The sequence below is a fragment of the Saccostrea echinata genome, unplaced genomic scaffold (assembly GCF_033153115.1).
Source record: "Saccostrea echinata isolate AGI-Se365-2 ecotype Australia unplaced genomic scaffold, CSIRO_AGI_Sech_v1 ptg000006l, whole genome shotgun sequence".
Classification (NCBI taxonomy): Eukaryota; Metazoa; Mollusca; class Bivalvia; order Ostreida; family Ostreidae; genus Saccostrea; species Saccostrea echinata.
In genome coordinates, this window is record NW_026889755.1 from 6,807,213 (window position 1) to 6,879,301 (window position 72,089).

At 33.3% G+C, this 72,089-nt stretch overlaps 1 protein-coding gene across 1 annotated transcript; it reads right to left on the minus strand.

Annotated features, from left to right (window-relative positions):
* Positions 1-8,236: 8,236 nt before the first annotated feature.
* On the minus strand, positions 8,237-44,593 carry LOC133180310 (angiopoietin-2-like). Its single transcript, XM_061314857.1, has 13 exons — positions 44,531-44,593; positions 44,162-44,332; positions 42,830-42,982; positions 40,409-40,537; positions 40,099-40,200; positions 39,744-39,968; positions 14,427-14,645; positions 13,312-13,399; positions 13,025-13,030; positions 12,681-12,814; positions 11,810-11,906; positions 8,836-9,000; positions 8,237-8,630 (listed from the first exon to the last, which is right to left on the minus strand). The coding sequence occupies exons 1-13, from the start codon at positions 44,591-44,593 to the stop codon at positions 8,368-8,370; spliced, it is 1,815 nt and encodes a 604-aa protein (XP_061170841.1). The 3' UTR covers positions 8,237-8,367.
* Between the last annotated feature and the right edge of the window lie 27,496 nt (positions 44,594-72,089).

Here is a 72,089-nt window from a genome sequence, read left to right on the forward strand (position 1 = left end):
TATCCTCCGTAGATGTGAACAAAATGTCAATCATAAAACTCCTGTATCTATTTTTTTACTTCTCAGCAGCAAAGAGGCATAGAACTTCATAATAGCAACATGTTCTCCGCTCGGTGTAAAATGGATTTGGTAATATGTACACAACACGAAGGCTTACATGTACTGCCTGCAATATGAAATTGGTGAAACGAAAGGGACCATAGTAAAGCATATATTTTGTAGTTTAAACCAATTATAATATCGAAATATTAATGCATGTAATCTATATCATTAAAATTCTAATTTAACACAATGTATAGGGGAATTTGACTTACAGGTTCCCACGAGGAAAGTCTCTTTTGTCGTATTTCATCTTAACCCTTTAACTACCAGAGATTTTGCATTTTTTTCTGTAAAACTGCCTAAAATTTTCAAATTGAAATTTTAACATTTTCTAGTCACTTTTACATAAAGCAACTTATACATTTTCTGAAAGGTAAAATCTTAAAGTATTTAATTATGCAGAGTAAAATGACGTCGTGGTTGCCATGGCAACGAATGAGACCCATGTGTTTTCCACCTTTTTACATCACAGAAATACAAACAAATTTACAAATAATATTTCCATAACAGAGGATTTAGTGATACTATTAAAACAAAGCATACAAACAATTAGTTTTTAGTTATACTGGTCAATTTTATTTGATAGAAAGAGTTTATACAATTACACAATGTCCGTGTATTAGACTTTGGCTTTACAGCTGTCTGATTGTCGTAATTATAAGCAATTTACAAATCGTTTTCCCTCCTACAGTTTTTACCTGACTTCAATAAAATTTGGTACACTTTTAGAGTGTACTAAGATAAACAATTCTTTATTTTAGTTTTTTTTAAATTTCAATGAACAGTGTTGCCATGGTTACAAAATAGCAATTTTGAGAACGGGACTTCCTTACAAAACACGGGTATACTATATTCAGCAATTTTCAAATCGCTTTCCCTCCTACAGTTTTTGCCTGACTTCAATAAAATTTAGTACATATGTAAAGAACACTAAGATACAAAATTCAGTATTTTAGTATTATTATTCCAATGAACAGTGTTGCAATGGTTGCAAAAATAGCAATTTTAAGAAGGGAACTTTCTTAAAAAAAACCCATGGGTATACTATATTCAACGCCATGGTACACATTAAAATTACAAATATCAACGTTACAAAAATTGACATATATTAAACGTTGGTCAAAGGGAGAGGAGGAGGGATAATGCTGAACATTGTCTCTAATTCGTTCATTAAATGTTGATTTATTTGATGTCCGCGGAATCAGGCGAGTTAATATCTCGCCTTAAATACCCGATTTTTTTTTCTTTTTGGAAAACCCCTGTGTTCTAGAAGAAACAATATTAATGCCCAGTAGTTGTTGACATTAAATGGTCCCCCATTTACTTTCAGTAGAGTTTTATCACTGAACAAAATTACTTGCATAGTTCCAGAGACCTGCATCTGAGAATTCACAACACCCTGATACGTACTCGAACATAAAATATCACTAGTTCATCAGTAAGTTTTAAAAAGTTAGTTTTAAAAGAAGGCCATGGGGAGAGTATGGCAAAGAACTACGCACACTAACTCTCGATTCCAGCCTATATTTTACACCCCTTTATTCAAGAAAAATGACAATTTTGCCATTATCTTTTTATTATATTGCAAACAAGAGTTCACCAGTGATTGGATTATATTACTGTCATATTGTAATTTTTGAATTTACCGGATGGAAGTAAATATAAAATTACAATATTACAACTTACCATTTTGTAATTTTTAGCTCACCTGAGCCGAAGGCTCAAGTGAGCTTTTCTGAACAAAGACTGTGTCCGGCGTCCATTTGTAGTCCGTAAACTTTTCACATTTTCGACTTCTTCTCAAGAACCACAGGGCCAATTTCAACCAAACTTGCCACAAAGCATCCTTGGATGAATTTAAGTTTGTTCACAGGAAGTTCCATGCCCTCTTTAAAGGGGAGACAATTAAGAATTCGTAAAAATTTGGTGGCTTCTTTTAAATATCTTCTTCTCAAGAACAACTGGGCAAGAAAAGATGAAACTTATTTGAAAGCTTCATGACAAACTTCATGATATGAACCCCGGGGGTAGGGCGGGAACGCAGGAGGGGCTCGAAGTTTTACATAGGAATAAATAGGAAATGTATTTAAAAATCTTCTTCTGTAGAACAGCAAAGCCATGATTAGTCATATTATAATAGAAGTATCCTCAGGTAGTGTAGATTCAAGTTTGTTCTAATCATGACCCCTGGGAGTAGGGCAGGGCCACAACAGGGGGTCAAAGTTCACCATAGGAATATATTGGAAATATCTTTAAAAATCATCTCAAGAACAGCTAAGCCATTATTAGTCATATTAATATAGAAGTATCCTCAAGTAGTGTAGATTCAAGTTTGTTCAAATCAAGACCCCCACGGATAGGGCAGGGCCACAACAGTGGGTCAGAGTTTTTCATAGGAATATTTAGGTGAAATGGTTAAGGGGCATTCGAGTAAAATGCATTGAAGACCTGAAATAATGGAATGACCTAGCAACCCTTGGAATGGACGAGCCAAACCAAAGGGTATATAAGCCAAAGCTTTGGGAAAGTCAGGCATTCAAAAGCTAGCAGAACAAGTTGGATGCTGAATCAGCAATAGAGAAGTTAAGGTATACCATTCCTAATATCAACAGATTCAATAAAATTGAATACACGACAGATATGTAGGTGTTTAATACTCAGTATAGTTAGACATAATTCCCATTTATTACTATTAGCATGTAAGGGTGGGATGTGTCCTAATTTATGACATTGAATTTTGGTAAGGTTTATCTCCATCTGTTTTTATTTGAAAAATTCAATTATAAAAAACTTATCTGGTAAAAAAAATCGTTTTCAATTGTCATTCTCTTTTTAATGTTTTATGCATCTTTCCACCACAGTATTTATTAATATTCTTTTTATTTGAATATTTATTTTTAAAAGAAAAATCACTTGTCCCCTTACACAACAATGCAATCTTTGTTAATTAATTACTGCTTAGTTAATTACATTTTTTAAACTTTCTCTTGATAAATCCTTTTCTACTATAAAATGCTTTCACATAGGAAATATCTTTAAAATCTTCTTTTCAAGAACCACTAAGCCATTATTAGTCATATTTATATAGAAGCAACCCTCGGTATTGTAGAATCAAGTATGGTCAAATCATTGGGACACAACAGAGGGTCAATTAAGTTTTGCATAAGAAAAAATGTAGGAATCATCTTGAAAAAAATCTGCTCAAGAACAGCAAAGCCATGATTAGTCATATTATTATAGAAGCATCCTTTGGTAGTGTATATTCAAATTTGTTCAAATTTAGGGTGGGTAGTGTGGGGCCACAATGAGAGATCAGAGTTTTACATAGGAAAACATAGGATTGATTGATTGTTGTTTTACGTTCCGAACAAGAATTTTTCACTCATATAGAGACTTCACCTTATACATGTGAAGGGCTTCAAATTTATACCTTTACACGGCACTCATGGCCATTGAGCAGTGGGGGATCTTTATCGTGCTTACGCCTGCCGTGAGACGGGCCTCGGTCATTAAGGTCTCATCTGAAGGACCCGCAACTCTCACTTCAAAGTGCCGAGCGCTTTGCGGGGGAACAGTTGCTACCTATTTTTCATCGAGTTAGGTCAGTTGCGGCCGGGGCTCGAACCCTTACCTTCCGATCACGGAGCAAGCACTCTACAGAATGAGCTACCATGACGGTGGAAATCTTTAAAATTCTTCTTTTAAGAACAGCAAAGCCATGATTAGTGATATTGATATGGAAGAATCCTGAGGTAGTTTAAATTAAAGTTTGCCCCTCCCCCTCCCTCCTTTTCAATACTGAACTGATTACTGCTTCTTCCTAGCCAATGAGCTCAGGTGAGCGATGTGGCCCAGCCTCTTGTATTTAATACCACCCGGTAAATTAAAAAATTACAGTATAAAATTATTAATACCAGTGTCAAATTGTCCATTGCTCTTAATCACAACTCCTTTTATAAGGGGTCTAGAAGATGTATATCCATTGAAATCAGGCTTTATAACACCAAGAGATTTTGAAATAGTACTCAGATTTTAAAATACTCATAGACATGGATAAACGATCCTTCATTTTTTCCATATGTTTAACTCATGTAATTTATCCGTAAACATACCCCCCACCCCACCACCAGGAACAACAAGAGTTTTGGTATGAATTTGTTAAATAATAATTCAAAATGCTGTAAAAAGGAGAGGGGATGTTTTAAAAATATTTTCCGTTGATTTCTATAGTGAAAAAACACTTTTTTTTCAAAATCATAGAGCGTAGTTTCCGAATACTTCTGATTGTACTTTAATTCATTTTAATTTCTCCACAGCTTTTAAAAAAATAGTAAAATGGCGGTTTTTATATTCAATAGCACCTTTTGCTATTTTCGCAAGATGTTCTGGCAAATATTTTACATATTTGCTCCGTTTTATTTTTGTTGTAGCAGTAGATTCAACTTTTCAGTTTCTTCAATACACATACTTGTAATCCCGGCTAATCTGTAAAGGATTAGGCAATGAGGGAGAATTTGTTAGTTTATCCCAAGTTTTCCATTTTTATCCAGTTTGATATAGACTTGTTCTTAACTCTGTGAAGACTGAAAAATGAATTTAACACGAACAAAGAAACCTGAGTTTCATGTGTGTTTATTCAGAAATTATTTCTATAAATTTAGCAATCTGATTTCAATCAGCTGTTTGTTTTTGCTATGTTTACGACGTACGACGTGGTACTTTTGATATACTTTTTTTTCATCTTTTATTAATCATTAAAATAGAATAACTGCGTTATCTATCCTGTCGCTTTAATAAAATTGCACGTTTCCTTTCAAAATACACCAAGTACTAAAAAAAAGATTTTTTTTTTCATTTTTCAATAATAAATCTGAAGATTAGGAAAAATGACAATGATTGTATTTAATAATTTGATTAATTATTTCTACTACATGTAGGACTGACACAAAATTCGACAGGGATTTCTGATACAATGGGTGCACACAATCGGGGCGTTGGGTGAAAGACTATTACTGCATGTATATATCTCCCAAAGCTATGGAAAATTCCTTTTATTACATTTTGTTTATGGCTCAAAACGTGTCGTATATTAACTCTTCTTTACAAATAATTCATTTTTTTAAAATAAATTTGTTCCATATATCGAAAGAGCCAGTTTGTTTTACACTGAGCTCATGAACGATTTCATTGTGCATGTAAAACGTCAAATGACGTCATAGTGCATTTTGTGTAATTACTCATAAAAGTTCCAATATTCAACAACAAATATCTCTGTAAACAGATGTATGTACCTTATAATGTCCGGAATAAAAAATATAGGGCATATTCCTAGCTTTCAGGTTATGGCATTCATTTTTTATTTTATTGTGTTTGTAATTTAGATAAAGCCAACAGAAGATAGCACAAAATCAGTCATTTATGCGTAGTTTTATCAACTTCCTGCAACGATATGAATTCAAGTTTATGATAATTTCTCAACATCGCACAGAAAATTTTTGAGCAGAGAAAATGTTTAGTTTCTTCTCTAGTTTCAGAAAATATCAATTGTTTTGTTGTAACCCGAATATTTAGAAAACGCCAACAGTTAAATATCTGTGATGCTGAAAATGCGTCTCTGGGGGTTAAAGGGTTAAACCTTTTACTTACCGTTCATCTATGTACATAAACCGGTACATTCTTTCGAAGATTACCTCCGACTCAAGGTATAAAAATGCAACATGCATATTAAGCAGTTGTTCCTGGGCACAATATCTATGTACTGTATTGATCATAGAATTTGCGAAATGCGTACTTTAACAGGTTGGGCACAGTTCCTTTTTCGGGGAAGTATTACTATAAAACGGGATTATTCCTCTTTTCAGTAATAAAAACATTACTGTATAAGGGAATTTTCGTCATATTTTTAAAATAATGCCCCAAATCCGTTCATTAAATAAAAAGTGCATGAAAAATACAATGTGATGTGTTTAAACTTTATTAAACCAACCTCGCTGACAAAAAAATCGGTCCTTTAGTGCTGCAGACGAGAGTAAGATGAGATTTAATCGTACGAAATCATGAGTATTATTCAAACGGATGTGAATATTTCCCTTATAAGTTATATTATTATTTGTTCAAAAACGGAAAATTTATAGCTTGGTTTCGTGGAGGTGACATCTTTTGAATATGCATAGGAATTTAAACTCACGTGCAGCAGTAATCCACGACTTTTACTTTAATTTCCCCTGTTGATAAATGATACGAAAAGTATGGAATCTTATAAGGGCATTCATGCTAAAACCATCTTTGAAAGACTATGTTTTAAAATCTAATATTTCAAATAATTATTTTTATCTGTAAAAGAAGCTGTGGTAAAAAAAATTATTTTTACGATGTCTTTGAAAGAAATGATATAAAATTAAAATAGAACGAAAAATTTCTTGAACGAGTTAGCAAGTGCTGAACGTATTCAATCTCACAATTTTAACACAGATAAGCTTCCGTAAGAAATTTATATCGTAGAAAAATTTCATCACTCTTTTTCAGCATTTTGCAGCCATAAATATAGTAGTTTTGAGCATACATACACTTTATAGACTATAAATATTTACAGAATGTGAAAATATTTTTGCACTTAATCTTTTATTCAAAGCAATACGAGAATAGAGGGCAAACGAGTGAAAATTCCCGTATACAGTAATGTTTTTATTACTAAAAAAAGGAATAATCCCGTTTTATAGTAATACTTCCCCGAAAAAGGAACTGTGCCCAACCTGTTTAAGCGAGATTGTTGGTATCTTTAAGCTTGTATCAACAACTTTTCAGTTTAACCTCATTTAACAATCCTTAAAATTCATGCTGTATTCTTATTTATCGATTTAGGGGAAATTTTTATTGTCATTAAACATTGTAAGAAGTCAGGAAGTACATTTTTGTTCTTAGCTTGTCATATATGAGACATTAACAAAGAAAGTCATAAAATTTGTCTTCTGATTTGGGTTTTATTGGTTTTCGTGAATTGATCTATTGTGTAATGTAACGGTCTTGTCAAAGTTGGGAAGGTCTTGTAAAAGGTAAAGATAACAAATCGTGGTCAATCTCACAATTCCAGGAAGCGAAGATGACGTGCATAGGAGGAGTAAGCATCCCCTGTCGACCATTCACACCCGCCGTGAGCGAGCCGTATGTATTTATCAGATAGAGGGAGTACTCCGAAGTCAATTTTACATTGTTGTATAAAGGTAACCACTAACAAATGGTATGAAAGATGCCAGACAAAATACGATCCAGCGATGTCAAAGGAAACGCATATTTGAAAATTATGAAAGTCATCTCTCCTCTTGTGCTCTATACTCGTCAAATTTCTACTATAAAATGCCATTTTTAAAATTTTATAACCACCTGTCAATCCGCCAGAATGTCCAGCTTTGGGTTTTAAAGGGTCCTTCTTCTTGCCCTGTTCGCGATTCGTATTCTTTACTTGATTGACTGATTGTTGTTTAACGCCCCGTTCGAGATTTTTTTTCACTCATTTAGAGACGTCACCATATACCGGTGAAGGGCTTCAAATCTAGACCTTTACTCGGCACTGGAGCAGTGAAGGTTCTTTATCGTGCCAACGCCTTACCGTGACACGGGGCCTCGATTCTGAAGGTCTCATCCGAAAGACCCACATCTTTCACTTAAAAATGCCGAGTGTTTGGCAAAAGAACAGTTCCTACGTATTTTTTTTATCGACTTAGGTCAGTAACGGCCGCGATTTGAACACAGGACCTTCCGATCACGGAGCGAGCGTTCTACCGACTGAGCTACCGTGACGGTCTCTTTACTGGATTCGTGAGATTGATCAATATTCTCACTTCCCCTTTTATTTCGATTAAAAAGATTATTTATCTTAACCTCAAAAAGCATAGAATTTTAAAGCGCTGATTGTTAATGTAGACAAAGGTTCACATTTGGAAAGTAATTTCATTTTAAGTGGACTAATCTTGGTGTTATAGTAAAGTTGTATATACATTTAAATAGGTTAACCAAACAGGAAAATAAAAGCAAAAGAATTCACCAAAAAACTATCAAATGACAATATGCTAGGATCTTACGGGCTTGAAATATTCATTCATGGAGTAGTATTTATGTACTCGGTACACTGCTTCATTTCATTATTTCCATTCTTTTGACATGTACATTGAGATATATTAACGTATTACAATTCTCTATCTTTTCCGTTGAAATTTACATTCATTTTTCCCTACGTTTCCGTTTTTCTGTTTTAGCTAGCTCTATTACTTATACTGTTCTTCTAACCATTAGCTGAATCGTCTTCAGTGAGTAATAATGCGTTAGCCAGGGATTATAAGTTATCCCTTCAGCAAATATGGTGGTGTCTCCAGCTAAGTACAGACCGTTAGGGTTAGAACAATGACATTTATTATGCCACCATCCAGACTTGTACAAAGTCGCACAGTTGTTTCCATCAACATCGTTGTCTTGATCTTTCGTCGAGAACTTCATATTTTGTATGGGGTTGGTTGTTGCAGTAAAACAATCAGCTAGAAATAATAAATATATATAAAAAAAATCAATAAATAAAGAAATAATGCAATGAAGAGAGTTAAAATATAGAATATCTAAGAAAAAAGAAACAAAATCTTATCCAATATATTTAGAGGTGCGTGTATTTTATATTGTGATTTTCATTATTGTTTTAAGTTTTAGTTTTAAGAGAACTAGCATATTTTTTTTTAAATAACTTACCTACGTCCCCCGAGTACCCAGATAAGGACATCAGGTATTTTGAAGCCTCGTTACCGAGAGATATACTGCTGTATTTAACATAACGTGTCTGATTGTTGAAATCACTCATGTCCATCCGTAACTCGTATATTCCTTGACTCAGTAAGAGGTAGAGTTTTTCATTTCCTTAATTAACAATAGAATTATCCAAGTAAATACTATCAGGTGATTACAAATTAGGCTTCAAACCAAACACAAAACTCAGTGATAAGACAGGGTTTGCTAAATTGAAATTATGAAAAGGGATCATCAGGATTGTGTAGTTTTCCCATTTTTTTTTCTGGTTTTTATTCATCAATTATCAATTCTTTTTAGAAAAAAAGATACTTGTTGCTTTTTATATATCTTTAAGGTGTTCAAAATGTAACTATAAGAAACTCTAGAGAAGTAAGAGAACCATGGAAAATGTCATTAAGCCAATTATCTTTATAACGTGCAACTACTATTTTTCCAAAGAAGAACGTAATACTCAAAATATTTTTAAATATTCGTTGAATATTTTATTAGGGCTTTCCTTGAAATTTTTTAAAGTAACGTCTCTAATGAGTAAAAATATTTTTCAAAGGACGTTAACCCACAACGTTCAATCAATCCCTTAATTTTTTGTTTCATGTGTCAACATTTCCATGGCCAGTTCTCTGTGGAAAGCTGGAGAATGAGACTTTAATGGGCACCTTTCGCTATTGAGCAATAAAGGATATTTTTTGTTGTTGTCAGTATATTCTGCGAGAAGGGACCTCAATTTAATATCTTCGGTCTCCAGGTCCCTCAGTGGGATTTAATCTTCGATATAAGGATCGATCCCGTATGCCTAAAACCCCAGTCACATTTCCAAAAACGACCAATGTCCTACGGTTTTTGAGGCAAAAAATAGGATTCTTCGGGCGACAGTCGGCTGTTCATTGGCCTTTGTCTTGTCCCATTTTGACCTCATTTACGTCGGTCGACCAATTTTGTGTCTGTCGGGCCATGTTATAATTTTTTTCTGCGTCGTTGGCCTATTCCTTCAATTGAAGCAGTTGTTGAATAGTCGACGACCAACCTTCGATCATTGTCCGACCATCTGCAGACAGTTCTTTATGTCGTTCATCGGTCGGTCGACATTTAGAAATAGGGTTTTCGTAATGTCGGCCGACGGGGAAAATCAAACTGCGGCCTCGCGAACGATGGTTGGACGACTGTTGGCCATCGGCTTAAATGTGACCTACGTATAAGTCTTTTTCTCGTATTGTCGGCTGAAAAACATGATCGGCTGTCACTGGTATCGGGCAACGCAGAGCAGTCACATTGATTCATAGGAACACAGGTAATTTTCAAAAATTAAATAATTCTAAGTCGGCCAACAGTCGCCTGATCATCGTTCGGTAAGCCACAGTTTGATTTTCGTCGACATTTACGAAAACCCAATTCCTAAATTGATTAAACCGACTTATAGAACTGTCTGCTGATGGTCAGGCGATGGTTGAAGGTTGGTGAACGGACTATTCAACGACTGCTTCATTTGAAGTAATCAGCCAAAGAGGCAGAAAAAAATTATAACATGGCCCGACTTGCACAAAATTGGTCGACCGACGAGAAGAGGTCAAAATCGGGCAAGACAACGGTCGACAACCATCCGGCCGCCTGAAGAATCCTATTTTTGCCTCAAAAACCGTCGGCCCTTGGTCGTTTTTATAAAATGTGACTCGGGTTTTACTTTTCAACTCTACAAAGATACCCCCTGGTCATCATATCTAAGCTCACAGTTGTTGAAAAAAAAATAATGTGCCAGTCTTAATTTTTAATATTAATTTTATAATATTTTTATAAATACCAGTATATTATGATTATACATGTATCATGACGTTAAATCAATTCAAAGCATTTATTTCTATTCTTACGATGATTCGATACATCCAATTGAACTGGAAATAAAAGATACCATGAAGTCTGATACATCTGTAGCATACTTGGATGTCTTACTAGGGAAATACATTGATGGCAAACTAAACCTAGTGATAAACATGATGTCTTCAATTTTCTATCATCAACCTCTCTTACCTATTTAACTGAGAAAAATGCTGTCTCGGTACATTTTGTCGCCGATTATAATATGTACCGATAGACGACAATGTCCAGTGAGGGTAGCTACATGTACATATTGTCGCCGGCGATAATTTGTACAGAGCGACAATAAGTACCGTTATACAACTGTTCAAATTTCCTCAAAAAAAACTGCTTCCATGAACTCAATTCTTATACATACATGTCCAGCAGTTGTGCTATTAATAGGTTTTTTGATTTTCATTTTCACCCTTTGTGCCAAATGGGGGTCGAAAAATGGCGTTTTCAAGTTCCAATTTTGGCCTACTCAAATGCATTTTGTTAAATAAAATATTTCCCTAATTTTCTTTTTCTCAAGCAATAAAAATAACTTTATTGGCGTTTGTAAAGGTTTCGGTACAGATAAGTATCACTGCGTCCTGTTTTAAGGTCAAGTTATGACCTCTGAAAAGTTTACACAGAAAGGAACTTGTTTGCTCTTCAATAAGAAAAATATTAGCAAATGTAAAATGTGTATTTACATAACATGTTTAACTCATTTTTTTAGAAGCTTTATATATGTGTTACCTATTGAAGCAAAAAGAGAAATCAATTTAATGACATTTTTACTCATGAAAAAAAAAAGATTTCAAAAAACCTTAATGAAAGCAAATTTAATTAGTCTACTTTTCTTTTAAAACATGAATCTAATTTATAATAACTGTATTTATTTAAAGTTAAAAGATAATTGATTGGAAAATTTTAAAGGAAACTTGACCTTATTCCTTTGCTAATATCTTTTAATTATAAAATAAAGGGCTTGAAGACCCTGTTGCATTTACTCAATTCTCAAGAAATCTAATATTAATTTTGCAGTGAGTGTCATTTTTAGAATGAATAACAAGTAATTTACCAAACCAGAATTCAGCCGTGAGATTCCCAAATCCATCCTTGTATTCCGCCCAGGTTCTGTAGAAATCCTCAGATCCGTCAAGTCGACGTTGGAAAACCTGAACGAATAAATTAAAAATAAATGTAAGATATGTTAATGCGTGAGAGAAGTCATCAATTCATTAATCCAAATCTTTTGCTCTGATTATCTATGACGCGTATATTGATTTTATGCATATATTGGAAATTTCTTTCTTGTTAAACATTGATTTCAGTGTAATTGCTCTTCAAAAACCTTTACAATTAATCTGAATTTCCGCATGCAACTCTATGAAATGTTAATAAGAAAAAGTCATTCAAGTTCAACAGGATAATATTAAAATTAACAGTGACGGTTTGATTATTATAAAGTACACTGGATAAATTGTTTTGATACTGTACATAATTCAAAAAATCAAAACGTTACTTTATTTCGTGAACAAGTCGCCCGCGTGGCGCAATGGTAAAACGTCTGCTCTAGAGTCGCAGAGTAAGGAGTTAATCCTTACGCCGCGGGTTCGAATCCCACAGTGGGACGTGGAGACCAGTCCTTCGGATGGGACCGTATAAACAGTGGTCCCGTGTCGCAGTACATGTAGGTACTGGCACGAAAAAGATCCCTCACTGCTCAATGGCCCTAAGTGCTGAGTGTAGGTCAAAATTTGTAGCTCTCCACCGGCAAAAGGTGGCGTCTCCATATGTGTTAAAAATTTTCGAGAGGGACGTTAACAGCAAAACAAACAAACAAATAGTTTCTTGAACTATTAAGGCTTTTTTGACTTTAAAGTAATCAATCCACCTTCATCTCAACCTGGATCTACATGTATTGATAAAAATTAATTATATATATATACTGTCCAGCCTCCACCATCTGCCTCCATTTCACAAAAGGCGGTCACGTGACCTAAGACTGGGATACTTATTCTATATAGTCCACTTTGAGATGAGAGACTTTGTACTTCTGTGCAATCTTTAGTACCTTTTTTATCTGGAAATGAAAGATAAAAGTTTGGTTTCACTCCAAATTAATAACAACTACTAGTATAATGCTTTAGTGAATATTAACAAAGGAAATTGAATATTAGAAAGATAATCGATGGAAAAAGTAAGGGAATTTTTAGATGGAATGTCAGTTCTTTACTGTTGCTCTGAATTTAGTGAAATGAACATATTTAGTTTGAGCTATAAAATAGACAACCATTATCTTAAAAAACAAAGGAAAAGATATTTAAAAGGAAGTACATATAAATACTAAAATATTATTTTGTCTATATTGCTTATAAACTTAATCCAAACTAAATTATTTCACAGTTTTATTATCTACAGCTTTTGGTAAATAATGTTGTCCACAAATCGGAATTATAATGTTTACTTTTAGCAAATTAATGTTTTGGATTAAGTTAATTATGGTTTTCTTAATAATGAATTCACTTATCCGTCTGTGGAATTACTTTTAAGTAGTAGTCCTCATAAAACCTTACATACCATTGACGCAATATGTCTTCTCGCTTGAAAGAAATACACACTTCTCATTCGGCAAGCACGACAGGCATTCAACGTTGTCATTCACTGTCTAAAAGAGTTTTGTTAATACAGTGTAAACCCAATACAAAATTACAGATCTAGATGTTCCTCAAACGAATCCAATATCCCTTATGATTCTCCATTCCCTACAAGCTTCACTGAATTAGGCAATGCATTTGTAATATAGATGGACACTATTTTTAAGGGTATTTAATTGGAAAACTTCTCCGCAAATCAAATTTCAGCGCATGTGCTTGCACATGTTTTCTTCATTTTTCACTAAATTTTCTTTTAATGTCTCACAATATATACATTTGTGTAAAATATCAAAGAATTTCATTGAAAAATAAAAGATACTTAACAATTTAAGTATTAGCCAATCAGAATCCAGCACACGCGCAGGCATGACGTTGCATTCAATTTTGATAGTATCATAATGTAGAAGCCCAAGGTGCCCATCTATATTATAAATTTCATCATGTTTTGTTGTAAACCAAGGAAGTGTAGCATTTAAAGTTTCAGCCAATCAGATTGCAGCACACCTGCATGCGCCTGTTTTCAAGAAATTTCCTAAATAATATGTTGTAGAACCTAATAATATATACCTATATTATATATAAACTTCAAAGTATTTCGTCAAAAACATGGAAGATATTAAGATATTTGTATCAACCATGCAGAGCGAAGCGCACGTGCATGCGCGTGGGTTCATGCCAATTTGACTATGTAATCTTGTCCACAATACCAAAGTATCTTTATATTCTGAGTGGCAAAGCAATTCATCAAGAAATATAAAAGTTATGACTATATTAAGTATATCAGTCATTTCACTCATTGCACGCGCAAAATGATCTTCGTTCCGGACATCTAAAAACAAACAGATGGATCAAAATATTGGATAATTTTTAAGCATTGACTTAGCATCTATACATCAAAACACTTTAAATTTACCAAGGGCTTGAATTTTGAATTTTACATAAATTATGTTATTAGTTGCATCCGATATGTTCATTGTATGTTTTAGAAATACACGGAATGAAAACCTTATTAACGTTTCATTATTTTCTTTTACTTACTTCATCGAGTTTAATTCTGAGGTACTTTGAGGAAGGCTCCATCTCCTCAGTAGAGGATACGATTTCACACTGTAGATTTTCCTTCTTATAACTGATTCCTTTACACAGAGTAGCTCTGGTTTGACATTCTTTAATACATTGCTTCTGACCGATTATCTTCATCACTAAAACTACAGGACCAGCATATCTTTCCTCATGTATCCAATCTAGACAAGAAGCCTTGTGGAAAAGCAGGACACCCAGTAATAGTATAATATTCTTATTCATAGTGTCTGAAGATACCTGCTAATTACGGCTTCCAATTAAAATAATGAAGTATTTATCCTACTAAAAATCAGTGTCTCGGGTATTAATGAAGTCCTTCATTAATAAACAGTGTCTAAAATTATATTTCGTTATCCGCGAGAGCAATACACTAACACTTAAATTAGCAGATAATTAGCAGATATTCCTGAGGGAATTAATGTTGCTTGCTTTTCTTTTACCTTTTGTTATTAACTTTGTAGGCGTGCCATATCTGTTTTCTCATATCAATTATTTTTAACTACTTTATTGATTAAAACATTCAAATATCACTTGGTTGATTGATTTTTTTTGTATTTTTTCCTAGGTTGGAAGACAAGGTCGATTGGCCTTACAAAAACAGCATCGAGATCAACTTATTGACCATTATTTGTTGAAAGGAATAAGAATTTTGCTTTTAAGTAATTAATTACTTTATTTTAAGTATATTAAGTAATTAATAAACATTGTCATACATTCCTACATTTATATTTCTCTTATTTATGATCTGTTTACTATTATGAGAATTAAATTTTACGTCACATAAAGTAAAAAAAAAAAAAAATTAAAATGCTGCTGAAATGGCGTTCACACGACAGTTATTGCGAAGTAAATTAATGCATTTTCAATTTAATGGAACTTATAATAAAAAAAAAATAATATCCAATGTTTACTTCTTAAGTGATAAACATATTTTTAAAATACATTTTTCACTTAAAAAGATCTAATTACCGACACTTTGCATCGGACAAAATCTGACTAATGCACATTAGTCTTAATTCAATTTGAATTAGCTTTCACACATAGTAAAAACGATTAAATTTATTCAGATCAAATTATGATGTAAATGTGGTATAAATTATAATACGCAAGAACTTGTGTTAGAGTTAAACTCTCCATGTGAATAGCGCATGCACACACGTCAAGTCTTACTGATTGTTGATGAACTTTATTTCACCATCTGACGTTACTGAGAAATAATACTGTCACAATCGATTCTGGATCAGGATATAATACATACAGTATGGTAGTAAGTTAATCTAACTCTGTTTGGTCGTGAGTTAACTAACAAATAACGCAGTTTAAAATTGTCCTTCTAGATTTTTCTTTTTAATAAGGAAGAATAATTATGTTTAAAAAATATTTAAACTTGAAAATAAAAAGCTCAAAAGATAAGAGTAAAGAACAAGGTTCACTTAAGGCCTTTTTTATTTGGCTTGGTTTTAGTTGACAATGCATTAAATATCATTTAGACCTTTGATGACTGCGTATCTATCAAAAATGACATACTTTTCTGGTGTAGTAGATTTCACTTTTGGCTTTCCATAATATTAAAGGTATTCAGATTAATACAGCTCTATCGAGAGATATATTTTGGCTATCGGTGTTCTATTATCAGTCAAGCATGAAAAGTATCTATTGGTCACTTTCACTTCTTTTATTCTTTTGGCTATTTAAATCATGACAAACCTTTATATTATCAGTAGTGTATCTACTCATTGACTAGGTCTAGGGTTGACACCTTTTCCACCTGAATCAGTTATTACATGTTTTTTTTTTAATTGCTTGTTTTTTTTTTTTTGTTTTTTTTTTATAATAAATTGTTGAAACTTTACAAGTTGTTTTATTTAGGGAAAGTTAATCTTGGTCCAGAACAATAATATTTCGGAACGAACCTGGGTAAAAGTGAAAATATTTTAGAGTGTGAAATACAACTCCTACACTGGCTAGCCAATGCATTATGACGTCATGAAATGCGTCATTTTCCTCATATCGTGAAAAATTCTACAAAACAGATAATTTTTAAAGCTATATTTCGATATAAAAGAAAGAGCGTAACCTCTGATCTTAAATATGCAAATATAAAATGATAGAACTATTTCTGAGGATTACAAAACCTGTTTTATTTTTAAGATCAGAGGGTGCGCTCATATTATTTCTCTTCTGTGAAAGTACTCAAATATACTTGTTTTCCTTAGAATTCAAGAACATTGCAATTTCATGAGCCCTGTTTTCCAAGACCTTGGCTATACGGAGAAAATTTTTAATAGGAAATGAAAACACTAAGTCTCTACTTGATCTTGATCTTTGAAATGGAACATAAAGTGTAAGTCAATAAATTGGTATATCTACAGGGCCATTTTATGCATAAAGTGAACCTAGCTATTTTAATAAAGTATGTTTTATTGATTCAGATTTATATTGATTTATTGTTTTTATGTCACATGTGACACCACTGGAAACTGTTTAGTGAAGATAAGGTTAATGAAAAATATGTAAATCGTATTGGACCTTGTTAATGAGTTTATACATATAAGGCCTACAAAAATAACTGTAACTCAAAAGTGAGTCCCAGCAAACTTCTCTCTGTATCGCAAACCATCATTGCCATTCAAGTAAAGAACATCAGCAAGTTGATCATGGTCATCATCTTCTAGTTTCGGACAAGCAATGTTGTGCTCTTGTGTGTTATGTAAAATAGCACAGGCCAAAATAACGTTGCATGCTTTTTGGAACATGGAACTGCCTCTTCAACTGGCCTATTCCTCTTTCCACTATACAGATCTTGTTTTCTTGTGAGCTCTGTTAAATCAGTTTGTAAGTAACTGCATAAATTGATATTTGAAATGAAAATTATAATTTGTAAATGAAAAAAAAATTAATGAATAAAAAGTAAATGAAGAACAAATTACTCAAAATATTCGAAGCCATTTTTTTTAAGTGGATCCTTTTTGGATAAGTTATTACAAAGCTGTTTTGAAAATAATTTGTAGCTGTAGTTTATTAAACAATTTTTTAAAAATAAAATAAATAAATATATCTTGTAAGATGGAATAAAGAATGTTTCAAAAAAGTTTTTAAAAAACAGTCATAAAAATAATACTAAAAATTAAAATTTAAGAGCATTTGTTCATCCCCCCCCCCCCCCACGGCTGAAACTTTTGGATTCGCCCGCTAGGGTGCTTCTATTCTGATCTACTTTACACCTACCCGGTTTTACGAAGTGAAAGTAGCCGAGTTGTTAACTATACTTGTTTACCTTCAAAAAGGTGGAAAAGTGGAAATGTATTAAAGATGACAAACTTTACTTGTACTTTAACTGGGATCCCTGGTTTGGTCTCAGGAAAGGGGTCATCAGCCAACGTTTCGAGGGGTATCCGCTGTCTCCTAGTAAGTGTTTGTGGACAGGGAGATGGGTCTGCTCAAGTAAGACCACTTTCGTTTAAGATACGCAAATCATGTGTTGACTCTGGCCATTTGGTAACGATATAAGTTATTTTATAATTTGCATCAAAAACATCTTTGATGTTATGCTTGTGGTAATAGTATCTGTTGAAAACTCGTTCTAGTACTCATGTGATACTCAACGCCTGGAGAACCCGTAATTGCAAAAAATGACTATATTTCTTTGTATGTCTGCTGCGCTGGTAGGGAAATTTACAAAGCGGCTGATTATTGCAGGGGGGGGGGGGTAAAACTTGTCAGTATTATGGAAATAGCCCGAGAGACGGTTGGTTGGGAAACACCCATGTCTCGCCGTTGCATAGCTGTATTTTCCAGTAGCTAAGTACCTCAAAGTGAGAAGAACGTTTTAAAGAGAGGATAATGTATGCTTTCTTTTGAACCATTAGGTATTTTGGTTATGAACAAGAGACTCCTCAAAAAGAATTCCTCCTTAATCCAGAAGAAACGTTCAAGTTCAAAATAGTGTATTCTTGAAAACAAACTTTTCATTTTCTAAAGTTTCTTCTGTGAACTATATTGACAGCAATTTTACTTGCGAACTGAAGAAATTCTTTGCACTAAGACTGCTGCAGAGTTCACTTATTTTTAAGAATTTTCTAAGAATAAACGCGGGTATGTTAAGGAAGCATATAAGTCAATTCTCTGGAAATTTAGACTTTTTAAAGAAAATTAAGTTTGATAATTTACCAAAACCGCTGATAAATGTAAACTATTATTATCTATTGCATAAAGATAAAAGAGTGTCTAACGCAAAGACGTGCACCACCACCACGGCATCACGTGACTTCTATTAATAGCGAAATTTTCCTTAGTAAAAAAGCTAACAGAACAACAATACCCCGAAGTGTAATAATTTCTTTGAGTAAATAATATATTTGGAAAACATCTATTTTGCCTAAAAAGTGCTGCTAGAATCCCACTGTCCCGTCAGTAAAATAATAATTCCACACATTCGCACGAAACCTTACCCGATGTTTTGAATTTTATACATATAAACCGAGATTTTTCGTAAAACCATGCTTAACTCGGGATTCTAGCAGCACTTTCCAAGTATTTTAGGAGGCAAACTTTCCATCTGTACAAATCTTATGTTTTGAAATATGCAGCTTATTGTTGTTCTGCTGCATTATTTTTGTTACAAATGACAGAGGAAAGGCCGACCGGGATACGTATATATCTGACTGTCTTCGAAGAGAATACAATCGATGAAAATAAATTAGCATACCTGTTTTAGTAACTGAACTCCATATGAATTTCACAAAATATTCAGGATATTTGCTTCTAAACTCCATTTTACGTATCTTTGTACATGCCGTCTTAGCCAAATTCTCTTTACACGACATGATCAATTCCCAAGTTACTTGAAGTACACATATGACGTCATCGGTGGTAGATTTTAATCAAAATGACAGATACAGCATAACAAAATAAAAACATTTTATTTTTGTAAATGTTTACACGTTTTTATTCATTTTCTAGAGTTAAATTACATCTCTAAATACGAATATTACGAAAACTTGCATTCTAAAATTGACGTCATCTCGCCTACTATGACGTCATAATGTAGCACTGACTAAGTCAAGGTAGAATATTTTGTGTGCTTCCTTATTACCCCTGCGAAGTTGTTTTATGAATAAAACTTAAGACAAAAATGCATTCTTAGTATTACTTAAGTTCTTTATTGGTTTAAGAAATTTCTTTCACCGAATTACATTTTAAGAATGTTTATGGATCCCGCTTCAGGTTTGTTAGAAACATGCCTAACTCTCCCAGGATGCAGGATAGGACGACTAAGGAGCCAAGTGGTTCATAGAAAGACAACGTTTTCAGCAACAACTTGTAAAAGCTTACAACACCACGAATTGTATATCTCATATGCAAATAAGATATTGTTTGGCCTCTTTGGTAGGAATGGTATTTTAAATGGGATATATTTTACCTAAAAATGTTAAAGGATAACTTTTGCACTACTATATTGTTAAACGTTTAACATCTCCATGTACATAAGAATTAATCGTACTCAGAAAATGGCCCAATAAACATGGTGTTGTCACGATGGGATCCGGAGTCAAATATTAACGTAAAATTTTAGATCAATAGGTAATACATATACTATGAAGGAAGTATTTAATTTGTCAGCCCAAAGTATAAATAAAAGCTCCATCATCCTACTCGGAATTGAACTTAATGCATATCAAATGTTACCTTCCCCTGTGATTGTAGATAGAAATTGAAGACATTTATCTTTGGTCAATTATATGCATCCAATTTACAGCTTGATTACCTCCAAAACTTCTCCAATGACTTAAGTTACACCGGTGAATACAATGAAATTTTCCAAGTGGTGCGCGTGCACACTACATTTTAACAAGTTTCACATAGACTGGACTGTTGATGAGTCTACTTAAAGCTGAACATGACTCATAAATAGGCATACGCCATTTTCGACATCACTATCTACAATATCAGCACCGGTGTATACTCTTAGCATTCGTTACACATGACTGCTTTATTGTCACGGGTATCGGCGTGGAATGGCGACCTGTGTTCGTGCTTGTTATCTTGCAATACCTTTGTTTACATTTTATTGCAGTTTTGTTTGTATACTGCACTGACCTGCATGTGCAAATGTTGCAAGTTTCTTTGTTATCTTACTCTCCTGGGGGTCGTAACATAAAGCTTGCTAAGTTTTTGACTTAAGTAGGGTCGTAAGTATGTTTTAGGTGCAATCTTAAGACCTGCCTAAGTACTACTTAAGTATGTCTTAAACCGTAACATAAAACGGATTTAGCTATGTATTACCTAAGTCAAACTTATGTTCAAATTATGTTTTATTAATCATCTTAGTTTTTTCAATTTATTTATATATATATTTGTAAAAATGATTTAGTTACATTTTTAATCACATGCATATTAAAGTTGACGTCCTTACCTATCGGTTTTAGCTAGGTCAGATTAGATTTCGTATTTACGCAGGTAGGTTAAGGCTTCCCGAAGAATATCACAGTGCACTCTGTGCCTTCACATCTCTGAACTACCAAAATATGACGTCATAATGGAAAATGACGTCAAGTCACTGCAAACTAAAGGTGCTATGACGGGGAGAGTGTCATGACCTTTACACTTTATTTCAAACTGCATATAAAATGCAAGATAGCTATTGCAAAATCCACGGGTCGTTAAAGGTTTTTTAAGTCTTATATGTCCGAATATTTTAAAAATACACCGCTTACCTACCCTTGATTGAAATTCAGCATGTCAAAAATGCTTATAAAAAATAAAATTTTGAAATGTACTCTGTTTTATACCCGTGGTTGTAGGTAGAAATTATTTTGTGTGTATAAAAGAGTCTGGCGCAGGTGATTAATGAGGATTAATCTGAGAATTTTTGTGGAATCTGCAAGGAGAGGTTGTTCTCTAACTGAATCTTGCTTGGGAAAAATGTGTGTTGGCTTTGTTTTAATACAGATTACGATATTGTGTGGAAAATACCCTCAAATTTGTAGGTAAGTTGAATTTCTCAGGAAATATTTTGTACCCAAGTAAGACTATGACTTTTCCCAAGCACATTTCGGATACACAAGGGCACGATGAGTTTATTTATATAACAAAATGTTAATAATTATTGTGTTAATCAGCTGCGCCGAGGCGATTTATATGAAACACTTAAAAAAATTATAATTGACCGTCACGTGATCAACATAGTCATGTGATATCATAACAAATATGTTAATATATAGCCGAGGAAATCCTGTATGTAAATTGGAAGTACTAAAGTTCAATACTTATAAATTAAAACAAAAACCGACCTCGCAATGACATATTATGTTTGAGCGCATTTTAAAGTTTCGGGAAGCCTTAACATAGCTGCGTATTTACAGTCAATTCTGTTTAAATAATTTTGAATATTTGAAATCAAATATTGCACGGTCACAAAGTGGCACTAGTGGTTCATTGTAATGTTCACTTGCTTTCAAATTGTCATTCTCGCAGACATGGCACGATAACCGAACGTCTACGTACTTGAAATTGAAACTCTTAATAAAAAAGTAGAAAAGAATTGTTTTAAGGTCAGACGATACGTTCCTCAAATATCTGTTTTGTATATCTTCATAAATTACGAAAAATATTCAAAATATTAAAATATTCAAAATTATAATCACCTTGAGATTTCTAATCTGGTTTCTAATTGTCTTTAAAAACTCAAACCACTAAAAATTTAATATTGGCAAATTAAGTTATTTCCAAAAGGATTACATAGGAAACATCATCCTCTGGTATCTTACACAAATGCCTGGTAAGGTACCTTAATTTTTTTGTGAGGAAACTTATCAAAGTAGCAGTACTTCAATGACAAAATCTTGGGAAAAAATATATTATTGAGGAACGTATCGTCTGTCCTTAAGAAAACAATTTTTCGTATATCTCCAACTTATCAACAACTCTCTCTCTCTCCCTCGAGAGAGAGAGGGGAAAAGAGAGTTAACGGTAGTGAACCCCTGTCTGAATCCTCGCTTGTTGCGTTCTACTTTCAATCTAATTTACAGAAAGTCTTTATTAAATAGTTTTTCTACTCATCACCCTTTACTTCACCTACAAGTTTTAAAACCATTTCATCTCATTTTTTTCTCAGTGAACAAACAAATCCATGATTACTGTATACAACTTACTTATAATGATTAGTGTTTATAACCTAGGTCCCACTAATGTTTCAAACGTATCCCAAAAAAATATTTTGCATTTACATGTATGTCATTTAGAGAGTGATATTGGAATAAGTGATGTATACACCTCCCTCCCCCCCCCCCCCCCCCGGTGCGAAAAACTAAACTTCTTATACCAGTATATTAAATAGAGAAAATTATCTTTTAATGCATAATATTAATAAAGGAATGTTTTAACATAGTAAGTCAATCTTGAATAGTTCTAAATATGTATTTAAGAAAGTTAAGACTTACTTAAGTCACCTCTACCGGCCGCCTAAGTTTTGCTAAGATTGTCAAATCTTAGCACGCTTCTAGTTACGGTCTTAAGTTTAAGACTGTACTTAAGTCCTATTTAAGCATGGTCTTAGACTAAAGTACCCTTTATGTTACGACCCCCTGCATTAGAAGAAGTACACAGTTATTTTTTACTGTATAGCATACGTCCGTCTACACCGGTGACGATTGATTACACTGAACAACGACTAAGTCGGCGGCTTTATATAGGGGTCCTCAGATATAGCGACAGGCCATTCAAATATGGCAGACAAATTCCCTTTACGAATCGTGTTCAGCTTTAATCGTTGAAATCCTGCTATGGGACCGATAGAGAAAAATGACTGCTTGTACATGTATTTGTGTAGCTTTGAACCATCTTTGCTTTAGCTTTGCTTTACTGCTGAAGGAATATAAATATACAAAACATCATTGTTCTGTCATATAGTCATAAAAACAAAATAACTTAAAGAAGATGGGCGTTTTTGGCGTGAGATTTGCAGGGTTCATGTGTACGAAACTTTTATCAGGTTGGGCACACCCCACCAAATGGTCATTTATCCCCCGTTTAGTGGACAATCTCCCATATCGGAGACGAATTTTACTGACCATTTGGGAGAGAAAAATGGTTGTGTTCAATTCCATAGAATGGCGTGGAATGGCGCATAATTTTAAACCACGTGGAATAAAATATAGATATTTATCGGTGTTTTGAGTGAAAAAAATCGGAAATTCAACGTGTAATTTTTTGCGCAGAGTCGTTCAAAAATTTGAAAAAAAATGTCACGTATGTAAACAAGTGCAACGTTTCTCCGTTTTTACTTAAAAAGAAACTTTCCTCCTTCTTCTACGATGCTGCACCTGTCAATCATGTTCTTTACTTTCTATTTCGATTATCCGGGCAACCAATCAAATAATGCAAACCAATAAAAACGATGATCTTTTTTTTAACCTGGTCAAAAGTCGGATTTTACTACGGAGGCACATTAGTGTCAATTTTCAATTAGAAAATCAAAAGAAAAATAAGTTTTCGCCTTTATTTCATTTTATTTTGTATGCAATAGCTTTGTTCTCTATAAAAATAGTAAATGAAGTTAGATTATGATATAATTATTGTTTTACTACGATGTACTTCGAACGAATACAAGAATAATTGCAAAAGTCACTTTGTAAATCTTTTATTGAAAATTATTCATCAAGTATATTAAATTCATCAGTAATATACATATTATACCACAGAAAGGTCGTATGGAATATGCAACTTCATCCTAAAAGAAAAATAACAACAGATATTACGTTCAAGTATAGAAAAATATAACTTTTTAGCAGTAAGTGCCCACCATACCAGTAAAGTAATGAGGAGCTCGTGTTTAACGGGATTTTATGGAAATAAATATTGACGAAGATCCAAAAAGTGATTGAAACTTAACTTATCAAGAGTTCAACCACTGGATAAAATAGAATTTTTATCCTACTAGACAAAATCAATTTTTTTTTGATCGAGTGATCAAGAAGTTCGGCTGTTACGGACAACTATGGGTATCGTTTTTAGGAAGTTACGGAGAAATTGCACATGGGAAATCGACCGAACTATGTTAATTGTGCGACGAATATGTTCACTAAAATTCCCTAATGCCTAAGTATATGCGCTTTTGCTTTATTTTAATAAAATTTGGAATAGAATAAAGAAGTCCACCATTTGGTCAGTAAAATTCGTCTCCGATATGGGAGATTGTCCACCAAACGGGGGATAAATGACCATTTGGTGGGGTGTGCCCAACCTGTTTATGGTTTAAATGTCCATGATTTGGTCTGCTGACCACAGCTGGTCAGACTTAAAAAAGTATGCATTAGGAAAATGTTATATTTACTCTGAAATACCTAGTCAATCTGAAATAACCAAGTCCGCTTATCTTATAAGAATTAATAGTTTACACTAAAAATAAACACTTATAAAATGATAGGGTATAGTTAAATGCAGTTATTTGTTTCAGGAGATTGGGAAAATTGTTTTCACTACGGTGCCATTAAATCAAAATTTACCTATTTTAAATTAAAAAGAAAAAACAACTTGTCATATATATATATATATATATATATATATATATATATATATATATATATGCAAATGAAGTGGTTTTTAATATGTCAACGAAGCAACGCATTTACACAATGAAATTTTTTTTGGGAACAATTTTTTAAAGTCTCTGGGTTTTCTCTCCTTTTTTGTACCCCCGATCCTAAGGAGAAGGGGGTATAATGTTTTACTCTTGTGTGTGTCTGTCTGTCTGTCCGTAACAAAATTTTATTTGCAGTTTTCTCGGCAACTACTTATCGCAGATGTTTGAAATATTAACACACTCCTTGTTGAGGTATGCTATATGGTGGGATTTATTTCTGTATGAATCTGATTTCAACTTCCAGTTTACCTACGCGTCTGTCCGTACCACACATAACAAATTTCCTCGTAGTTTTCTCAACAACTACTCATTGCAGATGGATGAATTTTTCCACACTCCTTGTTTAGGCATGCCATATGTAGGGATTTATTTCTGTTTGAATCCGATGTAAACTTCCTGTTTATTCCTGAGGCTGTCTGTACAATATGTAACAAATTTTCGTTGCAGCTTTCTCAAAAACTACTCATTGCAGATTCATGAATTTTAAGCACACTCTTTGTTGAGGCATACAATATGATAGGATTGATTTTTGTACGAATCTGATTTCAACTTCTTTTTATCCCTATGTCTGTCCTTAACTGAACTTGTGTATATTTACATCAGAGTGTGTATTCACATCAGAGTTTATATTCACATCAGAGCGGGGGTATTACAAGTGAGCATTGGCTCACAAACTTCTTGTTTCAAATGTTTACTTATTTATTCGAATGAAAATGCACAAAAACAACAATTTTAAAATTGTGGAGAGATGACCCAGAGATAGCAAATATGTGTTTAAAAATATGTTTTGTGCCAAATTACTTATTCAGCCATATTTCAAGTTATTTTTTTAGGAAATCAAAACAATATCAGGAAAATATTTCCCTTTCTTATTTCACAGGAGCCCGATGCCTCAAAAGAATGCTAAAATTTTATGTGAAAGAACAATGAAATTTTCACTTTTCAAGTGCGCCCAGATTCCTGCCGAATGCCAACCAAAAGCGCCCTCGACTCTTTATTTTCATTTTCAAATAAGAATGTGTAGGTGAAGAGACATAAGAAGTGCAATTGTCATGTTACTTTTGTACCTGACACAATTCACGCTTCACTAAGTAGAAAAATTGGGAACAATTCAAAAGTAAATATTGATATAAACGTCTATACAGTCAAATCAATATCGTATTTATGACGTGTTTTCGCTTTAATCAAATGAATAACTGAATAATAACCTACCTGTCGACATCTTTCTTCAACATGTGTATACGTTCGGCAGAACGGAAACATAATAAAACATAATGCATATGACCCGATCGTGAGCATCAGTCTTAATTTGCTCCCCATGCATGTTTCAATCAATCGTATACGATCTGCTGTCAATTTCAACTTCTTGTTGAAGAATTTAAGACATCTGTCAGTTCCATCACTGTTTTGACAGTTTGTATGAAACGAAACCCACAAATTATACAAAAATTGTCAAATAAGAAAATTTTCTCGTTTCAGCCCGGGGACACTGGGTGGCACCATATTCTGATTTAACTATTTTATCTCCTATTAAAGAGTTCAAAAAGACTTTCTTAAGAAGAGAAAGCTCTCCGATTGGTCATATGTGGCGGACGTGTGAAGATGACTTCCTTGCGATGCCTGTCAGGCCCTGACGAGTTTAAGTAGAAGAGGGTCGTTTTAATCAGACTGAACATCACCTGAAGACATAGAGGTACTATTTTTCCTCGAACGCACTGGTTATCAATGCAATTGTAAAAAGCTAACCGTGTTTTCTGCCTCAATGTAGGTGAAGACACACAAACAACAAATAATATTACTTCTTAAAACAAATCTTTTTTCATATCAGGTTGTAAGTACAGTAAAACTCGGTTAAAGCCAAGTCCTGGGGACCTGTGAATTTAATTCGCTATATCCGTAGTTTGTTTTATCCGTATAACGAATTCGAATAACTATATATAGCGAATTAGCAATATGCACATTTTCCTTCAAGTATTACTACCGAATATGTTTGGGAAACAATTATTACAAAACATACCTTGGATAACTAAGGTTTTACTATGAACTGAATTTTATATACAAATACTTAATGCGAATAAAGACAGTTCAATTTATCAAATTTTGATTCTTTGAAAATTCGTTATAAAAGATGTAAATTCACTATATTTAACCTCTACGGGAGTCAAAATCAGTTCGCTATATCCGTAAATTCGTTATATAAGAGTTCGTTATAACCGTAAAATTTTACAAAGAATTGTAAAGAATTTTGCAGGGGACCCCGAAAAACTTTTCAATATCCGTGAGTTCGCTATATCCGTGTTCGTACTAAACAAGTTTTACTGTATTCATTACAAGACAGTAAATGATATATTTAAAATGCACCAGAAGACAACCACGTGGTACATGTATCACTTATTAAGTTTTATATGTCAAAGAATAATCGTAAATGATAAAAAGTATAGAACGATTTATATTATGACTGTGTACTCATTATTAGGACTTCTTAGAACAGTTTTAAACAGACTTGGAGGAGACTTTTATATAAATCTACAAAATAAAAATTTATGTCGACTATTAAATGGGTACAAAAGCGTTACTTTCCATCGAATCACATGCTGAATTATCAATAACTTATCCATGAGATCTCTACTTTTGCAAAAAGGGGAATTGTTTCCTTTCTCAAAATCTGGATTTTGGCATGACCATCTTTATATCAAGCAGTGCAACTATGTGGTATTTCCAACAAAGCATTACCAGCAAACCCATGACCATCATGGGGGCGTTGTCCATAGACAATCAATCCAAATCGGGATTTGTCCGTTGTTTTCATTTCAATGATGCCACTTGGAACTTCCAATATTACGACCCTATATGAAATTTTTCGGAGTAAAACAGCGGTGTTAAATATTATTTTTTCTTTTTCAATATTTATACCATTCAGTCGAAAATTCGATAAAGACATATTTTGCGAAATCATAGTTGTGAAACTAGCATTGAATCCGTTCGGTAAAATCACTTGATATTCATCAAGGTACTGATTAATCCCAGGTATTGTTACCATATATGGGCCACCATAGACGTTACCGGTGCCTGTGGTAAAGCTACTTACCAACAAAGGCATATTTGATTCAATTACAGCAATCTCATTTTTACGAATAGCAAACTCAACGTGTCTTTTTTGAAGCATGAGTGTATTCGTAATGATCCCTCCAACTGTATATTTAACTTGTGTCATATATGGAGAGATCATGCTTACTAATGTGGAGTGTCCATGCATATTTGGAGGCACTATGTAAGTATTATCTAATCTTTCCACCGGAACGGCTTGCTCCATAAGTTTGCTACATCTTCCTTGATAGCCTATTGGACTGCATCGATTCCCAACGAAAACAGCAACTGGTTTTGAAGCATTAATAGTAGTTCCTGATAAATCTGCTTCATGCACTACATGAAATGTTTGCAATTTATTCAGTTTAATCGTAAATGTTTCACCATTTCTAAAAAATTGATTCAGTATTCTTATACTTGAATTCTTCTTATCAATCGCAAATTGCATTGCTACGAAGGTATTGTTATTGACCGGAGTAATTACAAAATGACTACCAGAATCAATGTTATGATTGTAGGACGAAGCAGTAGCGATAAGGTAATTTGCTGAGAGTTTTTCGGTAGGTATAATTGTTGTACTGTCTGTCGTTGAACCATCTTTATCAATGACTAAAACTGTTGCGACTTCAGTAGTTTCTAAGAGTATTGCATCGTAACCTATGGTAAGGAAAGGGGATACTCTTGAAATATGAATATTTATAATTTTAATTGTTTTGTTTCCTTCTCTGGAAGTTGTTATGTTCAAATCAAAACCAGTATTATAGTAATGGACACTTAGGGTGAAATTTCCTTCCGATATCACAAGTATAGTCCTCTTAGTACTGTTTGGGTTCTGTATAAAAGCTATGAGGAATCGTTTACCTCGGCTACCTGAAATGTATATATAAAAATTTACATACATACATGTGCATACATATATAACATTCTCTCAGGAGAGTTTTGGATCATTGTCGTTACCAATTTTATTTATGTCTTCATTTGGCGGTTCTTGTTGTTGCTTTGGACACTTATTAAGTTCCATCAAAGTGTTTGATAAACTGGAATCTGCAACAAAATGATTATATCAAGATTGTCGAAAATCACATCTCTTTCAAATTGACTGCCTTAATAACATTTTAATAACATATAAATGGGGCATGTTTGTGACCCAATTTTGCAAAATGTCATGTAGTTTCTGACATTTATGCGTTCATTCTTCAAGATACATGAGTTCCTGCGATCAAAATTAATCGCCTATATCAGGCTTAATTCATTCTAATTATTTATAGTATGAAATCAAGCATGCATTATTTTTTTTCTAGAAATCAGAATCTTGTTGCCTTTTTTAGGTCACCTGAGTCACTCAGGTGACCTATTGCTATCTGTTTTCGTCCGTCGTCGTCCGTCGGTCGTATACTTTTGAACATTTTCAGCTTCTTCTCTTGAACCCCTCAACCAATTTCAACCAATTTTGGCATATAGCATCAATGGAAGAAGGGGTACTAAAATTGTAAATTTCGTGGTCCCTGCCCCCCTGGGGCCTGAAGTGTTGGGCTAAAACCATCAAATTAGTGCTATCTTTAAAAATCTTCTTCTTTACTCCTGGACATCAAGCAGTCAAACTGTTGGCATGATTGTAATAAGCATTGAGCCCTCTACCAAAATTGTGAAATTCACGGCCCCAGGGTCAGGGGTTCTTGTGCTAGGGCGGGGCTATATAGATCATATAGTGAAAGTGCATAATTTCTTTGAGAATCTTCTCTCCTCCTGGGTATTATTAAAACAAATTGAATACATATTTATGATAAGCAAGGGTGACTCTACCAAAATTGTGAAATTCATAGCCCCAGGGTCAGGGGCTCTGGTGCTAGGGCGGGGCTATATAGATCATATAGTGTGAGTGCATTATTTCTTTGAAAATCTTCTTCTCTACTCCTGGGTATTATTTAAACAAATTAAATACATAGTTATGATAAGCAAGAGTGCCTCTACCAAAATTGTGAAATTCATAGCCCCAGGGTCAGGGGTTCTGGTGCTAGGGCGCGGCTATATAGATCACATAGTGATTATTTCTTTGAAATTCTTCTTCTCTACTCCTGGGTATTATTTAATCAAATTAAATACATAGTTATGATAAGCAAGGATGCCTCTTCCAAAATTGTGAATTTCATGGCCCCAGGGTCAAGGGTACTGGTGAAAAGGAGGGGGGGGCTCTATTGATTATATAGTGAAAAAGTAAAACTTCTTTGAAAATATTCTTTTCTGCTCCTGGTTAAAAAGCAAAGAAGCTAAGTGTATAGTTATGATGAACAAGAGTGCCTTTTCCAGAGTAGTGAATTGCATGACCCCTGGGTCAGATGTGCTGGTTTAAGGGTGGGACTCTTGATAATATACCGGTAGTGAAAATGCATTAATTCTATTAAATAATCCTGTTTGCTCTTAGTGTTAAGCAGATAAACAAAGTGATTACTTATGATGAGCAAACTTCTGGTCCCTGGATGAGAGGCTCTGGTGTTTCTCGCTTGGGGGGGGGGGGGGGGGGCTCTATTGAAAATATAGTGAATCTGTAATAAAAATGCATTATATCTTTAAAAATCTTCTCTGCACCTGGGCATATCAGGGGCAAAAAGAGTAAAAAGTTTTAATAAGGAAGAGGCCAATGTAAGAGATTTCAACAAGGAATAGTACAGAAGAACTGATAGTTTGGTAATATACTGTATGGTGATAGTGATAAATGGGGAACAGATTAGAACCTAATTTATGAACTGTTAATTGTTTTGTTGATCCTGATCACCTTATTTTTCTTGCTTTTGGGCAACAAAGCTTCACCTTTCAGCTCATTTTATACTCTATGGATCCTCTATTTTGTTGTATTATACTCAGGTGACCGTTTAGGCCCTTGGGCCTCTTGTTATTTTATTTATATGTTTTTAAAAACAATTCGGAAACAGATGTCTAGATATTAAAATGAAACGTTCAAAATTGTTTTCCTTATTGGAGATGTCTAACAAGAAGTTCAACTATTTCTGTTATGGTAAAGTCAAAAGATAAAGGGAAATAAGATCAAGTTAATAACTAACCTGTATTTTTCATCTTTTCTATGAACAATGCAATAAACGTAGTGGAGATGGCCAATAGCACAATGATGGTGATTATGATTATCATTCTTTTCTTCGTTGAAAGTAGTACTTTTCGATGACTAGTATTGTCCTAAAGTATGAGATTAGGAAAAATACAATTTGCATATTTTTTTCCCTTGTATATGTAAATCTGTGTGAATTTCAATACAGTTAAAAATAAGCATGAAGATGAATTTTAAAATAATAGCCAGCTATATACCGATAAATTTTCGCCTCCCCCTTTTTTTAATTTTCACTCTCATCGCAAGTTGGCAAATTTTAAACGGGGCGAATTCACAGAAGGCACTATTATCCTTTTTAAAAAGTGTAAAAGCGCGAAAATAATTAGGCGAAATTAGCCCGTATACAGTGTAAAATTCTCATAGTGATACAATTTTGAAAATACCTCAAATCGCACTGAATAATAAAGTCGGTGGGACACAATTTGAGCATTATTAGATTAATTGAAATTTCAACAGAATTGGACGTTTCATGGAAGAAAAGCATGTTGTGTCATTCGAGGTATTTCGGTAATAAATGTTCAACTTTATTTAATTCATTGTTTACAAACATGCTATTGGAATGTATAAAATCTCGATGGATATTTAGATATTTTTTTGTCAAGAAAACCTCAAATAACTACATGCATAAACGTGATAATATTCAAATATTTACATACATAAACATGATAATATTCCATTGAGATCATCATCTGACAAATGGAAACTGGTAGTAAAGAAATCTTTAAACAAATACGGTGCAAGAGCCATAAACCCACTAGGTGCATAATTGTGGAATAATCTGCCATTGGAACTTCGAGAGCTTGAAGCACATGGAACATTCCGCAAGAACCAAAAACACTTGTTCAAGCGTGGAAATGCCCTGTGAATGTAAAATTCTAGCACAACATCAAGGAACCAATGTGTAATCTCTTGCAACCTCAACTTCCATCCAGAACTAACTTATGAATACAACTACCTTTGTGTCAGTTTTATTATTTTTTTTTATCTTGCCTAGTCTAAGTTAACTAATTTTCATCTTACTACCATGTTTTATCTAGGGTCTTTCTTTGTTTTATCGATCATTTACTTTCCATAACAATTTAAAATTACATAAAGAAAATGATTTTAAGTGTTTTTATTATAAATCCTTAAATTGTGAGTCAGGTAAAGAACGTGCGTCTTTTATGCAGGGGTAACAATATTGTATTTCTGACATTTATTTTTTAAAGAAAAAAAAATAAAGTGCAGGCATGCGTGAAAAAAAAAAACTCACAATGATTCTTTGTGATCTTTCTTCCAAGGCGTGTAGTTTCTTAAATCAGATACATTTATGTCTTCGCTCAGCTTATGCCTTTTAATTTTTAAAATTTCTTTCTCCCCCCCCCCCCCCTCGAAATATACATGTATATTCGCTGAATAAGATTTGTTTTATTTTAAAAATGGCAGCAAGTTATGGAATGACTTAAGTACACCTAACAGTAAAGTTTTCGTCATCAATTCATATCAGTTGTATATATGCATTTTATGCGAGTACATGTATTTATTTGTTTTCTCTTTGATGTTGTTTTTTCTGTAAATCCTTTATCCACGCCTTGACTGATATACTCGATGCCATGTTTAGTGAATTTATTTTGATACACACGCGCTGACCTTCATTTACACAATACCTTTTGGATGACTACATGTATTTTGAAAACCCACCACCACCCAAGCGATCCTGTGTGTCTGACTCTTTATATTTCCTGTGCATTTTTTTCTTTATGATGGCCTGTATTCATTACACCTCTTTATTTAGAAAATCGGGTCATCATAAAATCACATTAGCCAGACCACCACGCAGCTTTGCTAAGGCTGTGTTACAACGCAAAGTGTAATAACGCAAAATGTAATAACATTATTTTTGGATTATTACATTTACGTTGGGATTAACGTAAAATGTAATGCACTTTTTGGTTGTTACATTTCGCGTTAATTAATTTTTGCGTTGAGGACAACGCAAAATGTAATAAAACAAAATATAGTTCTTTGGTATTGTGTTCAACGCAAAACATCACAAAATTGATTTAAACATAACAGTCGACATTTAACTCCTGACACGACATTGTCCAGACTTTTTACTACCATTTATAATTGTGATGTCCAAAAATGAATTATAGCACTTGATGGAATTTCTTACCAGTATCTACGGGTCTCATGTTGAACTCTCAAATATCTCTTTTTTAAAAGATATGAAGTCCTAAAAGTCAGAATCCCATGGGAGAATGGTGGGATTTTTAGTCCTAACTTCAACACCCACAGTGTTAGATAGGATATGTTCTCCCATTTTGATTTTTTCTCCCACAGATTTGCTCAAATGGGATAAATCCCATGGATATTGAGTCATTTTCCCCCATACATTGTTAAACATGGGGTATATCCCATAGATTATGATAATGATATCTCACTCATCATAATCTATGGGATATATCCCATGTTTGACAATGTATGGGAGAAAATGACTCATCGTCAATATAAGTGTTATTTATCCCATTTGAGCAAATTTGTGGGAGAAAAAAATCCCAATAGGAGAAAATTTCCCATCTGACACCTTTTCTCCCATAGAAGGAAGGTTGGATAGTTGTCCCACCATTCTCCCATGGGATTCTGACTTTTACGACCTCATATCTTAAAAAAAAGAGATGTTTGTGAGTTCAACATGAGACCCTGTAATACTGCTAAGAAATCCCACCAAGTGCTATAATTTATTTTTGGACATCACAATTAGAAATGATAGTAAAATGTCTGGACAATATGAATGTTGCACTGGTACTGTTTATAACAATGGAGAAACTAGCTTTACTAAATAGACATACAGACCTATGGCTATGAGACAGATCTTACGGGTTGTACGGACATTACTAAATCTAAATGTAGATTTTCTTACATTTTTCTTGAATAATTATAAAACATTAACTTAACTTTGATTGACATGCGTATTTATAAATCAGTCTGTATTGTATATCCATCACTGACATTCTTAATTACCAAAGTTTGACCATGAGTCCATTTAAAGCTCTTGATATGCATGTACGACGTGCATGTGTACATTGGTTAGCAAATTAGAAATGTGTGTCTGGCGAAGAGAAGCGGGGGATAGGGGTTACTTTGTATGTTGATCATAGTACATGTATTTTTATGCGCATGCAGAAACTATCCATTTTATAATTGAAGTGAGAGAGAAAATTTTATTTTTGCTGGTCTGCAATGCACATGATTTCTAAAACAGTATAACTCTGTTTCTAACATTTTACAAAGTACATGTATGAAATCTTAATTGTCAAGAAACCCCCTTCCGCTATATTTACACCTGCCAATAAAAATAAATAGATTTCTTTTCTAATTTCATGCATGTGCCCATCAAATAGCAAACTAATACACTGATCAACGATATAACCCCCCCCCCCCTCACACGCATGTCTATAATTTGCAATACTTATGATTTGAATATCAACTGATTTTAAATGGCTAATGAAATCAATATATAATGAAATCAGATCTAATGTAAGAATAAGTATATGTTTATTATTTTTTTTCTTTCCGTTTATTTTCTTCATCCACTATCAATCGAATATTATTCTCCACCTGACTGACCAAACAGAGTGTTATTACATTTTGCGTTGTTGCATTTTTATTAATATCGACGCAAAATGTAATAATAAAAAAAATCGTGTTATTGCATTTTGCGTTATTACATTTTGCGTTGATCTCGACGCAACATGTAATAATCCTAAAAAAAATCTGTTTTTACATTTTGCGTTATTACATTCTGCGTTGATATCGACGCAAAATGTAATAATGGAAAATGCAATAATCCCGGTTTATTACATTTTGCGTTGTTGTTACATTTTGCGTTGTAACAAGGCTGTCCGAAGGCTAAATATGCATTAATATATAAATTTGATTTTGAGTTAGATTTTAATTTCAATTTGTAATCTATGTATGAATTTGCAGTCAACTTGTGATGAGAGTGTGATCAGGTATTATAATAATGCATTTTTGTGATGTCACATGACTTTGTTGATCACGTGACAGACACTTATAAATATCTAAATTTTGCACAAAAATCGCATTGGCACAAGTGCAAACACCATTATTGAGAAAAAATATCACATAAGTCAATTCATCGTGATCTTTGGTACAGACCCTGAAGCGTGCTACTACCCCAAAAAAGCGTGTGACTTTTGTGCGCTTTTCGTTTTGTGCAAACCGTGTAGCGTTTCGTGTAAACCGTGTAGCGTTTCGTGTAAGCTCCAAAGCGTTTCGTGCAAACCCGTATAGCGAGTGTGCGAGAAGCGTGTGAGAAACGTGAGACTTTCGTGCAAGAACCGTGTGAGAAACGTGCGACTTTCGTGCAAGAATCTTGTGAGAAACGTGTAGGATTCATTCGGAAGTCACTTTATTTTAAATATGGCTATTGATGGATCAAAATGTCATTCTGTGTTTTTGTAACCAATATTATTCGGATCTATCATACCGGTGGTATTTCAAAAGAGAAAAAAAAATACGGAAACAACAAAATAAAAATACTCGGTATTGTATTACATATTTGTTTGATTTTCGTTCTTTTTTATTTAAATAAAGATGGAAAGAAAATGTGTTCAAAGTAATTATTATATGCAAATCAATTTTAAGGTATTTGATTCAATACATTTTTATAGGGAGCAATACTGAACATTTTTTTTTAAAGAAAATTCATCAGGAATTCTTTTCATTCATTAATTTGAATCTCTTCACCATTTTACAATTATTGTATATAGAGATTACAAGAACATTTGGGGGATTAATACAAAATAATAGATAGATAAGACAGGCGTGAAAAATAAAATACAAAATTTAGTGCGTTGCTATAAATGTGAAATATGGGAATTCTAGGCCGGGGAGCACAATAATTTTTTTTTCTTTATAAACGAACATAATTTTCTTACAAATAATTTTGAAACGATTAGTCATTTATAGTCTTTTTATGGATTAAATTGGTTGATTAATAATTGCCATATAAATGAATTATAATTCACATGCATCGGAAAATACAGGTTTAAATATTTCCGGGGGGGGGGGGGCAAACTTTGAGTTTTCGTTGTAAACAAGTTTTTTATAGATAATTTTGTTTTTAAAGAAAATTATTGCTTTTTTCGGGGTGCGCCCGATGCACCCCTTACCCTTAAAAATATTTTGGAATCTTCTTTACACTTCCAACACTCTTCTTACGACTCTGATCAAGGTCATTTACAACAGCGATCACGGGCTACGCGTGCCGGGAACTGAAAACGTGTCCTGCTACATGTATTAGCTCTTGTCAATCATGGCTAGGATGACAACCGACAATAGCGATTGATTTTTTAATTCGTGAAGTTAAATTGTTTTATTAGTATTTAATGGGTATAAATAAATACCCGTGGATTTTATTTTTTAAATTTATCCGATAATCTGTAAAGAGTGAATTAATTTGCCGGTCTATTCGTGAATAAAAATTATAAAGAAATAAATCCTTAATAATTTTATAGTAGTTGTTTTATTAATCATTCTTGAACATAATTTTTTAGCTTTCATTGGTCATGTATACATGTATATTGAATGTATTGTTAAGAGCCGCCACTATTGATTACATTTTTTTTGTCTAGACGGGGTTTGAGATCAAGGATTTTACAAGGTGGTGGGTATATTGTTTTTATTTGATAAACTCAATGCCTCAAAAGAGAAATAAAGAATTACAATACCTATCCTGCCCCCCCCCCCCCCGACTTCTCTGCCATATTAAATCTAAATGTTAAATCAAAGTTTAACTCCGTAATGAAACGATATATTTATAATTCTGAATAAAGTGCAGTTAATGAATAATATGTATCGGGTCCCGCTGGAGATATGGATATCCTTTTTTTTTCTTAGAACGGGCATTTGTTTCTATAATATTTTTTCCCAATGGTATACTTACTGAAACAAGTGCCAGTTATATTTAGCCATGTACAGAAGTAAGATCTCGGTAATCTAACCCCCCCCCCCCCTTTCCTGCATAATGTTCTTGTGTGATGCAGTGTACATATTACCTTAAAGTTTGCAAATTATAAAAAGATCCTAATTTAATCGAATAAAATTATTTATTTACTAAATCAAAAAAAAAAAAAAAATGAATAAATCAATCAATTATTAAATTAAAAAAAGAAGGGAAAAGAAAATCAATCCGTTTACAGAAATCATACGCAATTTAACCTTTTTTTTCCCACACCAATAACTGAGTTTATTTGTCAGTAATAAAAAGACTTTTTAATATCAAACTATAATTGTAAAATCATGGAATTCTGTAAAAGATTATGAATTCCAAGAATATTTTTTTTTCAGTGCGTAATTTAGAGTATAGTGAAAAAGATTTGTACATAGACGATGATAGGCATTTCACCGGGCGGGTCACATACTCAATGACAACTATTAATTAATTACAACTGAACATTGAGTATTTTATCTGTGAATATAGTACTGGTGAAGCGAGTTTTACTCTTTACTTAATCTAAATGATTGCAAGTCTTAATTAATCTTTTATTAATCCGTGATAATTTAGATAAAGTCCGAGAGATTCCGAATAGAAAATCCAGATCGAGGCCAAAGCGTGTGATAAACGTGTACAAAGCGTCTCGTGCAAGCTTTCATGTAAACCGTGCAGCCTTTCGTGTAAAGTGTTTCGTATTAACCGTGTAGCGTTTCGTGCAAACCGTGTAGCGAGCGTGTACCGTTCGTGCAGCGTGCGTGTGGGGTAGTACATATAGCGCGTTTCAGGGTCTGTACGTATAAAGTGCTGGGGGCAACTTTGAATTTTACTTCTTGAGAAAATTTTCCACGAGAAATTCAACTTACCCAGATACAAGGGAAAATTTTCCACTCTATATAGCAACTTATACAAAATAGGATAAATTAAATACAATCCATTAGCAAAATTCGGTCAGACATACTTCTCTAGTAGATTCACACAGAATATCTTCATTATCGTTATTAATCACTTGTGTCAGTCAAATATATACATGATTTATAAATTCCAACTCTGTCCAGGGACGTGTACATGTAAGGGGGAGCGTTTCACATTCAATTTTTGTTATTGTTTGAATATATGTATATCGGACAATTTAAAGAATAACGATATTAAATTGCAAAGGTTCAACATCATAATAGCACACTAAAGCTTAAAGAACAATCATGACACTTGAATCAAACAACAACGCTAAAAAAATCTTTACACGTCATGTAAAAAAAATGTAAGAGTTATGACATTTTCCCCGTCATTTCAGCTCAAGTATGCAGTGACTTGACGTCATATGCCACTATGACGTCATATCTAGGTAGTTAAGAGAAGTTAGTTTGAAATTTTACGGAGAGCCTTATCCTAGCTGTGCAGGTTATCAATGGCCACTTGAAGCTAATCAGGTGACTCGTGCCTCGGACTCTAAATGTAATGGAGCGTAGCAGAGTCAGCCGAGGATTGCCGATTGATGGCAGCTTACATCCGGGTTTCAAACGTAATTTGTCATCTCTCTCGCTCTAGATGACTATCATAAAAGAAGATGGAATACACACGCACACCCACCCACCCACATATATATATATATATATATATATATATATATATATATATATATATATATATATATATATATATATAGTCGGTCACGTGATCAAATCCTATAACGCCCAAAGGGCGTTATAATAGATTTGATCACGTACCAACTTCGTGTCATACAACTGTATCTCAATGAAACTCTAAAAAAGTTACGTTTTATTTCTTATATTTATATTTTATACTTTTATTCGTTTTAAAAAGAAAAAAATACGCTCTATTTAAACTTCGTTATGAAAATGCAACATAACGTTCCAACGACGTCATGTGACGTCACAGTCAGACCTTTCCAAATGCGCGCATAGTTTGCTTTCTATACGCAAGAAAGTCTGTTCACATGACCAACTGCATGTCATTGAAAATTGAACGTCAATTTGATTCGTATTGTCATATAATGAAAGACATTTGCAAATGTTAATACCAACCCGTATTTATATCCCGATAGATGTTTAAAAATGATACAGTATTACTTATATTTACATTTATGACTTATTCATATTTTGTATTTTCCTGATTATAATCTTTAACGCGTGAAATGTTTTATTTTTCAAACTCAACGGCACGTATTTGATCCATTGATTGCGCGTCGACCCTTTATGACGTCACTGAGAAATTACGTCGAACGTTTATGACGCGAAGAACCCGTGTTTATACGGATATAGATACACATTGCTTTCAAAAGCGTTATATAAAGGAAAGCATTTGCAAATGTAAATATGTATATATATATATATATATATATATATATATATATATATATATATATATATATATATATATATATATATATATATTTATATTAACCTCTAGAGCAACATTTCCAATTTCCTGCTGGGCATTGGCTTCTTCACGCAAAACCCTCTCATTATCAACTTCATGTCCAATTTCCTGCTGGGCATTGGCTTCTGCACGCAAAACCCTTTCATTATCAACTTCTTCCTCCCAAATATTCTCATATACATTTTCGTCGTCAGCGTGCTCATTGTTTCGTCCATTTTGTAAATGACCATTCAAAGGAGCCGCAGCGCCCTACATAAAAACTCAGAAATAAGTTTTGTAAGTGCGAATATATTCATGTATGTTTATAGTAACACTTTTTTTCCCGCTAGAACATTTTGAAGTTGAATAATTAGTTGCTTAAAAATCTGAAGGATCATACCTGTACCTGAAGTACTCTCTCTTCTTTAAGAGCACCATTTCCATTTGCATTATTTGATACACTTCTGTTTTTATCTTTCCTGCGTTGATAGCATTCTCCTGTCTGTTTAATTAAATTTTGATTGAATGAGCTTTACATTGTTAAAACATAGATATTTCCCCATACCATCTTTATTATGTATTTATATAAATCTGTATTACTTATTTTTAACAATGTAGGGGTTTTTACTTTCAATTGTAAAGATTTTAATAGGGATAGGGATTTAATTTTAAATATTATTAAATATCTCCTCCACATCCCCTAGACTGACTTCTTCTCTACTACAACTGGGAATATCCCGAATCGATGCTGCTTCTGGAATCCGATCTTCAGCGTATTCATCTTTTACTCTCCTGTCTGTCGTGTGCCACTTCTCATTCCATCCAGTCTTTAACTTTGTCTGTATTAAAGAAAAGTCACATATCAACAGAGATACTAAGCATGTTTTATGAATCAGTTATCAGCAGCTCGACTCTTTGTTACTGAATACACGTATATTTCAACATTCATATTTTATTCTCTAATGTATTATTTTATATGTATTAAAATAGTTATTATTTAATGTACTCTTCAGGTATGGTTTTGAGGAGTGATGCCAAATGACAAAAACAAAACCTTCATAACACATAAATTCTATATAGGATATATTTGTAGGACAAAAACGTATATTGATATGTTTGCATATAAACTTGAGTTTTTGAGATCCTACACAAAACCTCTGTGAATATATTATGGCATATGCTCATACCAGGAAACCTTTAAACTAGGATGGTGTTTCAACTAGGTCCTTTGTCGGGTGTCATTGCTTTTGATGCTTTGATAAAAATTAATTCTTTGTTTACAAACTTTTTTTTTGAAATGCATAAAATCCTGAGGCAAATTTCAAAACTGAAGGACATTTTGAAGAGACGCCAAATATTAACATACATGGCCATAAAACTATCTACTACAAAATAAAAAAAATGAAGATTATCCTTCTTTTATATCAAACGCAATGTACACATACTTTACATTGTAGGTTTTCCACTGATAATATTTCAAAATATTCTTGATTTACAATCATAGTACCCATAGATAATCTTACACAGAATGTTAGCATTCATTACCAGGGGTTTTTCAACAAAAAATGTTTGTGAAAAATAACGAAATAACATTCAAGTTATAGTTGGTATTTCCTCAAAATTTGATTTAGAAGAGATATACATGATAATAAGGCACTATTAAAGTTAGAAAAAGGTCCTTCAATTATTGGAATTCTTAAATTTAACGGAATAAGTAAGTGAGCCTCATAATTACTTTGCGTATGTCCTTAAACAATAACTGGTGACATTGAATTTGTTCCGTACAAAAGCTACAAAATGTTAAAGCTAGCTTCTCATGATTTTTGGTAGTTGAAAATGGGTATAGTGTGTGTACTTCATATTTCAAATGATGCGATGTCGCCTTTTTTTTAGCTAACCTGAGCCGAAGCCTCAAGTGAGCTTTACTGAACACATTTTTCCCGGCGTCCGTCTGTCTGTAAACTTTTCACATTTTCGACTTCTTCTATGAAAGAACCACTGGGCTAATTTCCACCAACTTGCCACAAAGTATCCGTGAGTTAAGGGGATTCCTTTTTTTTTAAATGAGGGGCCACGCCATCTTCCAAGGGGAGCTAATGACAAATTAGTGAAAAATGAATGGCATCCTTTGAAAATCTTCTCAAAAACAACTGAACCAGGAAATATGAAACTTCTGTGGGAATATCTTCAGGTAGGTAGTGTAATTTTGTTGAAATCACGACCCCCGGGGGTAGGGAGGGGCCACAATGAACGATCAAAGTTTTACATAGGAATATATAGGATAAATCTCTTGAATATCTTCTACTGAAGAAAAGCAAAGTCAAGATTGGTCATATTTATATAGAAGCATTCCTATGCAGTGTAGATGCAAATGTGTTCTAAATATGACCCTCGAGGTAGGACGGGGCCACAATAGACGAGCAAACTTTTACATTAGAGTATATAGGAAAAATCTTCTAAAAAATTGCAATGCCATGATTGGTTTATGTCTTCGGGTAGAGTAGTTTCAAGTTTGTTCAAATCATAACCCCGGGGTAGGGTTGGACCAAATTGTAAGCAAATCATACCTCACGTTCAGGTGTAGGTCGGGACCAGTTATGCATTTAAACTATTCAATACTGAACTGATTTTTGCTTCTGTTCCCTATCCATAATGCTCAGGAGAGCGATGTGGCCCATGGGCCTCTTGTTATGATTTTTCACTGTAGATCTGCTAACACGACAACCAGTATGACTCGAGGTTGCAATATTTTTTTGTAGTTACTACTATTGGGTCATTTTAAGCACTGGTAAGAATCGCTCAATTGTATAAATAAACCCATAGCACGACCCTGAACAATATTTCTACAATTATTAATTATCATTAAATAATTCCTTAGTCACCTTTGAATCAATTACTATTAAACTAATATCAAAGAACAAGCGTATCACCTTGAACGCACTTCAAGGGCTTTTCATCTTTATTTTCATTTTAAAAAAAGATATTTAAATGCAAACCAATAGAGTGATTAAAAACAGACTCCTTGTATATATAGGTTGTCATCAGTTGTAAGTGAATTCAGGTCCTTTTGTAAGGAATATTATATCTTAGTATGTATAATTTTAAGGATTAATCTCATCAGCAGAATCTACCGCTTTCCTTTTGGCATTTGGTTTTTTAGGTATAGCCCCTCTCGCACGTGCTTCCCCTTCTCCAATTTCTTCGTACATGCATGTATTTCCTTCGTCAGAGCCCTCCGCCATTTGCCCCATTGCTGAACTTTCATTCAAAGGAGCTGGGATACTCTACACGAGAAAGTCATAAATAAATTGTATGTGTGCAAATTTATACGTGTTTGTTTAATGTAATACATTTAAAAGTTGAATTTGCACTAATTTATGTGTATTCACTAATTCATGTTTATAGAAGGACACCTTTTTTTTTCTAGAGGAAAGACTTGAATGCTTGGTTGCCTTAAAATATGTAATATCAATACTAGTACCTTAACTACTCCTTCTCCTACGAGAACATAACATTCATATCCATTATCTGGTACAATATTGTTTTTATCATTTGTTCGTTTTTCATTATATTCTTTCTGTATAATTAAATTTTGTTTTGAATTAGCCTTGTTTTGTAACAAGTAGAATTTTTTTTTTTCATGCCATCTTTATTATGTATTTTTATAGATCTGTATTACATGTATCTGTTTTCCATTAATTTATGTAGAAATTTTGTGTTTTATGAAACAGATTTCATCAGCTCGACATTCTGTTACTGAATCCACATATATTTTAACATTCCATATTTTATTCTATAATGTATAAATCGTCTTCTTAAGAACTGCAAAGCCATGATTGGCCAATATCTTCAGGTACTGTAGATTCAAGTTAATTCACATCATGACCCCGGGGTAGGGTGGGGCCACAATGTAGACATCCTTAGTTTTTGTTCAAATCTTACTCCCCCCTTTGAGGTGTAAGTGGGGACCACTTATGCATTTAAACTCCTTAATACTAAACTGATTTTTGTTTTTTTTTTTCTATGCACGGTGCTCGGGTGAGCGATGTGGCCTATAGACCTCTTGTTTTAAAACCAGTATCGAATTTACTCCATGACTGGAGGTTGCAATATGTTTTTGTTTTTATTACTGTTGGATCATTTTAAGCATTGGTAAGAATCACTCAGTGGTATAGATAAACCAATAGCACGACCCTGAACAATATCTCTACAATTATTAATTATTATTAAATATTTTTTAGTCACCTTTGAATCAATTACTATTAAACGAATATCAAAGAACATGTGTATCACATTGAACGCACTTCAAGGGCTTTTGATGTTTAAAAAAAGATATTTAGATGCAAACCAAGAGTGATTAAAAACATACTCCTTGTATATATAGGTTGTTATCAGTTGTAAGTGAATTCAGGTCCTTTTGTAAGGAATATTATATCTTAGTATGTAAAATTTTAAGGATTAACCTCATCAGCAGAATCTACCGCTTTCCATTGGGCATTTTGATTTTTAGGTATAGCCCCTCTCGCACGTGCTTCCCCTTCCCAAATTTCTTCGTACATACATGTATTTCCTTCGTCAGAGCCCTCCGCCATTTGCCCCATTGCTGAACTTTCATTCAAAGGAGCTGGGATACTCTATACGAAAAAGTCATAAATAAATTGTATGTGTGCAAATGTATACACATATGTTTAAAGTAACACATTTAGAAGTTGAAATTGCACTGAGTTACGTGTATTTACTAATTCGTATGTTTATAGAACGACAACTTTTTTTTCTAGAGGAAAGACTTAAAATTGAATGTTTGGTTGCCTTGAAATATGTAGTATCAATACTAGTGCCTTTTCTACCCTTTCTCCTACCGGAACATCATATTCATTTCCATTATCTGGTACCATATTGCCTTTATCATTCGTACGTTTATCATTATATTCTTTTTGTATTATTAAATTTTGTTTGAATTAGCTTTACTTTTCTTATTACTAGAATTTTTTTCCATATCATCTTTATTATGCATTTTTATAGATCTGTATTACCTGTTTTCCATTTATTTATGTAGAAATTTAAGAAATCTTGTTTTCAGCCATAAAGATTTTGATAGGGTTAATGTACGATATTAATTTTTAAATTTTACTGACTACGTTTCTACTACAACTTGGAAGAATCGATGCTGCTTCCGGATTCTGACCATCAGAGTATTTTTCTTTTACTCTCCTCTCTGTCGTATCCCCCTTTTCATTCCATCCAGTCCTTAAGTTTGTCTGTATTACAAGGAAAAGTCACATGAAAGCAGAGATATTAAGCATGTTTTATGAAACTGTAATCTCCAGCGGGATACTTTGTTACAGAATTCACATATATTTTACCATTTCACTTCTTTTTATCATTCAATATCTTTTATATATTAACATAGTTATCATTTAATGCATTCTTCAAATATACATTTTGCCAGTAAGGTAGCTCAGTCTTGTAGAGCGCTCTCTCCGTGATCGGAAGGTTGTGTTTTCGAATCACTGCCGGGACTGACCTAAGTCAATAACAAGAGACCCAAAGGCCTTAACGGTCACCTGAGTATAATGCAACAACTTAGAGGATCCATAGAGTATTAAATAAACTGATAGATGAAGCTTTGTTGCCCGAAAGCAAGAGAAATAGGATGATCAAACTCAATGAAATAATTCGTCTAGTATTCAGTAACAACTCATACATTAAATTCTAATCTATCCCCCATTTATCACTATCACCATGCGCCTATTAACACACAATTGGTTATTCTGTACTACTTTTAACCCCACATTGTAACCTCTCACCTTGGCCTCTCTTGGTCTTTGAAGTTATTTTTTTTTCTCATTTTTATTTATTTATTATTTACAAGTCTACCTGATCATTAAAACTATGAAAGTACTTTCTGTATTATTCAATAATTTTTTTTTTGCATAATTTTCTTATTCTATTAACTTTCAAATACTATATTTACAGTGATTAATTATCAAAAGTGAATGGCAAAGGGGAAAAATCAATTAATAGAACCCTGGCTAGGACCAGAACACTTGACCAAATGGTCCTGATGTTCAAAAATCTGGTAAAAATATCCTTGCTTATTAAATCTTTAATTCTGTTTGCCTTCGATATGCAACGGAGCAGAGAAGATTTTCAAAGAAATAATGCATTTTCACTACAGATTCTACACACCCCTACCCTAACACAAAAACCCATGTCCCAGGGTCATGAAATTCATAAATTTGGAAGAGGTACCCTCATCATCAGAACTATGCACTTAGTTGAAGATTTTCAAAGAATTAACACATTTTCACTTTATTAATAAATAAAGCCATCCGAACCCCCAGCTCCGAGAAACACCAAAACTTGGAGACCACAAGATTTAAAAATTTGTAAGAAGCACAATTGTTCATCATAACTATGCACTTTGTTTATCTGCTCAACACTAAGGAGCAGATACGATTATTTAACAGAATTAATGTATTTTCACTATATCATCAATAGAGCCCCACCCTCACACCAGAACATCTGACTTAGAGGCCATTAAACTTACAATTCTGGAAGAAGCACTTTTGTTCATCATAACTACACACTTAGTTTCTTTACTTTATAACCAGGAGCAGAAGAGAATATTTTCAAAGAAATTATGCTTTTTCACTATATAATCAATAGACCCCCCCCCCCACCCTGGGGCCATGAATTTCACAATTTTGGGAAAAAAAGCATCCTTGTGCAACATAACCATACACTTAGTTTGTTTAAATCATACCCAGGAGCAGAGAAGAAGATTTTCAAAGAATTAATGCACTATTTTCCCTATATTATCAATAGAGCCCGCCCTAACACCAGAACCCCGACCCAGTGGCCTGGAAATTCACAAGTTTGAAAAAAATGGCATCAATGCGTATCATAACCATGCACTTAGCTTGTTTATATAATATTCCGGAGCAGAGAAGAAGATTTTCAAAGAATTGATGTATTTTCACTATATAATCAATAGAGCCTCGCCCTAACACCAGAAACCCTGACAAAGGGGCCTGGAAATTCATAATTTTGGAAAAAGCATCATTGCTTATCATAACCATGCACTTAGTTTGTTTAAATAATACCCAGGAGCAGAGAAGAAGATTTTCAAAGAATTAATGCATTTTCACTATATAATCAATAGAGCCCCGCCCTAACACCAAAACCCCTGACCCAAGGGCCATAAATTTTTCAATTTTTGGAAAAGGCATCATTGCTTGTCATAACCAAGCACTTAGTTTGTTTAAATAATACCCAGGAGAAGAGAAAAAGATTTTCAAAGAAATAATGCACTTTCATTATATGATCTATATAGCCCCGCCCTAGCACCAGAACCCCTGACCCTGGGGCCATGAATTTAACAATTTTGGTAGAGGGCCTTATGCTTATTTCAATCATGCCAACAGTTTGACTGCTTGATGTCCAGGAGTAAAGAAGAAGCTTTTTAAAGATTGCATCAATTTGGTGGTTCTAGTCTCACCCCTGGGGCCCCAGGGGTGCAGGGACCATGAATTTCACAATTTTTGTTCTCCTTCACCCAAAGATGCTATATGCCAAATTGGTTAAAATTGGTTGAGCGGTTCTAGAGAAGGAGTTGAAAATGTTCAAAAGTTAACGCAGGACGGACGACGACAGACAAAAACGGATAGCAATAGGTCACCTGAGTGACTCAGGTGACCTAAAAAATAGGTGGCATCTTTTCCTTCACCAAGTGCTTAGGACTTTGAAGTGAAAGTTGAGAGTCTTTCGGATGAGACCTTAAAAACCGAGGCCCCGTGTCTAGGCGTTGGCATGATAAAGAATCCTCATTGCTCAAGGGCCCCGAGTGCCGAGTGAAGGTCTAAATTGGAAGCTCTTCACCGGTATATGGTAACGTGTCTATATGACTGAAAAATTCTCGAACGGGAAGTAAAAGTAAAACAACATACAATGAATCAATCAACCAAATATACATTTAAACAAAAGGCACATGAACCGCATCGCTCACCTGAGCACTTTGGCTAGAAAAATGAAGAAATCAGTTCAGTATTGAAAAGCTTAAATTCTAAAGTGGTTCGGAGGGGAGGCTGTGTTTTGATTTGAACAAACATGACTAATAATATCTTTGGTGTTCTTAAGAAGAAATTTTATTGATTTATCCCTTATATTCCTTTGTATAACTATGATCCCCTGTTATGGCCCCTCTATACCCTTGGGGGGATAATGATTTGATCAAATTTGAATCAATATTACCTGCAGAGGATGCTTTTATTTCATTATGACCAATCACGGTTTAGTTGTTCTTGAGAATAAGATTTTTTAAGATTTTCCCTATGTATTCCTATCGCCCACTGTGGTCCAATCCTACGCCCTGGGGGTCATGATTTGAACAAACTTGAATCTACACTACCTGAGGATGCTTCCATATAAATATGACCAATCAAGGCTTTGCTGTTCTTGATTAAAAGATTTTTAAAGATTTTTCCTATGTATTCCTATATAAAACTTTGATCGCTCACTGTGGCCCCACTCTACCACCGGGGGTCATGATTTGACCAAACTTGAATTTACACTACCTGAGGATGCTTCCTCGTAAGTTTCATATTTTCTAGCACAGTGGTTCTTGAGAAGAAGATTTTTGAAAGATGCCATAATTTTTTTCACGAATTCGCAATTACCTCCCCTTGGAAGAAGGCGTGGCCCTTCATTTGAAACAAACTTGAATCCCCTTTACCCAAGGATACTTTGAGGCACGTTTGGTTGAAATTGGCCCAGTGGTTCTTGTGAAGAAGATGAAAATGTGAAAAGTTTACAACGACGACTACGACAACGACAGACAACGGACAAATTTTGATCATAAAAGCTCACTTGAGCCTTTAGCTCAAGTGAGCTAAGAACGAAGAAAATTGTCAAAAAACCTTATGTTCATAAGTGATATTCCATGCATCATTGATTTGTTCCACAAAAACGTATTTGGTATTGCATATTAACATGACTTTTTGAGATCCTGCTATTTTTGAGAGAATTTTTTTTTCAAGTCAATAAAAAATATCTATGGTCATATGATGGCATTAAATGATAATTGTTTGATATGTAAAATACATTGATTGATAAAAACAAAAATGAAATAGCAAAATATATACGAATTCTGTAAAAAAAAAAAAAAGTATTCCGCTCCACATTAATTCATGATAAAGTAAAAAATATTAAAACAAAATGAGAAAAAAAGAAATAACAAATATATGATTTAAAATTTCATTTCTCTTCTATATTTAATGTTTTCTTTAACCACCTCTCGACAAAAATCGGATCCACGTTCCACGCTCCTTTCATCTACTCTTCCATCGTGGACATCTTTTTCTTTCTGATTTCTTTGCGAAACAACCTGCTTTGTTTTATATAAAATATTCATACTTTTATACATGTTAACCTACATGTTTATGATATTTATTTTATTTAAAACCATTTTCATTCGGGATGTAAATGTTTAGTGAAAAGAACCAGCCAACAGTATAAGCCTATTTGAGCCCTTAAATTTCTTAGAATTTTGAACCTTTTCATGGGCGGATACAGGATTTGTGATTAGGGGGGGGGGGGGGCGTGGATAACTTCGTTCAGGCAGGGGGTCTGGGGGTGGCCTTAAGGCCCCCCAGTGGGTCCAGGGCGAAGCCGTGGTGGGGGCCCAGGGGGCGAAGCCCCCGGAAGCTTCTGGGTTTTCGTGAATTTGAAGAGTAATACCAGGCACAAAAATAGTGGTATTAATTAGTTATGTACACTACGATATTTCACTTTTAAAAGAAAAAAAAACGCATACACACACACACACACACACACACACATACAAAAACAACTAACAAACTAGATCAGATTTTAAAAATAGCATTTTACCTAGATATAGAAGAAGTCACAAAAATCAGAATGTTTTTTCAAAGTACCGTGGTGTAATTTCGACCGATTATTTTTTTTTTTACATTTAGATTTGTTCAAGTATGTCACTGCCTATTACATGTACAGTATTACGCTCAACTTTTACTGGATCCATTTTCCTTCGGAATACCTTTTATTGTTCAGATTACATTGTATTACATGTGTTATTCGTCATGATATAAAATAAATGTGTTCGATTTACAAGATATGCGTGTTGGGTAACTTCGACCGCACACGGGGTATTTTCGATCGATGTGCAAATATAAACGAAATTATTCGCGTCACCTCTAATTTAAATATATATATATATATATATATATATATATATATATATATATATATATATATATATATATATATATATATATATATATATTAATTTAAATTATTCTGTTGTAAAACATAAAAGATTGTGAAAAAATGCTGACAAAAAATTTTCAAAATGTACCTAATTTGAAGACGTTAAGTGCACCAGGTGCCTAAGAGACTGATTTACCGATTTGTCAAGGCATGCTACAAATGTATATATATGCGCAGGCATCTAAACTGCATGTAATCAGAACAGATGATTTTTTCACTGTTATAGAGCTAGTTTCTACGGAATATTCTTGTACATAATACTTATCCTAATAATTTTTTTATACGGACGGTGGTTATGATTTTTTTTTCTGGTAACAAATACGAGGGGTTATCAAAAAGTTCGTGGACTTGCGCCATAAAATTAAAACCGCTTTAAATACATCAATGACTTTTAATACATTTAGTTAGCATCATCTTTTCTATCTATAGAATAAACCGTAAATCATAAAATAATTTTTTTAAATAAATTGTTAATGTTTTTGTAAGCAATGGTATGTCCAAGCGGCGCAACCTCAAATATGACGTTTTTTCTACCTGAGTTTAACTGAGAAAAACTCTTTTGATATGAGCATTTGTCGTCCAAAAATCCGGTTAATTCAGGCATGTGATACAACACAATTGTTCCGTAAAATTTTCAATTTTTACCCCATTCTGTAAATTCTATGAAATTTTATCGTAAATTTTATATGGAGAATCCAAACAATTAAGGACTTGAAAATGACGTCAAAAAGGGGGAGGGGTTTCTGTTTCCAACATTCTTTAAAGTTTCGCACCTGGAAAAACTGGTATAGACCTAGAGAATGTTTAAATCGGCTACAGAAAAATAAGATACACCCAGAGTACTCGTTTTAAATACCCAAAAAGATTCAGAGAGATGAAAGATGCACAGTTAAAGTCAATTTGTAGTCATGGTGTCAAAAATCAGTGACATTGATCATGTGTGGTAGAAATTGAACTCCAACAAGCTAAGTATTCTGGCATAATCAAGTGAGGATCTTTCCTTATATATAGATACATTTACAATATTATATGCATTGAAAGCAGCTGTTCATGACATTGTAAAGTCACATAAACAAGACGGGCTAAAGTACTTACTTAACTCCAAGTAATCACTTTAAGATAAGTGTATAAGGTAGACGGAGTGGACATTGAGAAACAATGACGTTGTCGGACGTCATGAAACTAAACGGCGACAGCGCCGGGTGATCATACAATGTCTTTTTTAATATAGAATAATTTGGCAAATTATCAACTTATTAAGCTAAAATTTTCAACATTTCTTAAACTTTTGTTGATTTATGTTTTTCATAAATTTTGTAAGCACAGACTACATAGTATTAATTTTATCACATCAGTCCACGAACTTTTTGATAACCCCTCGTAGCATTGCGTCTTTTTCATTGGTCGAACTGAGTTACCCGCTGACGCCGTATTCATGCATGGGTAACTTCGGCCGATTTCTGTTCAGCTGATATGCATTTTATTTGTAAAAACTAAATAATATAAATTAAAAAGGTATGAATTTAAGTTGCAAAATTAAACGTAGTTGATAAATTTCACGCCAGGGATATCCACTGTGTCTTTCTACATATACAAGATATTTCAGAGGTGATAAACTGATGATTCCCCGCAATGGTTTAAAAATACTCGTCCGTAATTTTTCGGGCGATAAAGTTTCTTCTTGGATGTAATTTTCCAGTGAAGAAATAAATTTCGCCTTTTATTATCGACATTGATTTGTATATATGAAAAATGCATTTTCTTTCTGCATAAAATACATGTAGATGTATGTACACTATAATGGGTTATAAACATATTATTTTAAGGTATTTATGAACGGTCGAAATTAACCAGGTGGTCGAAGTTACACCATTCTTACCTATATCCTGACGTTAAATTCCATTTATATGGAAAGATTATGAGATGTGTACTGAAAAAAGTCCTGTATCTATGTAAGTAAATTACTGCATAGTTACACCATTTGATAAATAAATACATCAATCAGTGGACGGGTTTGTAACGTACACCGTCTGATTTTAAATTCATTTATTTACCTTTGACCAGTCGTTAAATATTGCAGTATATTTCCTTGCATCATGATAGGAAATTGACAAGTGCAGTCTACCCTTCAAACGAAATCGGGAGACGTTTTCCGGTTTGAATAATTATGAGATAATATTCATAGTCATGGGAATGCAAGGTTTTCAGACTTGATTTTTAAGAAAACCGATACTTGGTCATTAACTAAAATTACTATTTTTTAATTGACCATTAAATCCAAAAGTATGGCATTATTAATATTAGTCATGTCATACTTTGAAAATTTTAGGGGGTGGGGGGGCGTGCGCCCCCCACCCCCACGCCCCCCCTTAAATCCGCCAGTGCTTTTTATGAGCCAGTGCATGTTACCCTCCCCTATTTAAAATTAATTGCATTATTCTTACTCATTTATTTCAACCAAGAAAGACTGAGAAATTAATTGCGCGCCAATTTCATACTTTTAAATGAAATTTCTTGCTTCATCTTTTCATTTCAATTAAATTAATCGACCGAGATGTTGTAAACAGTGTAAAATGCATTTAAACAAACATGCTTATAGCCCCCCCCCCCCAAAAAAAAAAAAAAAAACGACGACAACAAAATAATTAAGAACAGTTAATGAAGCACACATTGTATTTTCTTTTAAAATGAACACTAGACTGTATCAGTTTTCTTTTATAAGTATGTCTTATTTCGCCTTCAATTTCATTATTTTGTAATAAATGTCCTATTCACATTTCTAGTTTCTTGAAGGAAATAGGCCTTCAAGTAATCATTTGAGAACTCTTCTCTGCGAAAACCATAGAGTTACACTTAGTTATGAGTAAAGGATTATCACAAACGCAATGTAGAGAACTCTGGAATGATGTAAAAGAATATAGACTACTTTAAAAACACATCTTTCCCCACAAGGTTTACAATCTGGAATCAGCATTTTTGATCAAAGCTGCTGTAGTATGTAACATATTTATGTCACCTTTAACATTTTCATAAAATCAATTCATCTTTTTTGTGATATATTATGCATATATGTTCGCAAACGAACAGTACACAGAAAAATATGAAAAGCAAAAATTAAATTCAGCAATTAATGTTGATAAACCTTTGACATAAGTTGAAAAAAATTCTAAAAATCTCTTGATACATCTGCAATTACATAATCTAAGTTGACAAAGAATTCTACTTTTTCTATACAACTTTTAAGAGAGATATATAATTATGCTTTTCATGTATGTACAGTAATTATTTTTAAAAATGGGACATTTCAGGTCATTTTTTTTCTCATTTCTTTGCAATAATTTCATTCGTTCTATCAGGTGTATATGTTTCTTGGCATTCTATTCTGTCGAACAAAGGTCTTTTTGCCCTCAATGAGATCAAACTGGTTATTTTTAACAACTGTTGCTGAAAAACGAATTTTTTCCTTCTAAATTTACAATGAAAATTATTTCAAATGTCGATAATCATTTGTCTAATTAATTAGAAATAACATGATTACTTGGCTTTCTTTCAGCACGGAAACATTTTGATACTTCCTTTCAGGTGTTCCCGTATTGTGTTTAGACTCAGATTTTGAATATTTTTCCATTGATCTTCGCTCTGTCTGAAAAACCAAAAATAAAATTCCGCACTTCTTTTATAATCCACGTACACCTTGTTATCCGAAGTAGTTCAAACTTTAAATGAAATGCTGTCATCAAGCGTATCAATACTTGTGTTGAAATTTGAGATTGCATATACAAATATCCCGGTAGGAGGGTTTTCTCTAGTTAATATCATGACACTATCAAACAGTCTCGAGTTAGGAAGTCGGAAAGAATTCTCACGTCTCGTAGTGATACATGTATCAAAAACACCTAGCATATAGAATATTTTCTAAGGTTTACATTTTGTAAGGCTATAGTTAGTACGATATCATACATTTATTTAGTTAAATAATCCTACTGATCATTTTTTGACTATTGAATTCAATTAAAAGATGTACTGTTTACTTAACTACAAAGTTTTGCTTATTTTCTCGTGATTGTTCAAATGAAATTTGACCTAGCTCGCAAAGAATTTGTTAAATGAGTATTTTTGGCTATTTCAAATTCTTTTTTTTATATGCAGATATCATTCTAAGCTAACTTAATAAGCTAAACATCTCAGATATGATGAAATATCTTTTCCATGTTAAAAAGGGTACATAGGCATCTTAGAGTTCTGCCTAGAATTTGTATATTTAACATCAATATATCTGCTTCTCCAATATTCGGATCACACATCAGTCTTTTAGTTTCATATTCAATATTCTCGAATCGACATACCAAAAGTAAAATAAGGGCTACAGCTGTACCTCTGGTGCTTCTTTCGGTTCAGTGTACTTCTTGATACACTCCCCTCAATTAATTTGATAATTGTAAAATTATGCAATATGCAGGGAGATAAGATGTTTTGTGTCAAAAACGACGACTTGTCCATAGTAAAATGACTAATTATGCATACTTGAAGAAATAAGCGCCTTATAAAAACATGTTAAGTGTAAAAAGGTCACCAAAAAAGAAAAAGTTTTCTAGGTTTGGTTTGTCACTGACATGGAAACTGTTGGATATTTTGACATCTTCCTAAATATATTAGCGATTTAAACTACATTCACAGGATGAAAAGCCAGGTTTCCCAAATTTGGAAACCCGATGGAAACATACGGGAATCGTGACATCAGTAGTTTCCATATAGTTCCATTTTATGGAAACCACATAGTGGTTTCCACGTAGATTCCCGATATGGAAACAATCAACCTGTGGTTTCCCGTAAGTTTCCCAATACGGGAAACCGTGGAAACATGCAGTAGTGGTTTCCACGTACATTCCCGATATGGAAGCAATCAACCTGTAGTTAATTCCCGCATGTTTCCCAGATATGGAAAACACATATGCTGTGGTTTTCACCTATTTTCCCGATAATAGACATTTTGGAAACGTGTATCAAAAGAATAATTAAAAAAACTGTTTGTGTAATTCTGTATAATAAAACTGAAGATTCTGTGACCAACGTAAACCCAAATTAAATAATTTTTTAACATTTTAGTGTCTCGGTAAAACTCATAGAGACACGTGAATTGGAATTAGTAGAGAAGATTTAATACAACTTATAATTTTAGAAAATTCAGTGTAAACTGTTCAGATAAAATTCAATCATTGTGCTAATCCTTGTAATCGCGGGCACTTGTTCTCACGTGCCAGAGGTGAAGACACGTGTCGCGAAGCCACCTGCAACTTTGTATTTTTTGTATATTCTATGTGATTTGAGAGGGTTTTCGATCTAAGGGGAACAATGGGCTGTGGTCAGGCATGTACTTACACATAATCGCCGCAAACTCAGTTTCAATTTAGGTGATAATTGCTTGCCATTGATTTGATTTAAAAAAAAAATAATTTAAATTATCAATAAGACCACAAAATATTGATAAAATAAGCTACATTAATTTTAAGATGTTCAATGAGAGGAAAAAAAAAGAATTGTATTTTAATTCTTCATTACTGATTAAAAACAAAATTTCCTAACCGTTGAAAAATTATATATACTTTTCTATCGGTCTAGAATAAATCTAAATTCTCGTTATGTGTTAAATCATAATTCTTTTTCAAATAAATTTGTAAGTGCATAGATAACTGAAATAAAATTTCTTAATCGGTAATTAAAAAATCGTCCTTGGTTGACATCAATGTAAACTTCAAATATTGAAAACATAGAAAGAATTATTAATTATCAACTTTGTTGCCTGCTTAATTCGCAAATTGTTTATGAGAAAGGGTGCAGATGGATCTATTATACAACATATTAACAACTACATTACTAATTTTTTTGTGTGAAATTCGTATATAGTCCTCTACAAAGACATTGATAAGATAATACATCAGAATAATATTCATATACAAAATTAATGAGTGTTAACTAAATAACTTAATTTATTTTATTTATATCTGTACACAGACCCTGATGTAGTAGATGTCTTCATTTTTCGCAGGAAATTTCAATAATGTTAGTCTTAAATGCATACATGCACATATGTTTAATTTAGCCATTTGTACACAAAGACCAATGCTGGCTCTAAATAAAGAAAAGTATATGAAATTTATATAACATGATTTTCTTTTTCCTAAGAACAACGTCTTCTGAAGATCTGCATGCTAAGGCAATTCATTGAAAAAAAACCCTTATCAATTGTTTTACACGTAGATGCTTAGCGAAAACTTAATATTTTTAAATCGTGTATTGTGTTAAACAGAAGGTTGCCCCTTTCAAATTTAAGCCCCCTCCCCTCCTTCAAAAAATGGAGAGAAAATAGTTTCTTTCGATATTTAGGTGTAATATACTGATGTGGTGATTGTCAATACTACTACATGTACAAACATTTCTTAATATATGCCGTCCATTTCTTGATTTTTATACCCCTACATGTACCATTACTTACTTTAAAAAAAACTGCACTTAAAACTGTCTACTGAAACCACAGGCCTGTATTAAAGTAATTTCAGTTTGGGGCACAAACTTTACCAGAAAGTTCTTAACTAGCAAACCTTGCCAGAAAAAAGTTATATATGAAAGATACAGGGCGGTACTGGCTGAACGGCTAAAGCCACGTGTATATATATATATATATATATATATATATATATATATATATATATATATATATATATATATATATATATATATATATATACAGCCCTGCACATCAACGAGTATACACCGGGCATTATTTTCCAACAAATCAGATGATCAAATATTGACAAATTGTTACCAGTCACAACTAAAATTCTGAACGCAATGGACATGATTGTAGGTTACCTCAATAATTTTAAGCTTATTTTGATTATGTATTTCAGGTCAGTAGCAACAGTTTCAAAAGTGGGGAGAGGGGGGGGGGGGCTTCCAAAAAAATCTGACAAGCCAAAAAAAAAAAAATAAATAAATAAGAAGATCATTTACCATTTACTTTCACCCCCTGCCCCCCCCCCCCCGCATTCTACGACGAGCCGGTGTTTTCCAAATTAAAATACTGTTTCCCTACCTTTGCTTAGATATTGGTTCGTTTTTTCACCTTGTGTTTACTCTCCTTTTTTATAAATCAATTTTCAAATTCAATGTGAAAAATTCTGATACATTATAACGGTGTGAGAATTATTTTTAACTAAAGGCAAAGATGTTTGAAGTAGAATATAGCAAATAGAAAAAAGTCCAGCAATTTTGTCCACTGATTATTATTGATATCAGGCTAAAAATTGAAACCAAAAAAGGATGGGGTTCAATAAAGTATCCAAAGCCGAACAAGAGAAAAAAAAAATCAAATTTTTATTATTCTTGAACCGTCCTTGCTGGTAATTAAATTATTTTGTCTTGATTTTCACAAGTGTATACTAGTCTAACATACCCTGATTCCTTTTACTAACTAGCAATTTTTGACACCGAACTTTTCCATCATCACTAAAAATAAAGTACTGTTCTGTATACATTTCATGTAGTTCATTTGTATGCAAAATGCCCCATCGAAATATACGGTAGACTTCAAAGGACAGCATTCTTGTCACAAAATAATAAACAGCTGATAAAGAGTCATCATACGCTTATTTTGAAGGGCGCAACAGGAAATAAGCTTTGTTTTCTATGCTGCAAAAAATATGTTTAGGGACGGGGAAGAACTTCACTAAGGATATGAACTCATAATCACCGTTACAGGGAAATTATATTATATATAAAAATTTTATTATTCTCTAACATAATTAACGTAAACAGGTTCCGTTTCCCATAAAGCATCTCTCTGCAGAGGCTTTAATTTCATTGGTCAATTTTCACGAGGTGCCATTTTTGGAGTTGAGCAAGACGGAGAAGAACTCGGGTGTAAGGTGCAAATGTGAAACGTTAACGATGTTTTCGCCACCCAGTGTCTTTAAAACTGTGAAACATTCAATGATCAACAACCAGGGATTAGTGCACGTATATTTTTATATACTTTTTTTACGGTAAACAACACTAATAATGGGCAGAACAAATCTTTCCCATCGAAGACCACATTCGTTTTGACGCCATTTTGAAAAGTTTGATATCAAAGTTTTAGGCTAAATATTTTAGTTTACACATTGCAAAAACGGAAAGAGAAACTTGAATTATACAATATTTAGTTTTTTACGTTCAATCATAGATGTATAGATAGTAGACATTGTATAGCTAGGCCCTATGGCACCACATTTGTCTTTTTCCATGCTGTATGTTGTATGATAACGTTTCGCTTTTGTAGATTTTTTTTAATGAAACTGAATGCTCACTATTATAGTTCTCTCTCTCTCTCTCTCTATAAATTAATGAAAAGTGTTAAATCGGGAAATAATGTTTGTACTGAATATGGTTTCTTTGTTAATACAGACAAATATATATCCAGTTTGAATACATGTGTTCTCGGATCGTCAACTTGTACTTTTGGACTTCTGGAACTTTTTATGATGTAACGAAAAGGTAAAATGAATTATTTCTGCTACTAAATTACGATTAAGTCATCAATATTTAAACAAAAAGTGTCCGCAATCTCAACTTATCAGATTATTCACGAAGGACATCATCATCGATGGAAATTTAAAAGAGAGAGTTCTGACTATTGTAAGCCGCCTTTATTTGGCAGATAAAGTTAGAAATTATGAAAAATCATCAGAACAATTTAAATAGATTGTCTGTAACTAGAGTACATATACATCTTACAAAGTCATAGCACAACCCTTATTCATATGCATAATATAATATGTATAGGGAAAATGTATTGGTTTTAATGTACTGTCTATAATAATATAACAACTGTTTAACAATCTAGTGATAGATTGTAAATTGAAATAGTTCAGTGTTCAAAAGACAAAATTTCTCATGTGTGACCTGCTGAGAGATTTACTGAAAATGTTTAAAATAATAAGCCTACAAGATGTACAAATATTGATCATTTTTTATAGTATTTCAAGTAATGCAAATGAATCAGCTGAGTAACAATCATCAGTTGTTGATGGTGGTCACAACATCAGAGAAGTCTAATGGTAAAACTAAGTGAATCCTCATTTGTTTGAAATTTTTGTTTGATATTTGTTGTATGATAACGATAAATTTTTGTTTGTTTATTTTTTTCCTCCCTGGTAGTTGTTGAAGTTTTGGCAATTATTAAAAATACTTTTGTTTGATCAGATGTACTCCGACCCAAATTTTGTAAAATGGGTAGGTAGGTAGGTAAATTTTTTTTTGGCAGTATCTAACAAATTGATTTTTTGTCATACAGAAACACAGAATTAGAAATTTATAGATGTTTCATTACGCACTGGACAGCTAGACAGATTTAATATTATTGCTCTCAATAAAACAAGTATCTTGGAGAAATTATAATAACCTCAACTTTATAATGAAACAAACTTTATTTCCCTGAAAAAAAAAAAAAAAGAAAAAGAAATAAAATTAAAATACTTAAAAAAATGATTGGGTAGGGGTGATTTTGATGGATCTTTTGGAGTACATCAAACAAATCATTCTTAGCTCACTTGAGCCAATGGCTCAAGTGAGCTTTTCTGATCAAAATTTGTCTGTCGCCGTCATTGTCGTAAACTTTTCACATTTGAATCTTCTTCTCAAGAACCACTCTGCCAATTTCAATCAAACTTGCTACAAAGTATCCTTGGGTAAAGGGGATTTAACTTTATGCAATGAAGGGCCGTATCTTCTTCTAAGGGGAGATAATTACAAGAAAATTAATGGCATCATTTAAAAATCTTTTCTGGAACCACTGGGCCAGGAAAAATTAAACTTATTTTGAAGCATCCTCAGGAAGTGTAGATTCAAATTATTTTTAGATCATGACCCCCGGGTGTAGGGTGGGGCCACAATGGATGATCAAGTTTACAAAGGAATACATAGGATAAAATCTTTAAAAATCTTCTTCACTAGAACCACTGTATCAGGAAAGATGAAACTTATGTTGAAACATACTCAGCTAGTGTAAATTCAAGTTTGTTCAAATCATGACCTATGGGGTAGGACGGGGCCACAATGAACGATCAAAATACATGGGAAAAACTAAGAAATTCTTCTATTCAAGAACAGCAAAGCCATGATTTGTCATATTCATATGGAAGCATCTTCAGGTAGTGTAGATGCAAGTTTGTTCAAATCATGATCCCCAGGGGTAGGGTGGGGCCACAATGGGCGATCAACGTTTTAAATAACAATTCTGATACATAGGAAAGATCTCGAGACCAATATCGTCAAAATTGGTCATAATAATATAAAAGCATCCTGAAGTAATGCAGATTCAATTTATTCAAATCATCACACACACACACCCTCCCCCCTCCCCAGCAGAATAAAGGGGCCATAACAGGGGTTCATAGTTATACAGTAAAACTCGTTTAGTATGAACGCGGATATTGCAAATTCACGGATATAGCAAAGTTTTCTTGGATCCCCAGCAAAATAAATTTTACTAATTCCTTATACGGATATAACGAATTACGGATATAGTGAAGTAATTTCACAGGTCCCAGTGACTTCGTCATAACCGAGTTTTACTGTACAAAGGATATATCAATAAAAATTTTCTTTTTAAGAACAGCAGTGCTAATATGTGTCATATTAATTCAAAAGCATCCTTAGAAAGTGTAGAATTCATACCCCCCCCCCCCCTTCCAAACCACTTTTATATTTAAACTTTTTAATACTAAACTGAATTATGCTTTTTCCTACCCAAAGTGCTCAGGTGAGCAATGTGGCCACTGGGACTCTTGTTTATTGTTGGTCTTATAAGTGAAATCAGAATGCAATAGTAACGGTTCATAATATATTCTTTCAGAGAGAAGAAAACTGACATTTAAGGAGAACCAGTAACTAAAGATGTATGATGAATCAAGATGTGATCATGTGGTAAGTGGTAATTATTTCAACCATAAATAGGCATGTATGACAATTGCATTAAAAGAAAAGAACTTAATTCCAATTTTAATTGGAATGTTGAACTACCAGCTGCAAACTACAACAGGTTAGGCATAATAAAAAAAATGTTTGTTTACGGTTACCCAACTGACCCTATATCTAATAGCCAACCCAAATTTTTTTTCGTCGTAAAAACCCAGAAGCCACTTATTCGTCGGTTTAACTTTTACATGCATCTTCATTGGTCAAGCATTTGAAATCGAAAGTACTAGAAATAGTTAGTGTAACATGGAATTAAGGAAGAAATACAAGACCGTTTTTTCATTGTGTGGAAGCTGTGAGGCAGTTGGCAAGAAAGATATTGTCTATTGCCCATATGGCAAGCCCAAACAAAAGTAAAGCACCACACAATGGTAAAACTGTTTTGTATTTCAACCAATTCCTGTGAATTTGTGTATAATAAAATTCAATAAAATAAAGTCCTACCTACCGACCCTATTTTATTTCAGCATGAAACAGTAAACAAACATATTTTTTTGTTTGGCCTTATGAAATAGTATGCCTTTTTCACTTCTCTATAAAATTTTCTGTTTGGATGATATCTAGTATAATATACACCATGCAGTGAGGATTTTAGTTCATCTGAGCTAAAAACTCAAGTGAACTTTTCTGATCACCTTTTGTTTTGTCTTTTGTCCATCAAACTGTCTATCCATCTGTGAGCTTTTCACATTTTCAACTTCTTCTCAAGAGCCACTAATTTCAACCAAGATTGACACAAAGTAAGGATATTTTAAATTGTACAGAGGAAGCCCCCCCCCCTCCCCCCTTCACCCCAAGGGGAAATGATCAACTCTTTTAGATATTATTGATATGATCATTGTTGAGCAACTTATAATTTTGTTACCTGTAGACTATTTTAAGAATAATGAATATTTGTGTAAGAGTCATTTTGTCAAGGTTCAAAGTTCAGTTGAAATTATTTTGAGATACATGTATTTGAGAATTCGAGATATCAGGAGTAAAATATTTAAAGAATACTTCCAAATTACTTCGACAAATCTATGGTATTCGAGATGTCTGTGTTCGAGATGCCAAAATTCAACTGTATGGCTATGCTAAAGTAGTAGATATTTTAACTTACTAAAACTTTCTAATATTAAACATGTTAAATGAAACAAGACAATAATGAAAAATAAAAATTTAATAATTTCTGGCTGGTCAGTATTTTGATGACTGTAATTTCTAAAATATTCAATGAAACACTTTGAAGCTTTAACTGTAGGTATATGTTAACTTAATATACTATAAGGTAATATTTATAAATGAGAAGTTTTGAACAAACAATACAACATCCATGTATGTAAATTGGGGGTAAAAATTGGTTAATGGCTATCGTCTTAATTTTCAGTGACATAAAACAAGATTTAGAATGTAGGTAAATAATACTAGTATGTGTCTGTACATATGATATAGCATATAGAACTTGTACTGAATGTTGATTAGCTAAATCTTGAATGGCTGATATGTTGGTCGTTTTTTAGATTTTTTTTAGAAATTTAGATTATTTGTATGTAAAATATGCAATATGAAATTATTCATAAGGTATTAAACATGATTAAAGCATGTGTATGCAATGCAACATATGATGAATTCATACTGACTTGTATGGATATAGCTTAACATGTATGTACATTGTTTTTTTAGGGTCCTGTTCTGCAGATGCCATGAGATGATCTGTCTGTCCATCTGATATCACTTGTCAAGAGTATATTTTCTCTCCTCTTAGCCCAATCTCACTCAAATTTAACTCATAGAGTGCCTGTGGATGGAGGGTAAAAAGTGACCTTGGACCAATTATCTAGGTCAAAGGTCAGTATCAAAATACACTATATATCTTTATTTAAAGTCCTTGTCCAGAGCATAATTTTTCACCCTTGGTATGATCTGGCTTGTGTGCCATGGGACGAAGGGTTTTTAGTGATCTTTAACAAAATTTCTAGGTCAAATGTCAATTAAAAGGAAAAAAAAGATTCGTAATATCCTTGTCCAGAGCACATTTCTCTCCACTCAACTAAAAGCAGTGTTCTACATGCATGAGATGGTCATATTCTCAATCATACCTGCTTTAATATTAATCTGGCTTAAAACCTTACTATATAATGTTCATTATTTGGATTTCATGGTCATTAAATTTAAAGACTGAAACTAATCACTGATACTGGTACATTAAAGGACATTGAGTGATCTTGTCAGATTTCTAAATAATATTCAAGCATACAATTCTTACATCAAATAATAATTTTGTATGAAAATATATTGCAGATCGCAGATGATGTGAAGAAAATACAGAGAAAGCTGATGTTGTAAGAAGTATAGAGTATTTAATGAAGTTTATGAATGGACTTAGATGTGAAAGACTACTTCATTGTTTACCAAGATATATGATTTTATTTATTTTTTTTATCATTTTCAAATAATGTTTTTGCACATCAAATGAATTATTAAACATATGATTTGATAATGCTTTTTCCTGTTTTATACATTTTCTTGATAGATTTTGAAAAGAAAACACGGTTTACTAGGGATATTAATAATATATATTTTGATTTAAACCTGCTGTTCTCTTTTCATATTCTAGACAAGAAAGATTTACCATGGAAAATACAGGGATCCTTGAGCTTCCAGTTGCTTGTCAATCATTTTTCGAAATTGAAATGCTCAACCTACCCTGTAGTTTCCATGGTATGAAAACCATTACACCACAATTACACATTGCTTCCCGTCTCAGATAAATAAGGGAATCTTGAAGTGTCCCTGTAATTTCCTTTTATGAGACACCAGATAATTCCACCAAGTTTCCATCACACGGAAATCGCTACGCTCCGATTCCAAGTAGTTTCCTGAGTCTTGGAAACCTGAGGAATCACGAGGTTTCCTCTAGTTTCCTTTTATGGGAAATCTGAGGATTCCATCGAGTTTCCATTCCATGGAAACCACTACGCTCCGAATCCACATAGTTTCCTAATTATGGAAACCAGTGGAATCTTCAGGTTTCCCATTACGGGAAACTACATGGAGGCTCGGGAAACTTCAGGTTTCCTGAGGTTTCCGTGGTTCGGGATACCTAATGGAACCGGAGCGTAGTAGTTTCCATGGTACGGAAACTTGACAGAATAACCTGGCATTCGCTGCGGAAACCACTAGGAAACATGATGTATTCTTGAGGTTTCCATGTGGGTTCCATATAGTTTCCCATGACGGGAAACTGCTTTTTTCACCCAGTGATTTTTTATTTAATTCCCCGAAATATCCACATGCACATATATCAAATGACCAATGGCTGATATATGATGTTACTCAGTTGATGAGACTCTGCCATTCTGTTAACTGGAAGGTGACTGAGAGATTGTTCTGCCATTCAGTCACCTTTCAGTGATCATTCAGTTGACTGAAAGGTGCAGTTTCATCCTGTGACTAAAAATATTCAAAATTTGAAAATACTTTTAATGTTTCAAGACATCAACTGATGGTAAGAAGAACATTTTGGAAAGAAGACTTTTTTAAATAAATTTGAAGAATAAATTTGCAGATTTCAAACAAATCTTTCATTTCTCATATGCTAGTTGTTAAACTTGTTTATTTTTTAGATATTTGAAAATATTCAATTATGTGATATCATAGCGTTACTCGGATTTGACTAAGCATGCGTCACAGGTTCTGAATAATTAAAATGTTTGTAAAATGAACTAAAAACCCACCAAGACGCCTGACGAATCTTCTGGTATATTTTGACTTAAGTAGCATTAAAATATCCTTTAAAATCTGTCAAGAAATTCTATAATATTTTAAACAGGTTTTTAAAACATCAAATGTATTTAATATATCCACTTACATGAACGTTGTCCTCGCTCTTTTTAGTAAAGATTCGAAAATAGACATCATTTTCCTCTTCTTCTTTCTACAAATTTTTACTTTATTTCAACAGATTTAAGAAAATTTTACGGGTGCAAAGAATTATTAGTCTATAAGGAAAGGAATTGAATGACAGTTAAATAGAACTTTACCTGGTTATATGAAATGTACACAAAACTGAAAACAAATAAAGTTGATATAATAACTGATAATGACTAATGTTGATATAATTTCCTAACAACACAGATAAACTTGTAAAATACTTCGAATCATTGAAAGGAACCTAAAAAGCAAAGATAATGATATTATTAGAAAAAGAACGCCAGTTATTTAAACCTTGTAATTGATGTCAGATGTTCTTTCTTTATCCGCACACAGTTCTCTAAATCTACGAATGTAAACCTCTTGTTCGTGGTCTTTCTCCTACAAAAATAATTTACATTTATATATCATTCTTTGTCAGAATTTCTGTGATACATTTATAAACAATTATATTTCAATATATAATTAATATTCATTGTTTTAAGATTCCTATTTAAGCTTTCTTTTCGACAAACCAATGGTATTTCAAATTAATGAATTGGTAGTTATTGCGAAAAAGATTATATAATTAAATTCTTAAGGTGAAATATGGAGATAACGAAAACAATCAAACTCAAAAGTCCATTGAAACTATATAAATCGAAAGCAGAGCAAACATGAACCCCTAAAAGCCTCATATGTGGGATCAGGCGCCATGGAGGAGTAAGCATCCCCTGTCGGTCGGTCACATCCGCCGTGTGTTCCTTGTCATGATCGGGCAAGCGGAAAAATTCAGTGTGTAAATAATGGCCTAACAATTAATATGAAAAACGCCAGTCGACCAAATAATAGCTTGTATTTGCTCACAAGGTCATTGTTTCGACAATTGAACTTCAAACAAGACCGTTGGTATCCTTGTTTCATCATTTTGGATAGCTTGTAGCTGATGAGATTATTCTAAACAAAAAAATTTGGCAAATTTTATCTTGTTCGCACAGTTGGACTCACCATGTATGAACCTTCCAAGTAAAATTATATTTTTTTAATGCTTTGATTTATCTTCGTGTTCAAGAGATATATGTACAACATCTGGCAAAACATTCCCCAATTTTTCCAAATATTTGATATGTTAGATAAATTTATTTGAACCTCCGGCTTGAAGAAATCTTTATTTTTAGTGCTTAAGCCCTTAATTTTAAATATTTGTAAAATTCTTAATATTATTTTCTACCAGACAATGTTTATATCAAATACTTTATAAATGTATATACCTGAGAAGCGAGTATACACTTACTTGCTCTTACCCATCACGTGTTTGTAGCATAAGTAATTTTCAAACATCGTGTTCAGAAATATTTTGTAAAATGCTTATCTTTTTATCCTTTGGTTCTGTAAACCGGTAACAAAAGAGTCGAAATTATGCAAAGGTAAAAGTTATGCATTAAAAATAAATTGCCTATAATAGTGACATGACTGCTAACTCTAAAATTGAAAAAAGATATTTAAGCCAAAATATAGATATGTGATATAAAGACATATTTAAATAATGCATGTAAGAGTTTCTTGTAACAATGAGTAAATCTGTACGGATTTTCGAAAAATCCGATCCTTAGGTCACTCCAGCCATTTAAACATTCCATTTTTGTGTCGAAGATCATATCACCATGTGTACAATGTCTGAAATGCTAGCTCTAGCAAATAATCCCCATTATATTTATTATTATCTTCATTCTTTGGTTTCATTACATAAACCGTAAACTTCTCGTCGTATAAATACGAACAAGCTATTTAGTGCAGTGCTGCAACGAAGCAGAACTGAAATCATCTTGCTACAATGTAAATACATTTTAACTCGTTTACTACTATAAATTTAATATATAATATTAGATTGACGAACAGATCGAAAAACATACTGAAGTAAAACTGGCTCATATTTGTAATTTTTATTTAAATATCATTGTTAACGGATAATATTATATTTCTGGAACATTATTCATCGGATACCTGATGAAACACAAGATTACATGTAGATTATTTTTCGCCTTATTTAATTTTTCCTAGGGGACAATCATTTGATTAAAAGGGGGGGGGGGGGGGGAGTTGGAAATTTAATTTTGTCGAATAAACCCATTTTTCTATGCCCTTACAGGAAATTATATTTTTACCAAGATGACCAGAGACATATTATGTTTTTTTTTCTTCTCTTGAAAAAGTTGACAAACCCATAAAAAGTTATCCTTCTAAACGCGAAAATTCTATTCTTTGGGGTTGGGAAAAGTAAGTATCATTCACAAGGTCAGATTATTTTTTGTTCTTCCCAGTGGAGAGCAGATTATTTCTTTTCAACAATTTACAAGACAGATTGTTTATTTCCAAATCTAGCCACCATTCCCCATTTATCGAATAAAGAAAAAAAATTTTTTATCTGTTGAATCATGACTGATATTATTTTTTATCACACTGCAGAAAAAGAAGGAAATTTATTCAGATAAAAGAGCCAATAATAAATAAAATACTGAGTACCTCTTCAGTTTCGTCTCCATTCGCTGGCTGTTCATCCTCTTCTGAGCTTGACTGTTGATAGTTGTCCTCCCTAGACATTATAAATACCTCTTAATAACGAACAGCCATAAGCTCCATATTGTTAACATTTAATATTTGTTTCAGATAGGGAATACTTATTTTAAGGGAATACTAAAAAGGTATGATCAGAGAAGGAAGTAATATTTAAGAAAGTATTTTGCGTGACGTAGGTCTATTTTTACCAGTCTCCACACAGGTTACATAAATTCAGTTGATGTAATGAGATCCCGAAGAAAGCAATACATATTATGAGTAGTAAAACCCATACCTCTTCTTTAAAATATGCAACAAAAATTCTTATTTGCTCTATTTTAGATATAGCTATAAAGACTTCAACACGTCTGCTTCTGATGTGAATTCCCCTCTTGATAGGTATCTTTGGAATATATTTTATTTTCACATACTGTAAAATCAATAATTTTCACGAGCTTTCATTTTTATTGTTTTCGTGGTATACAGGGAACGGAGAATAATACATGTCCCCAACAAAATGTGAAAGGACAAGGTATGGTAACGGCCCAATCTGGCCCCTTATTTGATGTGAAAAATCAGAACACAGTTAAAATTATGATAGTTTGTAGTTAAGAACTTAAAATGATGCTTGTTTTAAAACCAGCACTAATTTTGATTCAAAGCTTACACGGAGGCCACAAGAGGGTGCAAAAGTAGGGCATTTTTCCCGAATTTCCTCAATTCTGGTCAAATTTCGTCAAATTTGAGATACATTTCACTTTGGGAAACATAGAGCACAAACTTGCCTATCTGAGATTTTTATACATAAGATGCTTCTGATACTAGTGTATGAAATATGTAAATCTGGTTGATAGGCAAGCTTGTGCTCTTTGTTTTCTGAACTAAAATGTGCTGTAAAATCGATGAAAATTTGCATAAAAATGAGAAAATTCTGAAAATGACATATTTTCTGACCTTCCTGTGACCTCTATGTATCCCATAACTTAGAACCAATACTCATTTTGCGGCAGGGGTGACAACAGGTTTTCAAATGATAAACTGTTGCATTATTCTAAAGGACACCCCGATCAGGGGGCCAAAAAGGGGTCTTAGCCTATCTTGTTCTTTCAAATATATGACAACTCAACAATTCTTAACCAAATCCCTATAAACCATATATTTTTTTGAACAACGAAGTTTTGGCCCCTCAAAAATTTGAGATTTTACAGTTGTCAAACTTAATTTATTATGAAAAATAAACAGATAAAATAATTTTCATCAATTAACATCTTGAAATTCAAGAGTTGCAAACGCAGTTTTTGAAATATTTTGTTTGATTATTAGGAACATGCATGATAATTAAGATATTGAATAATTGAATTCAAAAGTTCAAAATGTTTATCGTTTAACAGTCAGGGTAACCTACACTATAAAAAGACCTTTCTAGGTCTCTCTCTCTCTCAGTTGTTTATTCATGCATTGCTAAATCATCTGTTGGAGTCGTGTTACGTCCTTAAGTCTAAAGTATCCATCTGAAGGAAAAGAGCACAAGGACTAGATACAATAAATACCGATTATTTTACGACAGATTTTTATTAAACATGTTGTCACCAGGATAATGAAATTTTGAAATAAATTAGTCTAGCAAGATGAAAATACATTTGTAAACCTTGGAGAAATAAGAGGGGTTCCTTTTTCAAACATTTCTATTTAAATGAAAATGAAATAAGTTTTATTTTTAAACTAAGGAAACTAAGGAAATTCAACTGACAAATATACGAACAGTACAAGCTCGCCTTTGTAATTGATTCTTTACAACAGCAGTCTTAAACTAAAGTTCTCTGTTGTTGTATTTAAGGATAACTACTTCTTTTAAACTCTCCAATATTGGGGGGAAAAGCATGGACAGTGTTCGGATTTTTTTCAGAATTAAAGAATATATTTCTAACTTACATTTATTATTGTAAAATTACAAGGCATATTGTAATATTTTGGTAACCATGTTCATCCCTTTCATGCAGTTCTTGTGAACTGAATATCGTTCTCAATATTTTGTTATTATATGCTAACTTTACAAATTATTATTTTAACTGAACTTGATTAAAAGACACATTTGTTTATATTTGGATGCTAAACTGGAGAAAGACATTATAACAAACGAACAACTAAACTTTGTGTTAGACGTGATGATTTCACCTTCTATCTTCAACCTCCCTTACTTATGTAGCCTAAAATACTATTTAATACCATCTTGAATATGGTGTTTATGTCTTCCAGATGATTTAATACTCAAGAAAATGTCGCAGGCGACAATGTGTACCTACCCTCACTGTGCATATTGCCGTCCATCAGAACATGTTGCAAGACAATGCACGGCAATGCTCTATATTAATATGACTTCTCATTGCTTTGCTGTTTTTGAGAAGATAATTTTTAAAGAAATTTCCCATATATTCCTATGTAAAATTTTTATCGCCCATTGTGGCCCCACCCTAGGCCCGGTTTGATTTAAAGATGCCTGATTCTGCTCTACTTGGGGATGCTTCCATTTAAACATCCCTAATCACGGGCCTACTGCTGTTTCTCAGTGGTGGATCCAGATATTTCAGAATGGTGCCTATACTTGGCACTAAGGGTCATAGAGCAGTGAGGGATCTTTTTCGTGGCACCTAGGACATCAAAATTGAACGTATGTAATGAAGCTTTCAAAGTATCATCTCTTCTGATCCAGTAGTTCTTGGAAAAAATAGAGTTTGAAAGAATTTTTTTCTAAATATTCTATGAAAAAATTTATCACCTTTTGTAGCCACACCCTTCCCCCGATGGACATGATCTGAATAAAACTTAATCTACTCTTCATAATGAAGCTTTCACATAAGCTTTAACTTTTCTGACACATTGGTTCTTGAGAAGAGTTTTAAAAGATGTCACTATTTTATCACTAATTCTTATCTACTTCCCTTGAAGGAGGGCTTGGCCCTTCATTTGAACAAACTTGAATCCCCCTTATCCACGGATGCTTTGTGGCAAGATTGGTTGAAATTGACCCCGTAGTTCTTGAAAAGAAGCTGAAATTGTGAAAAGTTTACAGACAGAGTGACAGTCAGACAAAACGTGATCAGAAAAGCTCACTTGAATTTCCAGTTCAGGTGATCTAAAAATATCAACCCCAACACCAATTATATCGGCACATGATTGTAAACAAGAAAAACGCAAAAAATGATTTTCAAATACTATACTGAACAAAAAAACTAATACCTGTATTCAGTCTCCAAGTATACGGTACAAGTAAAAAGGAATAGGCTGATTTTTTCTGATATCTCAAGAATTAAGGTATCTTTGACATGTCATTGTGAAGTATATCAATCCTGGACACAATTTTCTGACCAAAAAGTTTTCTCCCTACAGTATTGCGAGTAATGCTGTCTGTCCCCTCCGTGCATGTGTGTATGTTTGTCAATCTCTCTTTCCTTTCTCAAATAAATATTGGTCAAAACAATATCGACGACAATATATGCCGACCTTGACTGTACATATTGTCGCCGACGACAATATGTGCTGGTGCTTGTCTGTACATTTTGTTTCAATTACTGTTTAGGGGATTAATTTCACGGGTTGTAATTTTCACGTTTTTCTCTCTTCTGACACAATCGCGGTTTGTTGGTATATAACAAAAGTTACCTCCTTTGTCTATATCCGTTTAATCCATAGCATATCACTTCACGAACAACAGGGTAGGTTTATATAAAATAGTTAGATTTAATAATAATTGAAACAAGTGCAGTTATTAAAAGTCCTTGACTATAAACGTCGAATGGCTTTCCTATATACTATTACGATGAATGCATGTATACCCTAAGATCTTCATACATCGCGGCGAAAAAATACTAGACGGTAAGAAATGTGTTAATGTAGTTCGACGAAATAATAACCTTCCACATCTTCAGCAAGTTCGATAGTTATTTGAATGTGTTTCAAAATGTCGATAAAAACTAATACGTGTTTTGATTGATGAAACATGTAGCGTTGGCTATTACTAAAAATCTTTTTAACAAATACAGGTTATTATCTGCTGATTTGAATTAAAGTAAAGCGTGATAATTAAAATTGATAATTGAATGAGAAGTACTACTCATAACTACTGAAATGACCATGTATTGCACATATATATATACCTATCGTAGTTTATTCTCAAATTTCTAAATATAACATAGAGGTTATTGAAAACTTATTCACTGTTTGTTGAATTCACGGATTTATTAACACCGTGAATATAGCGAATATTAACACAGCGAGTTATTTTGCCCCCTATACAGTATGCAGGAGGAAAATAAGGCTCGTCTCGGTACATATTGTCGCCGGCGACAATTTGACCGATGGGCGACAATATGTGCCGTGCGGGTAGGTACATATTGTCGCCGACGACAATATGTACAAAACGACAATATTTACCGTCACACACCCTGAACAGATTTGTCGACGTATTTAGCTCCAAGTTTTGACACTTTTTTCCAGCTCTTCAATTTTTGTTTAAAAATGTTTTGGATTTCCAACCTTTCGGAATGAGCATCACTGAAGAGACATAATTTGTCGAAATGCGCATCTGGTGCATCAAAATTGGTACCGTATATGATTTACATTTTGACCCCTGGGTCGAGGCCT

Coding starts and splice junctions, on each gene's coding strand:
- LOC133180310 (XM_061314857.1), bottom strand. CDS start 44,593: ATGGTACCAGATAATGGAAATGAATATGATGTTCCGGTAGGAGAAAGG. Junction 40,201..40,408: donor CCAGTTGTAGTAGAGAAGAA/GTCAGTCTAGGG, acceptor TTAATTAAACAG/ACAGGAGAATGCTATCAACG. Junction 11,907..12,680: donor CAGATGGTGGAGGCTGGACA/GTATATATATAT, acceptor TTATTCGTTCAG/GTTTTCCAACGTCGACTTGA.